The sequence below is a fragment of the Chiloscyllium plagiosum genome, unplaced genomic scaffold (assembly GCF_037043375.1).
Source record: "Chiloscyllium plagiosum isolate Xiang-an unplaced genomic scaffold, Cpla_swu_hap1 HiC_scaffold_35, whole genome shotgun sequence".
NCBI classification, from domain to species: domain Eukaryota; kingdom Metazoa; phylum Chordata; class Chondrichthyes; order Orectolobiformes; family Hemiscylliidae; genus Chiloscyllium; species Chiloscyllium plagiosum.
Window position 1 is genome coordinate 9,563,476 of NW_028270173.1, and position 70,850 is coordinate 9,634,325.

At 48.1% G+C, this 70,850-nt stretch overlaps 1 protein-coding gene across 1 annotated transcript; it reads left to right on the plus strand.

Moving 5' to 3' along the window:
• Positions 1-3,298: 3,298 nt before the first annotated feature.
• On the plus strand, positions 3,299-48,138 carry LOC122541576 (lymphotoxin-alpha-like). The gene is made up of 4 exons (XM_087978689.1): positions 3,299-3,421; positions 35,524-35,575; positions 35,697-35,759; positions 47,568-48,138. The coding sequence occupies exons 1-4, from the start codon at positions 3,299-3,301 to the stop codon at positions 48,008-48,010; spliced, it is 681 nt and encodes a 226-aa protein (XP_087834815.1). The 3' UTR covers positions 48,011-48,138.
• The last annotated feature ends 22,712 nt before the right edge of the window (positions 48,139-70,850 follow it).

Genomic DNA, 70,850 nt, shown 5'->3' on the forward strand with positions numbered 1-70,850 from the left:
CAGAAGCATATAGACAGTGGTTCAGAAACATAATTCTGACCTGGATCCTTCTTTATGTTGAGTTTGAAAGAATAAAACATAGTCACTTTGATAGGTGGGTGCGTGCTTTAAAAATAGATAGGACCTTTGAGGCGTGAAGCGAGTTTATTCTGCTGGAGGAGTTTAAAAATTCAGAGATGTTAAGAATTCACATGGGGGACAGAAAGTTCAGGAAGTGAGAAGGGCAGCAGAATTAGCAGGTGAGTGCATGTTGGTGCGTAAGACAAGCTTCTGGCCAGACTTTCGTCCTGTGAGGGATAAAAGTTGGGAGAAGGGGAGATCCTACACTATGAAACCAAGAGTCGAGTGCACAGCCAGGAGTTTACCACAAGTTAAAGAAGAAGCCCAAGAGGGTGGACAGGAGGTGAAAGGCCTCAGGTGTTTTCACTGTAATGGAGTGGGACACAGAAAATTACAGTGCTGGTAATTTCAGAAGGGCACTGGGAAAAGATGTTTCTACTGTGGTAAAGTGTGACATGTATAGACACAGTGCTGGTCGTTAAAGAAAGGCACTGTGGGAAAAGAAGATGTAAAAGAAGCTAAGCCAGTGGCATTAGTGAAGGTAGCAAAAGGAGGCACCAAGAGGAGCCGAGGAGCTGCAGGAGAGTGCACAGCCTCGGCCGGGGCTGGGTATGGAGTTCATACCTGATCTCTACAAAGAATTCGCCTCTATGGGTAAAGTTTACTCAGAAAGGACAGGGGGAGAAGGACACAAAGTTATAATTTTGAGAGGTACAGGATCTAACCAGTCGCTGATAGTAAGGGATGAGCGAATATGTACTCTTTCTGATCTGTTACCCGAGAGTGTGGTAATTTGTGGGATAGATGGACAGAAATCTCACATTCCCTTATGTAAGATCAGGTTGGAGTGCCAACTCAAGACTGGGGAAGTTTCAGTGGGAGTGATTGACAGGGTGTCAGTTCCAGGAATTCAGTTTGTTCTTGGGAATGACTTGGCAGGATCCAAGGTGGGAGTGACACCCCTTGTTGTGAAGAAGCCCAAGGAAGACCAAGAAACTGAGAAGTTAAAACAGAAGTATCCTGGTATTTTCCTAGACTGTGTGGTAACCAGATCCCACTATCATAAGTCACAGCACAAAGCAAAAACTAAAGAGGAAGATGAAGGAGTTGAGGTTCAGTTAGCGGAGACCCTGTTTGACGTAATGGTGCAGGAAGAACCTGAATAGGCAGAGGGTCAGACAGAAGAGTTTAGTCCTGAAAGGCTAAGAGACTTGCACAGAAAGACAAGATGATAAAAGATATATATGTGGATGCGTACTCTGAAAATGAGGCAGAGAATATTCCTGAGGGCTATGACCTGAAAGACGGAAATGGAGCCCATGGTGAGTTAGTGCAGAGGAGAAATGGGCCAAAGTGCACCAGATTGTGTTGTCGATAGCATACAGACAGCAAGTGTTACGGGTAGCACATGTACTACCTGTAGGAGGTCACCTCGAGGTACAAATGAATCAGTCGAGATTGTGGTGCTGGAAAAGCACAGCAGGTCAGGCAGCATTGAAGGAGCAGGAAAATCGACATTTCAGGCAAAAACCCTTCATCAGGAGCGTCGATTTTCCTGCTCCTCGGATGCTGCCTGACCTGCTGTGCTTTCCCAGCACCACACTCTCGACTCTTATCTCCAGCATCTGCAGTCCTCACTTTCGCCTACAAATGAATCAGGCTAAGGTACAAAAACATTTCTTTTGGCCTGGAATGCACAAGGATGTGGTTAGCTTTTGCTGTACGTGTCATACATGCCAAATGGTAGATAAGCCAGAGGCGGGAATAAAGCCAGCCCCTTTGTTGCCAATTCCCACACTTGAAGAATCTTTCACACGGGTTATAACTGATTGTGTAGACCCCCTCCCGAGAACTAAAAGTGGGAGTCAGGACTTGTTAACCATAATGGATGTGTCTACCAGATTTCCAGAGGCAATTCCATTACAGAGTATCAAGGGAAATAGAGGTTCGATTCCCTACAGTGTGGAAACAGACCCTTCGGCACAACAAGTCCACACCGACCCTCCGAAGAGCAACCCACCCAGACCCATTCCCCAACACCTAACACTACGGGCAATTTAGCATGGCCAATTCACCTAGCCTAAACATCTTTGGACTGTGGGAGGAAACTGGAGCACACCCACGCAGACACGGGGAGAATGTGAAAACTCCACACAGACAGTTGCCTGAGGTGGGAATTGAACCCAAGTTTCTGGCGCTGTGAGGCAGCAGCGCTAACCAATGTGCCGCCCACGAGGAGTTCATAGCTTTCTTCACATGGTATGGGTGACCCAGAGAGAGTCAGTCACACCAAAGGTCAACTCTTACTGCTTGGCTGTTTAAGGAGGTTATGGATAGCTTATGTATACAGCACTTTAAATCCAGTGTGTATCGTTCTGAATCCCAGGGAGCTTTAGTAAGGTGGTGTCAGACCTTGAAGACCATGTTGAGAGCGTACTGTCAGGATTACCCGAATGATTGGGATAAAGGAATTCCATTCATGTTGTTTGCCAATAGATGTGCCCCAAATGAAATACTCAGTTCACTCCCTTTGAGTTAGTATCCAGTCAGAAAGTGAGAAGCCTTTTGAAATTAATTAAGGAAAAATGGACAGGACCAAAGTCGGAGATCTCACAATTAGATTATGTATCGGTGGTGAGTGAGAAATTAAACTGAGTAGGTGGGTTTACTAAACAGCACCTAAAGATGGCACAGCATAGAATGAAGCAGGTGGCAGATAAAATCTCTGAGACTTTGACGTTTTCCCAAGGGGATGACGTGTTAGCACTGTGACCAGTGATACAAGATCTCTTCAAAGCCAGGTTTAGTGGTCCCTATCAAATTGAGAAAAAGTTGAGTCAGGTGAACTATCTAGTAAAGATGAGAGATAGGAAAGAACGGTATCAGGTATGTCATGTGAACATGCTGAAACCGTATGACACAAGAGAGAAAGAACTAGAGAAACAGGTGTTAGTTACTGACCCGCAGAGTGAGGAATCAAATCCAGATGATGCGGATTTTTGAGGTGTCTTAAAATAGATTAAGAAAATAAAGAAGTCCTTGAGGAGTGGGATGGTTTAGTAAACTACCTGTCTCAGGAGCATAAAATACAGTTGAAAGGTTTGTTGCTGCAGTATAAGGACATATGTAAGAATCAGCTGGGGAGGACTGATGCTGTGGTACAAGAAGTAGATGTAAGGAATACTGCTCCAATAAAACAACACCCCATGACTGAATCCTCAAAGTCAGACAGGTCCAGATGGAGGTGGAGGCCATGCTCGAGACGGACATCATTGAACCAAGCCAGAGTGAGTTGAGTTCGCTGATCGTCTTAGTTCCCAAACCGGACGGGACTCAGCGATTTTACATGGAATATCAGAAGGTCAACACCATTACAAATCGGATTTCTATCCAATTCCAAGATTGGAGGACTGTATTGAGAAAGTCAGACAAGCCAGTTACATCTCCAAGTTGAACTTACTGCGTGGTTACCGGCAGGTACCTTCATCAGAGATGGTGAAAGAAAGTTCAGCGTTTGTAACCCCAAATGGGCTGTATCAGTTCAAGGTGATGCCCTTAGGATTGAAGAACACACCCACCATATTCCAAAGACTCATGAACAGAGTGGTGGCTGGGTTAACAAACTTTGCAGTCTATTTGGACGAAGTAATGATCTTTAGTAAGCCCTGGAAAGATCACATGGTACAGTTGGCAGAGCTCTTTGAATGACTACGAAAGCATTACTGATGATAAACTTAATCAAAATTGAATTCCTGAAAGCAGAGGTGAGGTTCTTGGGACATAACATCGGTCATGGAAGGTTGACCCCACGAGACACAAAGACAAATGCCCATCGAGGAATTTCCACAACCAACCTCGAAGAAAGAGGTGCTTTGATTCTTGGGACTCAGCGGATTCTATCAGAAGTTTGTTACAAACATCAGCAGTGTAGTGGCACCGTTAGCTGATTTGCTGAAGAATGACACAAAGTTTCAGTGGACAGAACAACACCAGGAGGCATTCGACCATTGGAAAGCAATATTAACCACTGCACCAGTTTTAGCTACACCAAACTTTGCAAAACCTTTTAAAGTTTCCAACAATGCTAGTGACATAGGAGTTGGAGCTGTACTGCTGCAGGAAGGTGAGGATGGGATTAAACTGCCAGGTGGTCACTTTTCGAAGAAACTCAACATCCACCAGAGGAAATACTTTAGATTACATTACAGGAAACAGGCCCTTCGGCCCAACAAGTCCACACCGACCCACCGAAGCGCAACCCACCCAGACCCATTCCCCTACATTTATCCCTTCACCTAACACTGCGGGCAATTTAGCATGGCTAATTCACCTAACCTGCACATTTTTGGGAGGAAACCAGAGCACCCGGAGGAAACCCACGCAGTCACGGGGAGAATGTACAAACTCCACACAGACAGTCGCCTGAGGCAGGAATTGTACCTGGGTCTCCGGCGCTGTGAGGCAGCAGTGCTAACCACTGTGCCACCGTGCCACCCATGATTGATAAGAACTATCGAGTTTGGTACCGACCTTATAACATTTTAATGTGTATGTCATGAACAATGTGTTGAACACGGTTGTGTAGGCAGATCACAATCCGTTTACATTCTTAGAATGCTTTAAAGACAAGATTATGAGACTATTTCATTGGGGTCTTATGTTACAGACTTTTAACTTAAAAGTTGTACATGTTGTGGGTTGTAAGAATGTAATCACAGATGCATTATCGTGGATTTATATGATAGAGTTTAGATGAGATTTGTATTTAGAAAAATGTGTGTGGGAAGAAGTTAAAGTGAGTTTAGATTAAAGTTATTGATAAGGTAATGTGTTTAAAGAATAGGAAAAAAAAACCATCTTTTCATTATGATGGTTCTTTTTTTTCTGAAGGGAGGGAGGTGTTCGGAAGGTGTAAGGGGTACTGTACCTTTAAGAGAGTTGAGAGGCCAGCAAGAACTTAGAAGCACAGACAGTCCGGAGCAAGGTAACAATGTAACATTTGATCGAAACAGCTAAGAGATGTGTTACCAGGATACAAAAACAAATTTGAATTTGGCCAATCAGTTTAAATTATGCCCCAAGTTACTAAAATCCAATTAAACCTGAAAAAAGTAACGTTTTGATAACACTAAACCAATGAAATGGTCTGATATTTTGGGGTGTAAATATCAGACATTTTAAACAGTTACCCAAAGCAGCAAGGAGCACCTTGCACCAACAACTAGAGAGACTGCACTCAGAGAGATCTGCTCCCTTAAAGGTACCTGTATCTAGCAAAGACCTGGGAAGTAGGTATCTAGCAAAGTCCTGGGAAGCAGGTATCTAGCAAAGACCTGGGAAGTAGGTATCTAGCAACGACCTGGGAAGCAGGTATCTAGCAAAGACCTGGGAAGCAGGTATCTATCAAAGTCCTGGGAAGCAGGTATCTATCAAAGACCTGGGAAGCAGGTATCTATCAAAGTCCTGGGAAGCAGGTATCTATCAAAGACCTGGGAAGTAGGTATCTAGCAAAGACCTGGGAAGCAGGTATCTATCAAAGTCCTGGGAAGCAGGTATCTATCAACGACCTGGGAAGCAGGTAACTACCAAAGACCTGGGAAGCAGGTATCTATCAAAGACCTGGGAAGCAGGTATCTATCAAAGTCCTGGGAAGCAGGTATCTATCAACGACCTGGGAAGCAGGTAACTACCAAAGACCTGGGAAGCAGGTATCTATCAAAGACCTGGGAAGCAGGTAACTACCAAAGACCTGGGAAGCAGGTATCTATCAAAGACCTGGGAAGCAGGTAACTACCAAAGACCTGGGAAGCAGGTATCTATCAAAGATCTGGGAAGCAGGTATCTATCAAAGACCTGGGAAGCAGGTAACTACCAAAGTCCTGGGAAGCAGGTATCTATCAAAGATCTGGGAAGCAGGTATCTATCAAAGACCTGGGAAGCAGGTATCTATCAAAGTCCTGGGAAGCAGGTATCTATCAACGACCTGGGAAGCAGGTAACTACCAAAGACCTGGGAAGCAGGTATCTATCAAAGACCTGGGAAGCAGGTAACTACCAAAGACCTGGGAAGCAGGTATCTATCAAAGACCTGGGAAGCAGGTATCTATCAAAGTCCTGGGAAGCAGGTATCTATCAAAGACCTGGGAAGCAGGTATCTATCAAAGTCCTGGGAAGCAGGTATCTATCAAAGACCTGGGAAGCAGGTATCTATCAAAGTCCTGGGAAGCAGGTATCTATCAAAGACCTGGGAAGCAGGTATCTATCAAAGTCCTGGGAAGCAGGTATCTATCAAAGACCTGGGAAGCAGGTATCTATCAAAGTCCTGGGAAGCAGGTATCTATCAAAGACCTGGGAAGCAGGTATCTATCAAAGTCCTGGGAAGCAGGTATCTATCAAAGACCTGGGAAGCAGGTATCTATCAAAGTCCTGGGAAGCAGGTATCTATCAAAGACCTGGGAAGCAGGTATCTATCAAAGACCTGGGAAGCAGGTATCTATCAAAGTCCTGGGAAGCAGGTATCTATCAAAGACCTGGGAAGCAGGTATCTATCAAAGACCTGGGAAGCAGGTAACTACCAAAGTCCTGGGAAGCAGGTATCTATCAAAGACCTGGGAAGCAGGTATCTAGCAAAGACCTGGGAAGAGGTAACTACCAAAGTCCTGGGAAGCAGGTATCTATCAAAGACCTGGGAAGCAGGTATCTATCAAAGTCCTGGGAAGCAGGTATCTAGCAAAGACCTGGGAAGCAGGTATCTATCAAAGTCCTGGGAAGCAGGTATCTATCAAAGACCTGGGAAGCAGGTATCTATCAACGACCTGGGAAGCAGGTAACTACCAAAGACCTGGGAAGCAGGTATCTATCAAAGACCTGGGAAGCAGGTATCTATCAAAGACCTGGGAAGCAGGTATCAATCAAAGTCCTGGGAAGCAGGTATCTATCAACGACCTGGGAAGCAGGTAACTACCAAAGACCTGGGAAGCAGGTATCTATCAAAGACCTGGGAAGCAGGTATCTATCAAAGTCCTGGGAAGCAGGTATCTATCAACGACCTGGGAAGCAGGTAACTACCAAAGACCTGGGAAGCAGGTATCTATCAAAGACCTGGGAAGCAGGTAACTACCAAAGACCTGGGAAGCAGGTATCTATCAAAGACCTGGGAAGCAGGTATCTATCAAAGACCTGGGAAGCAGGTATCTATCAACGACCTGGGAAGCAGGTAACTACCAAAGACCTGGGAAGCAGGTATCTATCAAAGACCTGGGAAGCAGGTATCTACCAAAGACCTGGGAAGCAGGTAACTACCAAAGACCTGGGAAGCAGGTATCTATCAAAGACCTGGGAAGCAGGTAACTACCAAAGACCTGGGAAGCAGGTATCTATCAAAGACCTGGGAAGCAGGTATCTATCAAAGACCTGGGAAGCAGGTATCTATCAAAGACCTGGGAAGCAGGTAACTACCAAAGACCTGGGAAGCAGGTATCTATCAAAGACCTGGGAAGCAGGTAACTACCAAAGACCTGGGAAGCAGGTATCTATCAAAGACCTGGGAAGCAGGTATCTATCAAAGTCCTGGGAAGCAGGTATCTATCAAAGACCTGGGAAGCAGGTAACTACCAAAGACCTGGGAAGCAGGTATCTATCAAAGTCCTGTGAAGCAGGAATCTATCAAAGACCTAGGAAGCAGGTATCTACCAAAGACCTGGGAAGCAGGTATCTATCAAAGTCCTGGGAAGCAGGTATCTATCAAAGTCCTGGGAAGTAGGTATCTATCAAAGTCCTGGGAAGCAGGTATCTATCAAAGACCTGGGAAGCAGGTATCTATCAAAGTCCTGGGAAGCAGGTATCTATCAAAGACCTGGGGAGCAGGTATCTATCAAAGACCTGGGAAGCAGGTATCTATCAAAGACCTGGGAAGCAGGTATCTATCAAAGACCTGGGAAGCAGGTATCTATCAAAGACCTGGGAAGCAGGTATCTAGCAAAGTCCTGGGAAGCAGGTATCTATCAAAGTCCTGGGAAGCAGGTATCTATCAATGTCCTGGGAAGCAGGTATCTATCAAAGACCTGGGAAGCAGGTATCTATCAAAGACCTGGGAAGCAGGTATCTATCAAAGTCCTGGGAAGCAGGTATCTATCAAAGACCTGGGAAGCAGGTATCTATCAAAGTCCTGGGAAGCAGGTATCTATCAAAGACCTGGGAAGCAGGTATCTATCAAAGTCCTGGGAAGCAGGTATCTATCAAAGACCTGGGAAGCAGGTATCTATCAAAGACCTGGGAAGCAGGTATCTATCAAAGACCAGGGAAGCAGGTATCTATCAAAGACCTGGGAAGCAGGTATCTATCAAAGTCCTGGGAAGCAGGTATCTTTCAAAGACCTGGGAAGCAGGTATCTATCAAAGACCTGGGAAGCAGGTATCTATCAAAGACCTGGGAAGCAGGTATCTATCAAAGACCTGGGAAGCAGGTATCTATCAAAGTCCTGGGAAGCAGGTATCTTTCAAAGACCTGGGAAGCAGGTATCTATCAAAGACCTGGGAAGCAGGTATCTATCAAAGACCTGGGAAGCAGGTATCTATCAAAGTCTTGGGAAGAAGATATCTATCAAAGACCTGGGAAGCAGGTATCTATCAAAGACCTGGGAAGCAGGTATCTATCAAAGACCTGGGAAGCAGGTATCTATCAAAGTCCTGGGAAGCAGGTATCTATCAAAGTCCTGGGAAGCAGGTATCTATCAAAGACCTGGGAAGCAGGTATCTATCAACGACCTGGGAAGCAGGTATCTATCAAAGTCTTGGGAAGAAGATATCTATCAAAGACCTGGGAAGCAGGTATCTATCAAAGACCTGGGAAGCAGGTATCTATCAAAGACCTGGGAAGCAGGTATCTATCAAAGTCCTGGGAAGCAGGTATCTATCAAAGACCTGGGAAGCAGGTATCTATCAAAGACCTGGGAAGCAGGTATCTATCAACGACCTGGGAAGCAGGTATCTATCAAAGTCTTGGGAAAAAGATATCTATCAAAGACCTGGGAGGCAGGTATCTATCAAAGACCTGGGAAGCAGGTATCTATCAAAGACCTGGGAAGCAGGTATCTATCAAAGTCCTGGGAAGCAGGTATCTATCAAAGACCTGGGAAGCAGGTATCTATCAAAGTCCTGGGAAGCAGGTATCTATCAACGACCTGGGAAGCAGGTATCTATCAAAGACCTGGGAAGCAGGTATCTATCAAAGACCTGGGAGGCAGGTATCTATCAACGACCTGGGAAGCAGGTATCTATCAACGACCTGGGAAGCAGGTATCTATCAAAGACCTGGGAAGCAGGTATCTATCAACGACCTGGGAAGCAGGTATCTATCAAAGACCTGGGAAGCAGGTATCTATCAAAGTCCTGGGAAGCAGGTATCTATCAAAGTCCTGGGAAGCAGGTATCTATCAAAGACCTGGGAAGCAGGTATCTATCAAAGACCTGGGAAGCAGGTATCTATCAACGACCTGGGAAGCAGGTAACTACCAAAGACCTGGGAAGCAGGTATCTATCAACGACCTGGGAAGCAGGTATCTACCAAAGACCTGGGAAGCAGGTAACTACCAAAGACCTGGGAAGCAGGTATCTATCAAAGACCTGGGAAGCAGGTAACTACCAAAGACCTGGGAAGCAGGTATCTATCAAAGACCTGGGAAGCAGGTATCTATCAAAGACCTGGGAAGCAGGTATCTATCAAAGACCTGGGAAGCAGGTAACTACCAAAGACCTGGGAAGCAGGTATCTATCAAAGACCTGGGAAGCAGGTAACTACCAAAGACCTGGGAAGCAGGTATCTATCAAAGACCTGGGAAGCAGGTATCTATCAAAGTCCTGGGAAGCAGGTATCTATCAAAGACCTGGGAAGCAGGTATCTACCAAAGACCTGGGAAGCAGGTAACTACCAAAGACCTGGGAAGCAGGTATCTATCAAAGACCTGGGAAGCAGGTATCTATCAAAGTCCTGGGAAGCAGGTATCTATCAAAGACCTGGGAAGCAGGTATCTACCAAAGACCTGGGAAGCAGGTAACTACCAAAGACCTGGGAAGCGGGTATCTATCAAAGACCTGGGAAGCAGGTATCTATCAAAGACCTGGGAAGCAGGTATCTATCAAAGACCTGGGAAGCAGGTAACTACCAAAGACCTGGGAAGCAGGTATCTATCAAAGACCTGGGAAGCAGGTATCTATCAAAGTCCTGGGAAGCAGGTATCTATCAACGACCTGGGAAGCAGGTAACTACCAAAGACCTGGGAAGCAGGTATCTATCAAAGTCCTGGGAAGCAGGTATCTATCAAAGACCTGGGAAGCAGGTAACTACCAAAGACCTGGGAAGCAGGTATCTATCAAAGACCTGGGAAGCAGGTATCTATCAAAGTCCTGGGAAGCAGGTATCTATCAAAGACCTGGGAAGCAGGTATCTACCAAAGACCTGGGAAGCAGGTATCTATCAAAGACCTGGGGAGCAGGTATCTATCAAAGTCCTGGGAAGCAGGTATCTATCAAAGACCTGGGAAGCAGGTATCTATCAAAGACCTGGGAAGCAGGTATCTATCAAAGACCTGGGAAGCAGGTATCTATCAAAGTCCTGGGAAGCAGGTATCTATCAACGACCTGGGAAGCAGGTAACTACCAAAGACCTGGGAAGCAGGTATCTATCAAAGACCTGGGAAGCAGGTATCTATCAAAGACCTGGGAAGCAGGTAACTACCAAAGACCTGGGAAGCAGGTATCTATCAAAGACCTGGGAAGCAGGTATCTATCAAAGTCCTGGGAAGCAGGTATCTATCAAAGACCTGGGAAGCAGGTATCTATCAAAGTCCTGGGAAGCAGGTATCTATCAAAGTCCTGGGAAGCAGGTATCTATCAATGTCCTGGGATGCAGGTATCTATCAAAGACCTGGGAAGCAGGTATCTATCAAAGTCCTGGGAAGCAGGTATCTATCAAAGACCTGGGAAGCAGGTATCTATCAAAGTCCTGGGAAGCAGGTATCTATCAAAGACCTGGGAAGCAGGTATCTATCAAAGTCCTGGGAAGCAGGTATCTATCAAAGACCTGGGAAGCAGGTATCTATCAAAGACCTGGGAAGCAGGTATCTATCAAAGACCAGGGAAGCAGGTATCTTTCAAAGACCTGGGAAGCAGGTATCTATCAAAGACCTGGGAAGCAGGTATCTATCAAAGTCCTGGGAAGCAGGTATCTATCAAAGACCTGGGAAGCAGGTATCTATCAAAGACCTGGGAAGCAGGTATCTATCAAAGTCTTGGGAAGAAGATATCTATCAAAGACCTGGGAAGCAGGTATCTATCAAAGACCTGGGAAGCAGGTATCTATCAAAGACCTGGGAAGCAGGTATCTATCAAAGTCCTGGGAAGCAGGTATCTATCAAAGACCTGGGAAGCAGGTATCTATCAACGACCTGGGAAGCAGGTATCTATCAAAGTCTTGGGAAGAAGATATCTATCAAAGACCTGGGAAGCAGGTATCTATCAAAGACCTGGGAAGCAGGTATCTATCAAAGACCTGGGAAGCAGGTATCTATCAAAGTCCTGGGAAGCAGGTATCTATCAAAGTCCTGGGAAGCAGGTATCTATCAAAGACCTGGGAAGCAGGTATCTATCAACGACCTGGGAAGCAGGTATCTATCAAAGTCTTGGGAAGAAGATATCTATCAAAGACCTGGGAAGCAGGTATCTATCAAAGACCTGGGAAGCAGGTATCTATCAAAGACCTGGGAAGCAGGTATCTATCAAAGTCCTGGGAAGCAGGTATCTATCAAAGACCTGGGAAGCAGGTATCTATCAAAGTCCTGGGAAGCAGGTATCTATCAACGACCTGGGAAGCAGGTATCTATCAAAGACCTGGGAAGCAGGTATCTATCAAAGACCTGGGAAGCAGGTATCTATCAACGACCTGGGAAGCAGGTATCTATCAACGACCTGGGAAGCAGGTATCTATCAAAGACCTGGGAAGCAGGTATCTATCAACGACCTGGGAAGCAGGTATCTATCAAAGTCCTGGGAAGCAGGTATCTATCAAAGTCCTGGGAAGCAGGTATCTATCAAAGTCCTGGGAAGCAGGTATTTAGCAAAGTCCTGGGAAGCAGGTATCTATCAAAGACCTGGGAAGCAGGTATCTATCAAAGTCCTGGGAAGCAGGTATCTATCAAAGACCTGGGAAGCAGGTATCTATCAAAGTCCTGGGAAGCAGGTATTTAGCAAAGTCCTGGGAAGCAGGTATCTATCAAAGTCCTGGGAAGCAGGTATCTATCAAAGACCTGGGAAGCAGGTATCTATCAAAGTCCTGGGAAGCAGGTATCTATCAAAGACCTGGGAAGCAGGTATCTATCAAAGTCCTGGGAAGCAGGTATCTATCAAAGACCTGGGAAGCAGGTATCTATCAAAGTCCTGGGAAGCAGGTATTTAGCAAAGTCCTGGGAAGCAGGTATCTATCAAAGTCCTGGGAAGCAGGTATCTATCAAAGACCTGGGAAGCAGGTATCTATCAAAGTCCTGGGAAGCAGGTATCTATCAAAGTCCTGGGAAGCAGGTATCTATCAAAGACCTGGGAAGCAGGTATCTATCAAAGTCCTGGGAAGCAGGTATTTAGCAAAGTCCTGGGAAGCAGGTATCTATCAAAGACCTGGGAAGCAGGTATCTATCAAAGTCCTGGGAAGCAGGTATCTATCAAAGACCTGGGAAGCAGGTATCTATCAAAGTCCTGGGAAGCAGGTATCTATCAAAGTCCTGGGAAGCAGGTATCTATCAAAGACCTGGGAAGCAGGTATCTATCAAAGACCTGGGAAGCAGGTATCTATCAAAGTCCTGGGAAGCAGGTATCTAGCAAAGTCCTGGGAAGCAGGTATCTATCAAAGACCTGGGAAGCAGGTATCTATCAAAGACCTGGGAAGCAGGTATCTATCAAAGTCCTGGGAAGCAGGTATCTAGCAAAGTCCTGGGAAGCAGGTATCTATCAAAGACCTGGGAAGCAGGTAACTACCAAAGTCCTGGGAAGCAGGTATCTATCAAAGACCTGGGAAGCAGGTATCTATCAAAGTCCTGGGAAGCAGGTATCTAGCAAAGTCCTGGGAAGCAGGTATCTATCAAAGACCTGGGAAGCAGGTATCTATCAAAGTCCTGGGAAGCAGGTATCTATCAAAGACCTGGGAAGCAGGTATCTATCAAAGACCTGGGAAGCAGGTATCTATCAAAGACCCAGGAAGCAGGATCCCTTAGAAGAAGAAAAGAAGACAGAGAAAAATCTACAGAGGACACGGGGAATAGCTGACTAGTTTCAAAGCTTGATTATAATTTTTGTAAATAGTAATTGGGATGTTTTATCAGACCAGTATTGTAGAGGGGAAGGTAAAAGATAGATTTAGAGAAAGGAGTTGTGAATATTTGTCTCTGTCAGATTAAAACAATAAAGTTGTTAACTTTTACTTTAAATAGTGACTTTGCGGATAGTTCTTTGCCTCAGATTTTAACAGATCACTGCATGGGGTGTGAATCATTTCTGTGTTGCTGGTTTAAATTAGCAGGGGGGTGTTACCCTGTATCGAAACAGCTTGGGGGCTCGTCGCCAGGATTAGAACAGTTTGGGTCTCGGGTTCGTGATTTAAACAGGTTTAGACAGATCCACTCTGAGATTTGGACAGGTTTGAATAGATTTGGGGTAAAAGAAAAGCCCAATAGATTTAAAAACTTATAGATTGGTGTCCTAGATCTTTAAATAAAACTTAGGTGAGACAATTTGTTTAATTATTCTCCATTACACTTAAAAATAAAGTTGTTAATTTTTACTTTAATGACTTTTCGGATAGTCCTTTACTGCTTGAGTTTTAGTAGGTTACAGCACAGGGTGAATTTTTTCTGTGTTGCTGGTTTAAATTAGCAGAGGAATTTACCCCGTGTCGAAACAATTACTTGTCACCCACACAAACAGACTCCCAATCGCAGCGCTGCGCAGCCCTCAGTGTGGTGTGGCCATACTCCCTCACAGGATTGTCCTGGCTGAAGAGCTTTCATTCTTGTTGTCTGGTTAGAGTCAAGGGCTCAACTATTCACATTATAGACCATGAAATCATAAAGTTCAGGAGTAGGTTTGAATCCCACCATGGCAAATGATGGAATTTGTATTCGATAAAAATCTGGAATTAACGGTTCAATGACGGCCAGGAAACCATTGTCGATTGTCGGAAAAACCCATCTGGCTCACTAATGTCCTCAGTGATGCATTTCCACCATCCTTACCTGGTCTGGCCAACATGTAACTCCAGACCCACAGCAATGTGGTTGACTCTCAGTTGCCCTCTGAAATGGCCTCGCAAGCCATCCCGTTGTACCAATTGCTACAGCAGTCTCAAACAAATGAAACTGGATGGCCCAACCATCACGACTCATCAGATAGTGAAACAGTCCGTGTCCAAATGTACCAATGTCTGAGAAATACCCAGACCGATGCCACGAGTGAAAAGTAACAAGTAACATCTGTGCCACACAAATACCAGGCACTGACTATCTCCACCTAACCACCGCCCCTTGATGCTGAATAATGTTACTATCACTGAAACCCGCACTAGCAACATCCTGGGAGTTACCATTGACCAGAAGTTGAACAGGACTTGCCACATAACCACAGTGGTTACAAGAGCAGGTCAGAGGTTAGGAATACTGCAGCGAGTAACTCTCCACCTGACTCCCCAAAGCCTGTCCACCATCTACAAGACACAGGTCAGGCGTGTGAGGGAATACTCCTCACCTGCCTGGCTGGGAACACCGCCCCCTTCAAGCCCCTTCACCACCCTGACTTGGAAATATATCACTGTTCCTTTACTGGTCCAAATCCTGGAATTCCCTCCCTCAGGGCATTGTGGGTCGACCTACAAAATATGGACTGCAGTGATCAAGAAAACAGCTCACCCCCACCTTCTCAAGGGGCAACTGGGGACGGGCGATAAATCTTGGCCCAGCCAGCGACACCTACGTGCCACAAGTGAACATAAAAGCTCAGCTAGAAAGAGGGTCGCTGAGTGACAAAGCAGGCTCAGGTAGGTGAGAGGCTTTAACCTGTTCTGATATTCTGATATTCCTCAATTTCCAGACAGTTCTGGAGCCCTCCTTTGTTTTTCCCCAGTCCCACATCACATCACCATTCACTTCCTGAATGGGTTGGGAGTGGACCCCACCCAGAAAGCCATTGGAAGATTTCCTAGAGATGTCTGCGCTGGTCGATGACAGTACAGAGGTTGTCAACACCTCCCTCCCACTGGCTCCGCCACAACATGAAAGGATCTGTCTCTTCACTCACAAACACTTACAAAAGAAGAAGCCTTTTATTACGTTTTTTTTTTGACTCAATAAAAGAGAAGACGTGCAACAATGAAAAAAAAACCGAGGTCCTTTCACAACCTCAGGACATGTCGAGTGATTGGCACCAAATGAGGCCTCATTAACGCATAGTGTAAGAGGGGCTGTAACCAATTTGCATACAGGAAGTTCTGACAAACAGCATTAACTTGGTAACGTAACTCTTTCTCAGGCTAGAAGGTAATTAGAAGGTAATTATCAACCAAAACTTTCAGCAGAACTTCCCTGTTTTCCCTCAAATTAGTGATTGTGTCACCTTTTGCACCCAAACTGTACGCCCTAACAACAGACTGCATTTGAGTAGCACCTTCTACATAGCGACATGTCTCAAGGAGCTTGACGGGAGCAATTATCTGGTAAACATTTGATTTCCCCCCCCCCCCACCATAAGAGGAAGGTAACTTGAAGCCAGGTGAATTTTATGAGGGGAGAGGGTGGGGGGGGGCCTGATGAGGAACTTTGCGGATAATAGAAACATTGACCTTGTGGTTGGCAGGGAATTAAATAGCTGTTACTTGCAGGATAATGGCAAGTGGGCAGAAAAATGGCAAATGGCATTCAATGTGGAGAAGTCTGAGGTAATTCGTTTTTGGGGGGGGGGAAACAATGCAAGAGAATAAGTGAGCTGGGTTTGAGAGGGGCAGAGGGAGTGAGGAACCTGTGAGTGAGTGTCTGTCCACAATGTCCTGAAAGGGGCAGCGCTAGCGGATAAGGCAGTAACGAAAGTACATGGGTGCTGAGGGTAGATGTGAACATGACATTTGCTGAGTTAGCCAAAATGAAGTGAAATGAAATGAGGACATAACACGGGATGGGCAATTTTGAGACGAGGAGGCAGACTTTTCAAGGTGGGAGAAGGCAGATTTTAAAAAAAGACATCAGAGGCAAATGTTTCCACAGAGTGCGGTTCGCAGGCGGAATGAACTCCCTGTCAAAGTGGTCAATGCAGGTGCAATCACAACATTTAAAAGGCATTTGGATAGATACGTGAATGGGAAAGGTTTGGAGGAAGATAGGTCAGGAATGATCAGGTGGGACTAGTTTAGTTTGAGATCATGTTTGACATGGACTGGTTACCTCTTCCTCCGCTACACTGATGACTGCATTGGCGCCACCTCGTGCTCCCGCGAGGAGGTTGAGCAATTCATCAACAAACACTGAAACACTTACACTGAAAGACTGAAGCAACTGGGCTTGTATACCCTTGAGTTTCGAAGATTTAGAGGGGACCTGATTGAGACGTATAAGATTATGAAAGGATTGAACACTCTGGCAGTAGGAAACATATTTCCGCTGATGGGTGAGTGCCGAACCAGAGGACACAGCTTAAAAATACAGGGTAGACCATTTAGGACAGAGCTCAGGAGAAACTTCTTCACCCAGAGAGTGGTGGCTGTGTGGAATGCTCTGCCCCAGAGGGCAGTGGAGACCCAGTCTCTGGATTCATTTAAGAAAGAGTTGGATAGAGCTCTCAAAGATAGTGGAATCAAGGGTTATGGAGATAAGGCAGGAACAGGATACTGATTAGGAATGGTCAGCCATGATTATATTGAATGGCGGTGCAGGCTCGAAGGGCTGAATGGCCTCCTCCTGCACCTATTGTCTATTGTCTAAACCTCCCCCCCCCCACTGGTTACACTGAAGGGCCTGTCCCATGCTGTATGACTCTTTGGTACCCAATGGTAACCTAATGATTAGAACGTTCACTGGTATTAAAGTGCTTCTGTTTTTTAGCAAAGGGAATGTGTGTGTTTGTATTTCATGGTCATTCACCAGGAATAGACTGAACTGTGACAGTAACTCAGCAAAAAGCTGAAGTTATATCTAAAACAGACCCTGTGAATCAGAGTGCGTTCGCTGGAGCATCGGGGGAGGTGTGGCCTTGTAGAGCTTTATAAAATCAAGAGGGGTGCAAAAGTATTTTCTCCAGGGTAGGGGAGTTCAAAACTAGAGGGCATAGGTACAAGAGGGGAAAGATTTAAAAGGGACAACTTTTTCGCACAGAGGGTGGTGCATGTATGGAACGAGCTGCCAGAGGAAGTGGTGGAGTTGGGTCCACGTAGACCGTGTAAAATACATTTGAACGTGAGGGATGTGGGCCAAATGCTGGCATATGGGACGAGCTGAGTTTGAGAAATCAGGTCGGCAGTGAAGAGTTGAACCAAAGGGTCTGTTTCCGTGCTCTACGACTCTGTGAGGAAGACTCTAATGTGGTCAGCTGAATTTGTAATTGTTATAGAATTGCTCTGTGTGAACATTATGTGGTGGGTTGGCTGACATAAAAGTGGTGAACAGTAAACACAAGCTAAGTTGAGGTCAGAGTTCATTAAAAGCCAACGATAAGCTTCTGCCGAAGGAGACATAAGCAAGTCCTTAGATCAAACCAATGTGGAAAACAACAATGCGGTTTTGATGTATGCCAGTGGCCATAAGTGAGGATTTGTTGGAGTGTAGATCTACAGCTTCTCTGTACGGAAAGGGTATAGGACACAAAGAAACTTGCATCACAACAGAGTTTGTGAACTCGGGAAGGGCTGATCTGAGCAATGCTTGGGTTAGAGCAGGATCACCTGCTCTGTTCTGAGCTTCAGACAAGTCCACATGAACAGGTTCACTTGTAAATGTTGTATGGGTAGGACTTTTGCAGGTGTTTTTTTTTGCAATGTATTTTGCTTTAATGAAGAGCATTAGGCATATCCCTTTGTTAGAACTGCTATAGGTTATCAATATCCCAGGCAAATCTGACAGACCAGGGAAAGGGGGAATGGAAGCCTATGTTACCTTCATCAGGTGAGGTATTGAATACAAAAGCAGGGCTGTAATGTCGCAACTGGGCAAGACTGGTTAGATCACAAGTGGAAGTATTTTGTGCACAGTTCTGGTCACTGCACTGCGTAATTGTCCTGGGGAGAGGACAAGAGATGATTTACAAAAATGTTGCCAGGGTTTGAAAATTGCAACTAGGAGGAAGGATTGGCTAGGCGAAAGTGAGGACTGCAGATGCTGGAGATCAGAGTCGGGAGAGTGGTGCTGGAAAAGCATAGCAGGTCAGGCAGCATCCGAGGAACAGGAGAATCGACGTTTCGGGCAAAAGGAAAAGATTGGATAGGTAGGGTTCTTTTCTTTAGAATAGGTGGTGCTGAGGACTAACCGAATCGAATTAATGAGGGGTGTGGGGTGTGGGGGGGACTTAGATACAAGAGGTAGGAAGATCCACTTCTCCTGGTGCAGAGGTTAATTAGCAGCGGATGCAGATTGAAGGTGATGGGTAGATGAATCAGAGATGTCAGGAGAGCGGAAGCAGTCTGGAATTCATTGCCCACTTCATCACTGAGACCCTCCACTCATTGGAAAGGAAGCTGGGTCAGAATTTGGAGCTTTCTATCCTGCAAACCCCTGACCCAGTGCTGGGGTTGGAAAAAGTGGTTCTTGCACTTGGACACAATGGGCTTCTTTCTGTGTTGCAGTTTTTCCATTGATTTAAGAATTCTTTAAGGCACTTCTTAAATAAGGAGTGTAAGAAAGAGGGAGCAAGGGCAGATTGTTTTAAGGTGCCCCCCACCCCCACCCCCCCAGACCTGAGAGTTAACCATGCAGAGTAGTGCAATAGTCGTGTTATTTAAGGAGAGATGTTGTTGCAATGGACAGAGTTCAGAGGAGATTCACTAGATTGGTCCCAGAGACAAGAGATTGTCTTATGAAAAGAGATTGAGCAGTTTAAACCGATGTTTTCTGGAAGTTAGAATGTGAAAGGGGATTGACAAAGTCGACCTAGAGAGGATGTTTCCTCATCTGGGACAGTTTAGAACGAGGAGTCATCATTTCAGGGGAAAGGGGAGCAGTTTTAGAAACAAAATGTGGAAAAATTACTTCTCTCAAAGAGTCATGAATCTGTGGAATTCACCACTGTAGAGTGTAACTGGGCGCTGGGACATTGAGTAAACGTAAGGCGACAGACAGATTTTCAATGAGTAATGGGTTTGGAGAGCAGGCTGAGTGGAACTGAAGCTGAGATGAGATCAGCCATGATCGTATTGAGTAATGGACCATATTCAAATGATCTACTCTTGCTCCTAGTTCTGATGTCCTCATCACAGCAGCACAGCAATCCCGGGTGCCTTGCAACATTTTGATGCAAGGGTATTACTGGGAAGTGGCAGATACAGAATGTTTGTAGCTGCAATTCTAATGTTTCCGTCTGAAAGATGAATCAGTGGGTTTTCAACACAGTGGGCAAAGCAGCAATCTTGGACAAGATAATGACATAATGAGGGTGACTCAGCTCAGCGTGACTCAGACTGGCCTAGCGAAATCTAACATCGGGGAGTTGTTCCTTGTGTTAGCAAAGTCATTCCCGATGAAGGGCTTTTGCCCGAAACGTCGATTTTCCTGCTCCTCGGATGCTGCCTGACCTGCTGTGTTTTTCCAGCACCACTCTAATCTTGACTCTGATTTCCAGCATCTGCAGTACCCACTTTTGGCTTAATAAAGTCATGACTGGCCTAGCGAAATCTAACATCGGGAAGTTGTTCCTTGTGTTAATAAAGTCATGACTGTCTTCATTTCAACCTGTCTGTAGGGAGATCAGTGTCTGAACCGTGCAGATTGTAAGGTATTAGGGGGAGGTGTGAAGATGTTGATGGTGTAGCCAATTCCGCTGTGACCAATGCGCTGGAAACAAGCTCAGAGTTCGGAGAATTTGGCACAACTTAGCGGGAAGTACCTTTTCCTGCAGAGAGCTGAAGCTCAAATTCAAATTTCACATCCACTATCTTCCCACACGGAGTCTCCTGAACTTGGAATGGTCCTTGTGGAACAGGGTCATTCGAGGAACTCTTACATGTTAGCAGAACGTTAGGAGGACCAGTGGCTTCAGGTCAAAGGGTCAGACAGCATAGAAACAGGCCCTTCGGCCTACCACACCAATGCTGACCAACAAACCCCAAGTTACACTAGTTCCATTCACCTGCACTTGGCATTTTAAGCACCCATTCAGATACTGCTTCAATTTTGTGAGTGTATCTGCCTCCAACACCCTCTCAGAAAATATATTGTGTATTTCTACCACCCTCTGAGTGAAAAGCCCCTTTCTCAGCTTTGACTGGATTTGGTTTGGTGTTGTCACATGTATTGAGATACAGTGAAAAGTGTTGTTTGGCGAGCTGCACAGGCAGAGCGCACCATACCAAGTGCATCAGGGTAACAGAGCAGAGAGCAGTGTTACAGCCAGCTATAGAGAAGGTGCAGACAGAAAGATCAACATTAACATTAAAGCTTTCCATTCTGATAACAGCAGGGAAGAAGCTGTTCCTGAATCTGCTCGTACATGTCTTCAAACATCTCTGTCTTCTGCCTGACGAAAGAGGGTGGGAGGGAGTTTTACCGGGGTGAGAGGGGTCTCTGAACATACTGGTTTCTCTCCTGAGCCTGTGGGTCACATGCTCCTCACCATAACCTTAAACCCTCTGGTCTCAGCCACGTCTGTCATGAGGAAGAGATTTCCATGACCTATTTCTGTCCATGGCTCTTGTAATTTTGTAGACCTCAATCAGGATACCCCCCACCTCAGCCTCAGAACAAACCCAGCCTATCCTGTGTCTCCGGGTGACTGAGACCTCTCATCCAAGACAACATCCAGGAAGATTCCCCTCTGTGCTCTCTCCAATGTAATCACCTCCTTCCAATAGTGCGGTGACCTGACGTTGTGTTCTTAATGCTTGCCAAGTTGGACCAAAAGTTCAGGATTTGTTGGGCCACTGCCCCAAAACATGAGCTCATTCCAAAGCACTGCTTCCACGTGACCGAACTCACAGCAACTCCCAGTCTCTGCTCATACTAGCTCCTGGTTCAGCAAGGCCTCTGGTTGATAATTCACACCTCCTGCTCTCAAATCCCTCCACAAACCTTTCTCTCCCTTTCTACATGAGCTTGCAGCGTTATGATTTCGATTACTTACCGTGTGGAATCAGGCCCTTCGGCCCAACAAGTCCACACCGACCCTCTGAAGAGCAACCCACCCAGATCCATTCCTCTACATTTATCCCTTCACCTAACACTACGGGCAATTTAGCACGGCCAATTCACCTAACCTGCACATCTTTGGACTGTGGGGGGAAACCGGAGCACCCGGAGGAAACCCACACAGACATGGGGAGAATGTGCCCAAGGCAGGAATTGAACCCAGGTCTCTGGCACTGTGAGGCAGCAGTGCTAACCACTGAGCCACCGTTATAGCCCTCCAAGACTTCTGAGTTTATCACTCCTGTCTCTCGAGCTTCCAAGACTTTAATCATATAATCATAGAATCCCTACAGTGTGGAAACTGGCCGTTTGGCCCATCAGGTCCACACTGACCTTCCAAAGAGCCCTAAGATCCACCCACCCTACCCTAATCCTGTAACCCTGCATTTCCCATGGCCAATACACCTAGCCTGCACAAGCCTGGGCACTGTGGGAAATTTAGCATGGCCTATCCACCCTAACCTGCACATCCCTGGACACTGTGGGAAATTTAGCAGGGCCTATCCATCCTAACCTGCACATCCCTGAATACCATGGGTAATTTAGCATGGCAGATCCACTCTAACCTGCATAGCCTTGGACATTATGGGAAACTTAGCATAGCCTATCCACCCTAACCTGCATGTCCCTGGACAATATGGAAAATTTTGCATGGCCTATCCACTCTAACCTGCACATTCCTGGGCACTGTGTAAAATTTAGCGTGGCCAATCCACCCTAACCTGCACATCCCTGGATACCATGGGAAATTTAGCGTGGCCAATCCACCCTAACCTGCACATCCCTGGATATCATGGGAAATTCAGCGTGGCCTATCCACCCTAACCTGCACATCTCTGGATACCATGGGGAATTTAGCATGGCCTATCCACCCTAACCTGCACGTCCCTGGACAATATGGGAAATTTAGCGTGGCCTATCCACCCTAACCTGCACATCTCTGGATACCATGGGGAATTTAGCGTGGCCTATCCACCCTAACCTGCATGTCCCTGGATACCATGGGGAATTTAGCATGGCCTATCCACCCTAACCTGCATGTCCCTGGACAATATGGGGAATTTAGCGTGGCCTATCCACCCTAACCAGCATGTCCCTGGATACCATGGGGAATTTAGCGTGGCCTATCCACCCTAACCTGCACATCTCTGGATACCATGGGGAATTTAGCGTGGCCTATCCACCCTAACCTGCATGTCCCTGGATACCATGGGGAATTTAGCATGGCCTATCCACCCTAACCTGCATGTCCCTGGACAATATGGGGAATTTAGCGTGGCCTATCCACCCTAACCAGCATGTCCCTGGATACCATGGGGAATTTAGCGTGGCCTATCCACCCTAACCTGCACATCTCTGGATACCATGGGGAATTTAGCGTGGCCTATCCACCCTAACTTGCACATCTTTGGACTAAACAATCCATTATTGCCCCAATAGCTTTTGGAGTCCCAGTCTCTATAATTTCTTCCTCTTTACCTTTTAACAGTCTTGTGAAGTCTGGAGTCAACTGCTTTTAAAATCTCCTTATGCAGTTCAGTACTGCTGAAGTGTTTTCGAATGTTTCACTGTTTGAGTGGTGCTACATGTTTCCAAAGTTATTGTTGTTGTTGTAAAGGTTACTGGTGGGCTCCACAGTTCCATGTCACTGAGGGTTTGTTCATAATGCCCTCGGCCCCACGACCTTCAGCTGCTGTCCCCCCTTCATGAGGTCAGGAGGGCGGGGATATTTGCTGATGATTGCACAGTGTCCAGCGCCATACAAGCCTCCACAGACACTGAAGCAGTTCATATCCAAACGCAGCAAAAACCAGGTTTGAGCTGACAAGTGGAAGGTAACATTCACGCCAGACAAATTCCAGGTGATCGCCATCACGAGCAAGAGAGAGAATCCAATCATTGCCCCTTGGCAAAGTTCAACTGTCGGGAAAGCCCCTCCCCTCAAAAGTAGAACCCCCAACACGACGGATTTTAAAATGATCTGCAAATGAGGGACGGCTGGTGTGAGAGAAAGTCTTTCCACACAGAACAGGTTGTTAGGGGATGGAGATGTGGCAGGGGCAGCTACAGCTGAGGCCTTCAAGAAAGCATCAGATCAATGTTCGGAAAGAGATAGTGTTTAGGGAGAGAGAGGAAAAAAGGCAGGTGATTGGCACGAGGTGATAGAACGGTGCAGGCACACCAGGCTGAATGGCCTCATTTGCTGCTGTAATAATTGTGTGAACACCTGTGGGAGCCAGCAGTTTGGCGTCAAACCGGTCAAATAATCCTCAACTTACTTCAAAGTTCTCCACTGACCTTGGAGATGAACATTTCTCGGTGATTTAATAAGATGCATCGCTGTGAATCTTTTCCCAAATTCACCCACCAACCAACGTCGCTAAATTAAACGTCCGAGCCATTACCATGCTATTGTTTGCGGGAGATTGCACTCGGACAATTTCAAGTCATAGATCTGTACAGCGTGGAAACCGACCCTTCAGTCTAACTCGTCCACGCCGACCAGATATCCTAAATTAGCCTAGTTGCATTTGCCAGCACCCGGCCCATATCCCTCCAAGCCCTTCCTGTTCATATACTCTTCCAAGTGCCTAAATGTTGCAATTGTACCAGCCTCTATTACTTCCTCTGGTGTTGCTTTCTTTCCCAAGTTCAAGCAGCAGCTACACTTCTGACCAGCCCAGCGTTGATGGCAGGGATGGATCTATTGAGCAAGTTATACTGAGCATGCCTCTGCCCTTTCAATGCTCTCACAGTGAGGGGCTCGCACCTTCAGCAGATGTTAGGTGGAACAGAGGGTAAAGGGGCACGGTAGTCCTGGTGATGAAACAGAGGTCAGTAGTTTCAGTCAGTTTCCACTTCCTCCCGTTGTCATGACCACCTTCCAGGGGTTTTCCAATGCGTCGGCTTTAAATAGAGCTGGCCGTCCCGACTGTGATGAGAGGGAGTTGAAGAGCTGAAGCAGCCAGAGCAATCCCTCCACACCTGCGACGTACTGTCTGGACCGGTTTGGCAAGCAGCCAACAAGCATCACCTACCAGAGCAAGCCTGTCGCTGTCAGCAATGCTACCGGAAAGGCAGAGCTCTGGGAAAAGCAGCCTGATCTGTAAACTCCTCTCTGTAATCACCGTGCTGAGCTTGATAGCTTTCATTTCATACCTGCTCCTCTGTCGGCTGGGCGTTTTGCCATCAAAACAGGTGGGTCACTTTATCTTTAAAAAAGTAGACTGCTTCAGTCGTTGCCTGCTCCCCCTTTCTTCTCCCTCCCTGGATTTCATCTCTCTCTCTGTCTCTTTCTCTCTCTCTCTCTCTCTCTCTCTCTCTCTCTCCCTCTGTCTTTCATTCAGTCCCTCCTGCATTTTTTTGTGTTTCATGCTTGTTTGAAGTTTCAGGGGTGGGAACTGGCATCATTGAGTTGTGATCACTGGGTCAGTAATCTATTAGGCCAGGCTAACATTCTGGGGATACAGATTCAAGTGCCAACAGGGCAGTTAGTTTAAAGGGGATATGATGTGGAGGCGCCAGCATTGGACTGGGGTGGGCAAAGTTAAAAATGACATGACACCAGGTTATAGTCCAATAGGTGTAGTGTCATCTTCAACCTAACTTCTGTGCAGGGCACGATAGCTCAGTGGTTGGCAGTGCTGCCTCATAGTGCCAGGGACCCGGGTTCAATACAAGGCTCAAGCAACTGTCTGTGTGGAGTTCACACATTCTCCCCGTGTCTGCGTGGGATCCCTCTGGGTGCTCCAGTTTCCTCCCACAGTCCAACGATGTGAAGGTCAGGTGGATTGGCCAGGCTGAATTGCCCAGAGTATTCAGGGATGTGTAGGTTAGTTGGATTAGTCAGGGGCAATGCAGGGTTCCATGGATGGGTAGGGGATTGGGTCTGGTTGACATATTCTTCGGAGGAATTAGATGGACCAACTAGCCTACTTCCACACTGTCAGGATTCTCTGACTTATTGCACTGCGTTTTAACAGGGTGTAAATAACCCCAAAGTTCACTTCGGGAAGACACATCTTGCAGCTGAGTTTCTATTTCTTAACCACGTCTCCAGACTTGTGTCTGTGCAGGCTGTTGGATAACTGGGTGATGCATCACTGAATGTGAAAGAGAAACGTGTTCTTTCTGTGTTATTTCATGTGCTATAAAACCAGCCTGATCGATGTTGGGTTTCTTTGCCATTTTGGCACAGGTCCTGACTTTGCGAGACAGTCTGAAACCAGTGACAGTGAATCAGCTGCTGACTTTACGGTGAAAGCCGGCAATGTAAAAACAAACTCTAAGATAGGAGGCCACTCGGCCCTGTGGCAGCCAAACCCTGCAAGCTCTGGCCCATGGGATACAGCACGTTCAGGGCATGTCCGAATGCTTGCTTTGATGCAATGAGGATTTCTGTCTCTGCCACTCATTCAGACAGTGAGCTCCTTCTGACAATTACACAACGTAAAATCCGAAATGTAATCCTAGAGATGCAGGTAACAGATAGATGGACAGACAGACGGACAGACAGACAGTTCCTGACAAAGACAGACAGACAAATACGTTGATTGAAGGATGAACAGAAAGGCAAGAATTAGACTCTGGAATTATACTTGGAATCCATATTAGATTTTTATTCTCACATGTCCTCAAGTGCAGAGGTACATGAGCAGAGTGAGAAGTGTACACTGTCCCCTTTCTAGCTACAACTGTAACCCAGGTACAAAGTCTGAGGTACCAAGTAGAAACAGAAAGACATGAAGTAAGAAAATTAAACGTTACAGTCCCCCTTAGTATAAATTCGAAAAAAAAATTAAAAGTTCAACCGTTTTTTAAAATGCTTAGTCATGCTGAGCTTGTACTCCATACCAGGGTGAAGGCACCTTCCCGGAGAAACAGAGAGATAGGTAGGTAGATCAATCTGCGCGGGGACACACACACACACACAGACACACACAGACACAGACACACACACACACACAGACACACAGACACACACACACACACAGACACACACACACACACACAGACACACACACACACACAGACACACACACACACACACACAGACACAGACACACACACACAGACACACACACACACACACACAGACACACACACACACACACACACAGACACACACACACACAGACACAGACACACACACACACACACACAGACACACACACACACACACAGACACAGACACACACACACAGACACACACACACACACAGACACACACACACACACACACAGACACACACACACAGACACACACACACACACACACAGACACAGACACACACACACAGACACACACACACACACACACAGACACACACACACACACACACACAGACACACACACACACACAGACACAGACACACACACAGACACAGACACACACACACAGACACACACACACACAGACACACATCCACACCACACACGCACACACACAGACACACACACACAGACACACACTCACCACACATCACACACGCACACACATACACACACTCACACACACACTCACACACACACACTCACACACACATACACACACACATACACACACTCACACACACACCACACACACACATTCACACACACACACTCACACACACACACTCACACACCACACACACACACATACACACACACACACTCACACACACAGACACACACTCACACACAGACACACACCACACCCACACACACACACACACACACTCACACACACACACAGACACACACAGAGACACACAGACTCAGAGACACACACACAGACACACACAGAGACACGAGGTAAAAACAATGACTGCAGATGCTGGAAACCAGATTCTGGATCAGTGGTGCTGGAAGAGCACAGCAATTCAGGCAGCATCCGAGGACAGGCAAAATCGACGTTTCGGGCAAAAGCCCTTCATCAGGAATAAAGGCAGAGAGCCTGAAGCGTGGAGAGATAAGCTAGAGGAGGGTGGGGGTGGGGAGAGAGTGGCATAGAGTACAATAGGTCAGTGGGGAAGGAGATGAAGGTGATAGGTCAGGGAGGAGAGGGTGGAGTGGATAGGTGGAAAAGGAGCTGGGCAGGTCCGACAAGTCCGGACAGGTCAGGGGATCGAGTTTCTGGAGGTTAGAAGCTAGGATGAGGTGGGGGAAGGGGAAATGAGGAAACTGTTGAAATCCACATTGATGGGTTGAAGTGTTCCGAGGCGTTCTTCCTCCAGGCGTCTGGTGGTGAGGGAGCGGCAGTGAAGGAGGCCCAGGACCTCCATGTCCTCGGCAGAGTGGGAGAGGGAGTTGAAATGTTGGGCCACGGGGCGATGTGGTTGATTGGTGCGGGTGTCTCGGAGATGTTCCCTAAAGCGCTCTGCTAGGAGGCGCCCAGTCTCCCCAATGTAGAGGAGACCGCATCGGGAGCAACGGATACAATAAATGATATTGGTGGATCTGCAGGTAAAACTTTGATGGATGTGGAAAGCTCCTTTGGGGCCTTGGATAGAGGTGAGGGAGGAGGTGTGGGCGCAGGTTTTCCTGGCACTTTCCCCTGCCACCGCAGGAACTGTAAAACCTGCGCCCACACCTCCTCCCTCACCTCTATCCAAGGCCCCAAAGGAGCTTTCCACATCCATCAAAGTTTTACCTGCAGATCCACCAATATCATTTATTGTATCTGTTGCTCCCGATGCGGTCTCCTCTACATTGGGGAGACTGGGCGCCTCCTAGCAGAGCGCTTTAGGGAACATCTCCGAGACACCCGCACCAATCAACCACATCGCCCCGTGGCCCAACATTTCAACTCCCTCTCCCACTCTGCCGAGGACATGGAGGTCCTGGGCCTCCTTCACTGCCGCTCCCTCACCACCAGACGCCTGGAGGAAGAACGCCTCATCTTCCGCCTCGGAACACTTCAACCCATCAATGTGGATTTCAACAGTTTCCTCATTTCCCCTTCCCCCACCTCATCCTAGCTTCTAACCTCCAGAAACTCGATCCCCTGACCTGTCCGGACTTGTCCGACCTGCCCAGCTCCTTTTCCACCTATCCACTCCACCCTCTCCTCCCTGACCTATCACCTTCATCTCCTTCCCCACTGACCTATTGTACTCTATGCCACTCTCTCCCCACCCCCACCCTCCTCTAGCTTATCTCTCCACGCTTCAGGCTCTCTGCCTTTATTCCTGATGAAGGGCTTTTGCCCGAAACGTCGATTTTGCCTGTCCTCGGATGCTGCCTGAATTGCTGAGCTCTTCCAGCACCACTGATCCACACACAGAGACACACAGACTCACTCACACATACACACAGACACACACAGACACACACAGAGACACACACACACACACACACACACACACACACACACACACACACACACACACACACACACACACACACACACACACACACACACACACACACACACACACACACACACACACACACACACAATTCTGTAGCCATGGCTTACCCATATTTCTATACAGTTCTTCCCTCTCTGAAGGACTTTATAGTTGTTACCTGACCTGAACTGTTTAGAATTTTACTGAAGGGAAAAAGTATGAGGTGGAATCATCAGTAACATGGCCTCCTGACCAGTGGAAATCAGCAGGTCATCGATAGCTAGCAGCAAATGTGTCATTGAGACTCAACGTACATGTCCCTGCAATGTCTCTATGGTGCCTCAGTGAGCCAGTCAGAGCATCAAAGGATTGGTCTATGTTTTGCATGGAGGGAGTGGGGAGCCTAGGGGATTGGTTAGTTGAGTTGGTTAGCTGACCCGCTGTATTAGTTCACCGGGGCCATTCACTCCCACCTTGCCCCATCCTTACCCAGTCAGCACAGGGTAGAGGAGAGAGTGAGGACTGCAGATGCTGTAGATCAGAGTTGAGAGTGTGGTGCTGGAAAAGCACAGCAGGTCAAGCAGCATCCGAGGAGCAGCAGAATCGACGTTTCGGGCATAAGCTCTTCATCAGCAATGAAGGGCTTATGCCTGAAACATCAATTATTTCCAGCATCTGCAGTCCTCACTCTCTCATCATTTTCTTGTACAAGAAGTAGAGAAGTTCAACATTCAGACATGAGCAATTCGGTGAGCCCGCGAGCCTTCGGTTGTGGGGAAAGTGTTGGAAACGATTATAAGAGATAGGATTTATCATCATCTAGACAGGAATATGGTGATTTGGGATAGTCAACATGATTTTGTGAAGGGTAGATCATGCCTCACAAACATTATTGAGTTCTTTGAGAAGGTGACCAAATGTGGAGGAGGGTAAAGCAGTTAATTTGGTGTATGTGGATTTCAGTAAGGCGTTTGGTAAGGTTCGTCATGGTAAGCTATTGCACAAAATATGGAGGCATGGGATTGAGGGTGATTTAGCGGTTTGGATCAAAACTTGGCTAGCTGAAAGAAGACAGAGGGTGGTGGTTGATGGGAAATATTCATCCTGGAGTTCAGTTACTAGAGAGGTACCACAGAGGGCTGTTTTGGGTCAACTGCTGTTTGTCATTTTTATAAATGATCTCAATGAGTGCATAGAAGGATGGGTTAGTAAATGTGCCGGTGACACTAAGGTCGGTGGAGTTGTGGATAGTAGTGGAGGATGCAGTACATTACAGAGGGACATAGATAAGCTGCAGAGCTGGGCTGAGAGGTGGCAACTGGAGTTGAATGCAGAAAAGTGTGAGGTGATTCACTTTGGAAGGAGTAACGGGAATGCAGAGTACTGGGCTAATGGTAAGATGAACAGAGAGATCTCGGTGTCCATGTACATAGATTCTTGAATGTTGCCACCCAGGCTGATGGGGTTGTTAAGAAGGCATATGGTGTGTTAGCTTTTATTGGTTGAGGGATTGAGTTTTGGAGCCATGAGGTCATGCTGCAGCTGTACAAAACTCTGGTACGGCCGCACTTGGGAGTATTGCGTACATTTCTGGTCACCACATTATAGGAAAGATGTGGAAGCTTTGGAAAGGGTTCAGAGGAGATTTACTTGGATGTTGCCTGGTATGGAGGGAAGGTCTTACGAGGAAAGGCTGAGGGACAGAAGGAGGTTGAGAGGTAACTTAATTGAGATGTATTAGATAATCAGAGGGTTAGATAGGGTGGACAGGGAGAGCCTTTCCCCTCAGATGGTGGTGGCTAGCATGAGGGGACATAGCTTTAAGTTGGGTGATCGATATAGGACAAATGTCAGAAATAGTTTCTTTCCTCATAGAGGAGTAGGAGTGTGGAATGCACAGCCTGCAGTAGTAGTAGACTTGCCAACTTTAAAGGCATTTAAATGGTCATTGGATTGGCCTATGGATGAGAATTGAATAGTGTAGGTTAGAAGGGCTTCAGATTGATTTCAGGACCTGGACTGTGCTGTCATGTTCTATGTTCTATGGTCCTAGACTCTCCCACAAGAAGAATCAACCTGTCATTACCTATTCTGCCAAGCCTTGTACGTTTCGTTATGGTTATCTCTCATTCTTCTGAATTCCAATGTGTGCAAGCCCAATTTACTCAACCTGTCCTCATAAAACGGTCAAGACCTCTCGCAATGCTCCTCCAAGACCCAGGAACAACCTAATTCACCTTCCCTGGAGTGTTCCCAATGCCAGTACATCTGGTGGTGGTAGTTACTGGTCCAACAATACAGGCCCCCAGGTTAATGTTGTGGGCACCTGGGTTCGAACCTCACCGGGTCTGATGGTGAAGTTTGAAATCTGTCAGGGTATGGAATGCCCAATTGGAAATATGGTAGAGACAGGTTCATTCAAAGAATTCAAGAGGGTAGTGGATGGAAATGCTATTGAAGAGGAATAGAGAAAATGCACTGATTGTCACTCAGAAATAGAACTAGCACGAGCATGATGGGCAGACTGGCCTCGTCCTGTGCCACAATAATAAATGGACCAAAGCTGATCACTGTATTCTCGGTGGGGTCTGACTAGTGCCGTGTATGGATTTAGCAAGACTTCCCTGTTTTTATCCCATTGAAATAACGACCAAAGTTCCATTTCCTTTCCTTATTCCTCACTGAAAATAAAGCTAATTCAAATTCTAACTGGATGCTAGCGTATCCTCAAAGCTATATATAACTGAGAGTTTCTCTAACGGAAAGCCATGCCAATGTTTCTTTTTTGTGGATTCTGGTTTCATACATTGCAAAGCTGACTGAGTCTGTTTGGATTGTATTATCTTGGAGATTTCATGACGTCCCTTATCCAGTTGCTGTCTGATCTTTTAGACATTCGTCACTTGACGTGTGTAGTCAATGCTGTCCCAACATCCTGAGGTAACCAGAGAGCAAGCAGCCTCTTCATTAGCTGACAGTTTAGTGTTCAACTGTTAGATTTAGTGAGTCTCTGCACGATAGATACTCATGGTGCCTCATGAATTAACCCTGGGTGGTTATTAAGACCATAAGACCATCAGACGTAGGAGCCGAAATGAGGCCATGCATCGAGATTAAAGTGAACAAAGTTTCTTGCCAAGACAAGGATGCAAGCAGGCCAAGTTGAAACATCCCTGCAATGTAGATTGATTGGGTCAGCTTTGGCCTGGAGATGTAGTGGAAGAGTTAAATATCATCCTTAGTTATCCAACCCAGCAGGGAAATTCCGATTTGTCGGAGCATCAACACAGGGAAGGTAGCAAAGCTTGGCTGTCTCTATGGCCCCTTTTCCAATGAAAACGGTGCAGTGTATGGAAGAATTGTCTAGTTCTTACATTGTCCTGTGTGCAAATAGAGTCACGGAGTCATAGAGATGTACAGCACGGAAACAGACCCTTTGGTCCAACCTGTCCACGCCGACCAGATATCCCAACCCAATCTAGTCCCACCTGCCAGCACCCAGCCCATATCCCTCCAAACCCTTCCTATTCATATACCCATCCAAATGCCTCTTAAATGTTGCAATTGTACTAGCCTCCACCACATCCTCTGGCAGCTCATTCCATACACGTACCACCCAATGTATGAAGCTTCAAGCATATGCATCACACTTTGAGCTGGAGTAATTTAAGGGTAAACCGGTTTCTGGGGTCAATCTTAGCAGAGTCTGGATTACTCGTCAAATATTGCCCAGTGGCAGGATAACACCTATTATTGGATATGATGTCCTGACTGAGCCTGGTTGTCACACTGGTCACAGGGAATGGTCCACAGGACAGGGCTCTCCATGGTTGGCACATAGTTCCTCACTCCTAACAGCTTGTTGCTATCCGTTACAGCGGAAGCTGAAACTAAGGGTTTTGGAAAGACACTGGAAAGCATTGGTTTGTTAGTAAACTGCCGCACAGAGAGGAGGTGGTGTCCCATCTGACCAGAGGTCAGAGGCGTGTTTAATAAACAGCAGATTACAACAACATTGAGCCTTCCATGTAGCAGTCGCTCTATGTGCATCTCCCATGTTAGAGTCACACAGTAACGGTAATCTATAGCACAGACAATGGGCCTTTTTCCCATTGAGACTGCACTGGTCGAAACCAACCCCTAACCATTCCAATCCCATTTTCCAGCACTTGGTTCATACTCTTCATCCCTTGGCAACTAAAATGCACATCTGAGTACTTCTGTAATGTGCTGAGGGTTTCTGCCTCTCCCACCATTATGGGCAGTGCCTTCCAAATTCCCACCACCCACTGGGGGGAAATTATTCTTCTCACATCCCCTCTAAACCTCCCACCCCTGACCTTCGATCTCTGCCCCCCCATCCTGGTGATTGATCAAGGGGAAACGTTCCTACACTGTCTACGGGCCACGCCATTTTATTTACAACTCAGTTCACAACAATGAGCCTGCTGCCTCACAGCGCCAGAGACCCGGGTTCAATTCCCGCCTCAGGCAACTGTCTGGGCGGAGTTTGCACATTCTCCCCGTGTCTGCTTGGGTTTCCTCCCACAGTCCAAAGATGTGCAGGTTGGGGTGGATTGGCCATGCCAAATTGCCCATAGTGTTAGGTGAAGGGGTAAATGTAGGGGAATGGGTCTGGGTGGGTTGCTCTTCGGAGGGTCGGTGTGGACTTGTTGGGCCGAAGGGCCTGTTTCCACACTGTAAGTGATCTAATCAATGCGCAGAGTAAAGCACAGAGAGATGCTGAAAATGAATTTGATCCACTGCTCTGATGAAGAGTCATCCAGACTCGAAACGTTAACTTGCTCTGTCTCTCCACGGATCCTGCCTGACCCGCTGTGATTGCGTTCAGCTCTGATACACGTCCCATTGAATGTCACCGATGTTTCTCCTGGGTATTGTGTGGGGTGGTGCTTCTGTCTTTGAGCTTCTTGCACATTCGAGTGATATTGGAGGATTGACCACCGTGTGGGCTGGAATGGCAGCCCTCCTGATGATGGGTGCTGTGCCATACCCTCTGTAGCCCCTCACCAGGCCCAGAATGCCAGGAATGTAATGGTCATGAACATTCCCTGCAATGAATGCCCACTTCCTCTGCCCACCCCTCCCTCACTCACTATCTCCTTATTTCTGATGTGGAGGTGTCAGTGTTGGACTGGGGTGGACAAAGTTAAAAATCACACAGCACCAGGTTATAGTCCAACGGGTTTAATTGGAAGCACTAGCTTTCGGAGCACTGCACTGCACACATAATAATTTGCAGATTTATATTTGTAGATAATTTCCATTTTGTTCAAAAAGCTCACAGTCTGTAGGCAGTCAGTCAATATGACATTTTATAAATTCCTACTTTGGAAATAGAACCAGTCTGACTCAAGATTTGAATACATACAAATTGTAATTTCATGCCTTTAATGCACTGTCTGAGCTGAGATGTCAGCTTTTTTTATAAACTTTAAGTCATCTCGAGAATGTGACTTAAATGAAATTCCAGGATTTGCATATTAATGAACCGAAACTTGCAACCCATTCTGAAAGATGAAAAACTTAACAGCAATCTAGGTTTGTTCACTATCTTGCATCAGTTATATGACACTTTGATCTTTTACTATAAATTCTGTGTCCTATGTATCCTGCCCCACTAGCTACCTGATGAAGGAGCAGCGCTCCGAAAGCTAGTGCTTCCAAATAAGCCTGGTGTTGTGTGATTGTTAACTTTGTCCTTATTTCTACACAAGAGGCAAGACAGCGCATGTCATTGGAGGAGGTCACTTTGGGAAATCTGAGCTCCCCAAAATTCTGCTGCCCATATACCAACTCAGACCAGTCCCTTTCCCCCACCATCTGCTCTGTTTGCTTTCACCCCGTTAATGCCTTGATCACAGATTTGTCACGTTTGCTTTCATATTCCACTGTGGTGTCATTCCTTCCCAGCTCTCCAGACTCCTCCAACCCTCCAGGATATCTGCACTATTTCAAATTCTGGTCTGTTACATAGCCCCAGTTTAATTGTTTCACCGTTAACTGCTGTACTTCAATCGTCTGAGCCCCACCCTATGGAGGTCCCTCTCTGTAGCTCTCCATTTTCTCTCTCTCTCTCTCTGCCTTTAAGATGCTCCTTAAGTTGGCTCTCCCCGTATCTCCTCCTGTGACTCAATGCGTGATTATATAAGCACTGGGAGAGGGGGTGGGCCATTCAGCCAATCTGCCACTCCGTATGATCATGGCTGATGTCATCTCGGACCCGGCTCCACATCCACGCCCGTGCTCCATAACCCTTCACTCCATTGTGAATTAAAAATCTGCCCCTTCCTTCAATTTACTCAATGCCCCAACATCCGCTGCACTCTGAGGTAGTCAATTCCATTGACTGATGACCATTTGGGAGAATTAGTTGCTCTCCATCTCTTTAAACCTGCTACCCCCTTACCCTAAAACTGTGACCCCTTCTTCGAGATTCGCCTACACCAGGGAACATCCTCTCCCCATCTACTTGACAATCCCCCTTAGCATCTTGTATTCCTCAATTCAATCTCTTTGTCTTCTCATCCCTATAGGCATACAGGCCTATACTGCTCAGGTTCTTGTCAAATGCCTGGGGGGAGCGGTTTACAATGTTAAAGGCGCTAGATGAATGCAGATCGCTGGTGGTCATTAGGAATGGGGGACTGGGCTAGTCGAAGGGATTTGAACAGCCATCTCTGCTTGTTCCTCTAGAAGACGAGCCTGATGAAGACGGTTGAGGATTGCCAACCAGCTCTTCGTGATGGTGAGTGCGTTCCTGGCCCGACTTTGGTCACGTTCACACACACACTGTGGGCAGTTTTAGCATGGGGGTGTGGGAGGGCGAGAGGATGGTCACAGATGAAAGACTGACTTTTCTTTTCCAGAGCTCCCTCGCCTGATGAACCTGGTGGGGAAAGTTCCAGTGAAGGTCACAGTCCACCTCACAGGTAAGAGACGAGCTGCTGCCTGTGAGAGTTGTCGCATTGTCCCTTTCTTGCGGGGACTGTCCGAAGAGAGACCAACCTTCTGATGCACATCCCTCGTTAGCCTTGGTTTCAGTGGCTCACTTGGCTCTGTTAGATGGCAGTGAAGAGTCAACCACATTGCTGTGGGTCTGCAGTCTGGAGTAAGGCAGCAGATCTCCAGGAGTGAAGCTGATGTGGCTTTGTTTTTAATGTGACAAGCGATTTTGCAGTCACCCTTCCTGACAGTGGCAACAATTCTGCCTTCAGAGTCACAGAGTCATGGAGATGTACAGCACGGAAACAGACCCTTCGGTCCAACCCGTCCATGCCGACCAGATATCCCAACCCAATCTAGTCCCACCTGCCAGCACCCAGCCCATATCCCTCCAAACCCTTCCTATTCATATACCCATCCAAATGCCTTTTAAATGTTGCAACTGTACCAGCCTCCACCACATCCTCTGGCAGCTCATTCCATATACGTACCACCCTCTGCATGAAAAAGTTACCCCTCAGGTCCCTTTTATATCTTTCCCCTCTCACCCTAAACCTATGCTCTCTAGTTCTGGACTCCCCCACCCCAGGGAAAAGAATTTGCCTATTTATCCTATCCAAGCTCCTCATGATTTTGTAAACCTCTATTAGGTCACTCCTCAGCCTCCGACGCTCCAGGGAAAACAGCCACAGCCTATTCGGCTTCTCCCTGTAGCTCAAATATTCAAAACCTGGCAACATCCTTGCAAATCTTTTTTGAACTGTTTCAAGTTTTACAACATCCTTTCGCTAAGAGGGAGACCAGAGTTACCGATTTTGAAGTTCATGGTGGTGTTGGAAGCCACATCCACAGGAGACAAGCCTGGGTTACTGTCCCTGTAGGCCACCATCTTCATCTGCCTTGCATCTGGATTTGGTGTGTCATCACTACCTGACAGTAAAGGAACCTGGAAGGAGGCCATTCAGCCCTTTGAGCCTGTTCCACCATTCAATGAGATCACGGCTGATTTGTGGCCTAACTCCACATCCCTGCCTTTGCCTCATATCCCTTACTATCTTTGGAGTGCAGGCTCATAGCTCCTTGAAAGTGGAGTCGCAGGTAGATAGGATAGTGAAGAAGGCGTTTGGTATGCTTTCCTTTATCGGTCAGAGTATTGAGTACAGGAGTTGGGAGGTCATGTTACAGCTGTACAGGACATTGGTTAGGCCACTGTTGGAATATTGCGTGCAATTCTGGTCTCCTTCCTATTGGAAAGATATTGTGAAACTTGAAAGGGTTCAGAAAAGATTTACAAGGATGTTGCCAGGATTGGAGGATCTGAGCTACAGGGAGAGGCTGAACAGGCTGGGGCTGTTTTCCATGGAGCGTCGGAGGCTGAGGGGTGACCTTATAGAGGTTTACAAAATTATGAGGGGCATGGATAGGGTAAATAGACAAAGTCTTTTCCCTGGAGTCCAGAACTAGAGGGCATAGGTTTAGGGTGAGAGGGGAGAGATATAGAAGAGAGCTAAGGGGCAACCTTTTCATGCAGAGGGTGGTACGTGTATGGAATGAGCTGCCAGAGGATGTGGTGGAGGCTGGTACAATTACAACATTTAAAAGGCATTTGGATGGATATATGAATAGGAAGGGTTTGGAGGGATATGGGCCAGGTGCTAGCAGGTGGGACTAGATTGGGTTGGGATATCTGGTCGGCATGGACGGGTTGGACCGAAGGGTCTATGACTCTATGACTCTATGACTCTATGACTCTATGACTGTATGTTTGCACTTCAGATTTAAAATAGTTGTCTCCAATCCACTGCAATTTGTGGAAGACAATTTGAAATATCTACCACCCTTTGTGTGTGGAAATGCTTCCTCCCGTCCCTCCTGAAGACTCTCAGGCTGTGCCCACTGCGTCTGGGATCCCCGTACAGCAGAAATAGTTTCTCTTTATCTACCCTTTGTCTTTCCTTATCTTCAATCTGATCACCTTTTAACCTTATAAATTCAATAGTAAACAGGTCTAATTTGTGTAATCCTTCCTCAAATTTTAACCTCTGAAGTCCAAGGGTATGATGGAATGCTCCCCATTTGCCTGGATGAGTGCATCTCCAACTCAGGAAGCTTGACACCATCCAGGACATAGCAGCCCCTGATTGATTGGCACCACATCCACAAACATTCCCTCCCTCCCCCACAGACGCTTAGTAGCAGCAGTGCGTACCATCTACAAGATGCACTGCACAAATTCACCAAAGATCCTCAGGTAGCATCTTCCAAACCCAAGAATACCTCCATTTGGAAAGACAAGGGCAGCAGGTACACGCAGACACCACCATCCTGACTTGGAAACATATATCGTCATTCCTTCGCTGTCACTGGATCTAAATCCTAGAATTCCCTCCTTAAGGGAACTTACATCGGGTGGACTACAGCGGTTCAGGAAGGCAGCTCCCCCGCCCCCCCGCACCTTCTCAAGGGCAATTCAGGACAGGAGATAAGTGCTGGGCCCAGCCAACCACACCCATATCCCAGAAGTGAATAATTTAAAAAGAATAAGTAAAAGATATAATTCCTGCAAATCTACATTGTACTCCCTCCAGATCCAATCTATCCTCCCTATGGTGTGGTGCCCAAGTCTATCATTGCAACCCAAATGGCATCTAACCAGGGTTTAAGTCTAGCTGCATTCCAACCCCTCAGGATGCAGATATTAGACTTTAATCTGGGGGTAGAAGGAAGGAGGCCAGTTATTAACTCAGACCTGAAACTTTCCACTGCTCTGATTTACAACACAATGTGGCTGCTTGTGATTACCTGATTGGTCCATTGCCTGAAGGAAGTGCGTAAAAAAAAAAGAATTTTTTTTTTAAGATTCCCTACAGTATGGAACAGGCCCTTCGGCCCAACAAATCCACACTGACCCTCTGAAGAGTAATCCACCCCGAACCGTTCCCCAACCTTATATTTACCCCTGACTAACGCACCTAACGCTATGGGCAATTTCCCATGGCTAATCCACCTGACCTGCACATCTTTGGACTGTGGGAGGAAACCGGAGCACCCGGAGGAAACCCACGCAGACACGGGGAGAATGTGCAAACTCCACACAGACAGTCACCCGAGGTGGGACTCGCACCCCGGTCCCTGGCGCTGTGAGGTAGCAGTGCTAACCACTGAGCCACCATGCCACCCATCGGGAGTGATTTGTTTTACTCAGGTGGTGGTGGTGTTCCCATATATCTGCTATAATTATCCTTCTAGACTGTACAGGCCATAGCTTGGGAGAGTGGTGGGGAAGCAGCCTTGGCAAGTTTCTGCAGTGCCCCTTGTAGACGGTACACACTGCTGCTACTGAGCGTCAGTGATGGACCGAGTGAATGTTTGTGGATCTGGCACCGATTTGTCATCTGCTTTGCCCCTGGATGGTGTTGAGCTTCTTGAGTGTTGTTGGAGCTGCACCCATCCAGGGGCAAGTGGAGAGTACTCCTGACCTGTTTGCTGTTAAACACCACCAACACTGGAATGCTCCATCTGCTTTATCTGAACCATCTCCACTTGTACAGCTGACATTGTCTCACACTGGGGTCAGTGACAGTCTTTGTGCAGGTGTGATTGTTCCATACAGGCAATGCAGTCTCTGCCTGTACAAGTGAACAGTCCCAAACTGGACCTGTGAAAGTCTCAGTTTGTGCAGGGCAATGTTTTTCACTTGTATGTGGGAACATGTCTATACCTGTACAAGAGAAACACTTCCCACATCTACAGGTGAAATAGTCTCTCCATGCTCAGGTTAAACATGCCACAAGTGTATACATGAAACATTCCCTGCAGGTACAAATGAAAAATGTCCCAGTGATCCAGGAGAAACACTCACCAAGAGGAGAGCAGACTGAATCACTCTCTCCACAAGTGAATCTGTCTGTACCTGCGCACAGCTCTCTCTTCCTCATACTGGGGCACACTCTCACCGGCTCACTCATGCTCACTCACATTCTCTCTGAATTCGTGTGCCATGTTTATTCTCTGTCTCTCACTCATACTGTTCCATCTCACACCAGCACACCAGTGGGTGGCACGGTGGCACAGTGGTTAGCACTGCTGCCTCACAGCGCCAGAGACCCGGGTTCAATTCCAGCCTCAGGCGACTGACTGTGTGGAGTTTGCACATTCTCCCCGTGTCTGTGTGGGTTTCCTCCGGGTGCTCCGGTTTCCTCCCACACTCCAAAGATGTGCAGGTTAGGTGAATTGGCCATGTTAAATTGCCCGTAGTGTTAGGTAAAGGGTAAATGTAGGGGTAGGGGTCTGGGTGGGTTGTGCTTCAGTGGGGCGGTATGGACTTGTTGGTCCGAAGGGCCTGTTTCCACACTGTAAGTAATCTAATCTCTCTATCTCGTGCTATCATTCTCAGTGTCTCACTCTCTCTCCCTCTCACTTTCATTGTTGATGTCTCTTTCTCTTGCTCTGACCTCTCTGTGCCAGTAGAGGTGAACCTGTCCATGCCTGTAGTGGTGTATCCCTCTCTGTCCCTGTGCAGGTGTATCCCTCTCTGTACCTGTACAGGTTTGTCCCTCTCTGTGCGTGTAGTGGTGTATCCCTCTCTGTACCCATATGGTGTATTCCTCTCTGTACCTATAGTGCTGTATCCCTCTCTGTCCCTGTAGTGGTGTATCCCTCTCTGTATCTGTAGTGGTGTATCTCTCTCTGTACCTGTAGTGGTGTATCTCTCTCTGCATACCTGTAGTGGTGTATCCCTCTCTGTACCTGTAGTGGTGTATCCCTCTCTGTACCTGTAGTGGTGTATCTCTCTCTGCATACCTGTAGTGGTGTATCCCTCTCTGTACCTGTAGTGGTGTATCCCTCTCTGTCCCTGTAGTGGTGTATCCCTCTCTGTACCTGTAGTGGTGTATAACGCTCTGTACCTATAGTGATGTATCCCTCTCTGTACCTGTAGTGGTGTATAACGCTCTGTACCTGTAGTGGTGTATCCCTCTCTGTACCTGTAGTGGTGTATCTCTCTCTGTACCTGTAGTGGTGTATCTCTCTGCATACCTGTAGTGGTGTATTCCTCTCTGTACCTGTAGTGGTGTATCCCTCTCTGTACCTGTAGTGGTGTATCCCTCTCTGTACCTGTAGTGGTGTATCTCTCTCTGTACCAGTAGTGGTGTATCCCTCTCTGTACCTGTAGTGGTGTATCCCTCTCTGTACCTGTAGTGGTGTATCTCTCTCTGTACCTGTAGTGGTGTATCTCTCTGCATACCTGTAGTGGTGTATTCCGCTCTGTACCTGTAGTGGTGTATCTCTCTCTGTACCTGTAGTGGTGTATCCCGCTCTGTACCTGTAGTGGTGTATTCCGCTCTGTACCTATAGTGGTGTATCCCTCTCTGTACCTGTAGTGGTGTATCTCTCTCTGTACCTGTAGTGGTGTATCTCTCTCTGTACCTGTAGTGGTGTATCTCTCTGCATACCTGTAGTGGTGTATCCCTCTCTGTACCTGTAGTGGTGTATTCCGCTCTGTACCTATAGTGGTGTATCCCTCTCTGTACCTGTAGTGGTGTATCTCTCTCTGTACCTGTAGTGGTGTATCCAGCTCTGTACCTGTAGTGGTGTATTCCGCTCTGTACCTATAGTGGTGTATCCCTCTCTGTACCTGTAGTGGTGTATCTCTCTCTGTACCTGTAGTGGTGTATCCAGCTCTGTACCTGTAGTGGTGTATTCCGCTCTGTACCTATAGTGGTGTATCCCTCTCTGTACCTGTAGTGGTGTATCTCTCTCTGTACCTGTAGTGGTGTATTCCGCTCTGTACCTATAGTGGTGTATCCCTCTCTGTACCTGTAGTGGTGTATCTCTCTCTGTACCTGTAGTGGTGTATCTCTCTCTGTACCTGTAGTGGTGTATTCCGCTCTGTACCTATAGTGGTTTATCCCTCTCTGTACCTGTAGTGGTGTATTCCGCTCTGTACCTATAGTGGTGTATCTCTCTCTGTACCTGTAGTGGTGTATCTCTCTCTGTACCTGTAGTGGTGTATTCCGCTCTGTACCTATAGTGGTTTATCCCTCTCTGTACCTGTAGAGATGTATCCCTCTCTAAACCCATACAGGTGTGTCCCTCACTTAACCTATAATGGTGTATCCCTCTCTGTACCTGTACAGGTGTGTCCCTCTCTGTGCCTCTAGAGATGTATTCCTCTCTGAGCCTGTAGAAGTGTAACCCTCTGTGTACATGTACAGGTGTATCTCTCTCTGTGCCTGTAGTGATGTATCCCTCTCTGTGCCTGTACAGGTGTATCTCTCATGTGCCTGTAGTGGTGAATCCCTCTCTGAACATGTACAGATGCGATCCGTGTGCCTGTAATGGTGCATCCCTCTCTGTTCCTGCAGTGGTGTATCCCTCTCTGTACCTGTAGTGGTGTATCCCGCTCTGTACCTATAGTGGTGTATCCCTCTCTGTACCTGTAGTGGTGTATCCCTCTCTGTACCTGTAGTGGTGTATCTCTCTGCATACCTGTAGTGGTGTATTCCTCTCTGTACCTGTAGTGGTGTATCCCTCTCTGTACCTGTAGTGGTGTATCCCTCTCTGTACCTGTAGTGGCGTATCCCTCTCTGTACCTGTAGTGGTGTAGCCCTCTCTGTACCTGTAGTGGTGTATCCCTCTCTGTACCTGTAGTGGTGTATCTCTCTCTGTACCAGTAGTGGTGTATCCCTCTCTGTACCTGTAGTGGTGTATCCCTCTCTGTACCTGTAGTGGTGTATCTCTCTCTGTACCTGTAGTGGTGTATCCCTCTCTGCATACCTGTAGTGGTGTATCCCTCTCTGTACCTGTAGTGGTGTATCTCTCTCTGTACCTGTAGTGGTGTATCCCTCTCTGCATACCTGTAGTGGTGTATCCCTCTCTGTACCTGTAGTGGTGTATCTCTCTCTGTACCTGTAGTGGTGTATCCCGCTCTGTACCTGTAGTGGTGTATTCCGCTCTGTACCTATAGTGGTGTATCCCTCTCTGTACCTGTAGTGGTGTATCTCTCTCTGTACCTGTAGTGGTGTATCTCTCTCTGTACCTGTAGTGGTGTATCTCTCTGCATACCTGTAGTGGTGTATCCCTCTCTGTATCTGTAGTGGTGTATCCAGCTCTGTACCTGTAGTGGTGTATTCCGCTCTGTACCTATAGTGGTGTATCCCTCTCTGTACCTTTAGTGGTGTATCTCTCTCTGTACCTGTAGTGGTGTATCCAGCTCTGTACCTGTAGTGGTGTATTCCGCTCTGTACCTATAGTGGTGTATCCCTCTCTGTACCTGTAGTGGTGTATCTCTCTCTGTACCTGTAGTGGTGTATTCCGCTCTGTACCTATAGTGGTGTATCCCTCTCTGTACCTGTAGTGGTGTATCTCTCTCTGTACCTGTAGTGGTGTATCTCTCTCTGTACCTGTAGTGGTGTATTCCGCTCTGTACCTATAGTGGTTTATCCCTCTCTGTACCTGTAGTGGTGTATTCCGCTCTGTACCTATAGTGGTGTATCTCTCTCTGTACCTGTAGTGGTGTATCTCTCTCTGTACCTGTAGTGGTGTATTCCGCTCTGTACCTATAGTGGTTTATCCCTCTCTGTACCTGTAGAGATGTATCCCTCTCTAAACCCATACAGGTGTGTCCCTCACTTAACCTATAATGGTGTATCCCTCTCTGTACCTGTACAGGTGTGTCCCTCTCTGTGCCTCTAGAGATGTATTCCTCTCTGAGCCTGTAGAAGTGTAACCCTCTGTGTACATGTACAGGTGTATCTCTCTCTGTGCCTGTAGTGATGTATCCCTCTCTGTGCCTGTACAGGTGTATCTCTCATGTGCCTGTAGTGGTGAATCCCTCTCTGAACATGTACAGATGCGATCCGTGTGCCTGTAATGGTGCATCCCTCTCTGTTCCTGCAGTGGTGTATCCCTCTCTGTACCTGTAGTGGTGTATCCCTCTCTGTTCCTGCAATGGTGTATCCCTCTCTGTACCTGTAGTGGTGTATCCCGCTCTGTACCTGTAGTGGTGTATCCCTCTCTGTACCTGTAGTGGTGTATCCCTCTCTGTACCTGTAGTGGTGTATCTCTCTGCATACCTGTAGTGGTGTATTCCTCTCTGTACCTGTAGTGGTGTATCCCTCTCTGTACCTGTAGTGGTGTATCCCTTTCTGTACCTGTAGTGGCGTATCCCTCTCTGTACCTGTAGTGGTGTATCCCTCTCTGTACCTGTAGTGGTGTATCCCTCTCTGTACCTGTAGTGGTGTATCCCTCTCTGTACCTGTAGTGGTGTATCTCTCTCTGTACCAGTAGTGGTGTATCCCTCTCTGTACCTGTAGTGGTGTATCCCTCTCTGTACCTGTAGTGGTGTATCTCTCTCTGTACCTGTAGTGGTGTATCCCTCTCTGCATACCTGTAGTGGTGTATCCCTCTCTGTACCTGTAGTGGTGTATCTCTCTCTGTACCTGTAGTGGTGTATCCCTCTCTGCATACCTGTAGTGGTGTATCCCTCTCTGTACCTGTAGTGGTGTATCTCTCTCTGTACCTGTAGTGGTGTATCTCTCTCTGTACCTGTAGTGGTGTATCCCTCTCTGCATACCTGTAGTGGTGTATCCCTCTCTGTACCTGTAGTGGTGTATCTCTCTCTGTACCTGTAGTGGTGTATCTCTCTGCATACCTGTAGTGGTGTATTCCTCTCTGTATCTGTAGTGGTGTATCTCTCTCTGTACCTGTAGTGGTGTATCCCGCTCTGTACCTGTAGTGGTGTATTCCGCTCTGTACCTATAGTGGTTTATCCCTCTCTGTACCTATAGTGGTTTATCCCTCTCTGTACCTGTAGTGGTGTATTCCGCTCTGTACCTATAGTGGTGTATCCCTCTCTGTACCTGTAGTGGTGTATCTCTCTCTGTACCTGTAGTGGTGTATCCCTCTCTGTACCTGTAGTGGTGTATTCCGCTCTGTATCTATAGTGGTTTATCCCTCTCTGTACCTGTAGTGGTGTATTCCGCTCTGTACCTATAGTGGTGTATCTCTCTCTGTACCTGTAGTGGTGTATCTCTCTCTGTACCTGTAGTGGTGTATTCCGCTCTGTACCTATAGTGGTTTATCCCTCTCTGTACCTGTAGAGATGTATCCCTCTCTAAACCCATACAGGTGTGTCCCTCACTTAACCTATAATGGTGTATCCCTCTCTGTACCTGTACAGGTGTGTCCCTCTCTGTGCCTCTAGAGATGTATTCCTCTCTGAGCCTGTAGAAGTGTAACCCTCTGTGTACATGTACAGGTGTATCTCTCTCTGTGCCTGTCGTGATGTATCCCTCTCTGTGCCTGTACAGGTGTATCTCTCATGTGCCTGTAGTGGTGAATCCCTCTCTGAACATGTACAGATGCGATCCGTGTGCCTGTAATGGTGCATCCCTCTCTGTTCCTGCAGTGGTGTATCCCTCTCTGTACCTGTAGTGGTGTATCCCTCTCTGTTCCTGCAGTGGTGTATCCCTCTCTGTACCTGTAGTGGTGTATCCCGCTCTGTACCTATAGTGGTGTATCCCTCTCTGTACCTGTAGTGGTGTATTCCTCTCTGTACCTGTAGTGGTGTATCCCGCTCTGTACCTATAGTGGTGTATCCCTCTCTGTACCTGTAGTGGTGTATCTCTCTCTGTACCTGTAGTGGTGTATCCTTCTCTGTATCTGTCGTGGTGTATCTCTCTCTGCATACCTGTAGACGTGTGTCCCTCTCTGTACCTGTAGAGGTGTATCCCTCTCTGTACCTGTAGTGGTGTATCTCTCTGCATACCTGTAGTGGTGTATCCCTCTCTGTACCTGTAGTGGTGTATCCCTCTCTGTACCTGTAGTGGTGTATCCTTCTCTGTATCTGTAGTGGTGTATCTCTCTCTGCATACCTGTAGACGTGTGTCCCTCTCTGTACCTGTAGAGGTGTATCCCTCTCTGTACCTGTAGTGGTGTATCTCTCTGCATACCTGTAGTGGTGTATCCCTCTCTGTACCTGTAGTGGTGTATCTCTCTGCATACCTGTAGTGGTGTATCCCTCTCTGTACCTGTAGTGGTGTATCTCTCTGCATACCTGTAGTGGTGTATCCCTCTCTGTACCTGTAGTGGTGTATCCCTCTCTGTACCTGTAGTGGTGTATCTCTCTGCATACCTGTAGTGGTGTATCCCTCTCTGTATCTGTAGTAGTGTATCTCTCTGCATACCTGTAGTGGTGTATCCCTCTCTGAACATGTACAGATGCGATCCGTGTGCCTGTAATGGTGCATCCCTCTCTGTTCCTGCAGTGGTGTATCCCTCTCTGTACCTTTAGTGGTGTATCCCTCTCTGTATCTGTAGTAGTGTATCTCTCTGCATACCTGTAGTGGTGTATCCCTCTCTGAACATGTACAGATGCGATCCGTATGCCTGTAATGGTGCATCCCACTCTCTTCCTGCAGTGGTGTATACCACTCTGTGCCTGTAGATGTGTATCCCTCTCTGTACTTGTACAGGTGTATCCCTCTCTGCGTACCTGTAGAGATGTGTCCCTCTCTGTATCTGTAGAGGTGTATCTCTCTGAATACCTGTGGAGGTGTGTCCCTCTCTGTATTTGTAGGGGTGTATCCCTCTGCGTACCTGTAGAGATGTGTCCCTCTCTGTACCTGTAGAGGTGTATCCCTCTCTGTACCTGTAGTGGTGTATCCCTCTCTGTATCTGTAGAGGTGTGTCCCTCTCTGTACCTGTAGAGGTGTATCTCTCTGCGTACTTGTAGAGATGTGTCCCTCTCTGTATCTGTAGGGGTGTATCCCTCTGCGTACCTGTAGAGGTGTATCTCTCTGCGTACCTGTAGAGATGTGTCCCTCTCTGTACCTGTAGAGATGTGTCCCTCTCTGTATCTGTAGAGATGTATCTCTCTGAATACCTGTGGAGGTGTGTCCCTCTCTGTATCTGTAGGGGTGTAGCCCTCTGCGTATCTGTAGAGATGTGTCCCTCTCTGTATCTGTAGAGGTGTGTCCCTCTCTGTATCTGTAGAGAAGTATCTCTCTGCGTACCTGTAGAGGTGTGTCCCTCTCTGTACCTGTAGAGATGTGTCCCTCTCAGTATCTGTAGGGGTGTGTCCCTCTCTGTATCTGTAGAGGTGTATCTCTCTGCGTACCTGTGGAGGTGTGTCCCTCTCTGTACCTGTAGAGATGTGTCCCTTTCTGTACCTATAGAGGTGTATCCCTTTCTGTATCTGTAGAGATGTGTCCCTCTCTGTATCTGTAGAGGTGTATCTCTCTGCGTACCTGTGGAGGTGTGTCCCTCTCTGTACCTGTAGAGATGTGTCCCTTTCTGTACCTGTAGAGGTGTATCTCTCTGCGTACCTGTGGAGGTGTGTCCCTCTCTGTACCTGTAGAGGTGTGTCCCTCTCTGTATCTGTAGAGGTGTATCTCTCTACGTACCTGTGGAGGAGTGTCCCTCTCTGTACCTGTAGAGGTGTGTCCCTCTCTGTACCTGTAGAGGTGTATCTCTCTGCGTACCTGTGGAGGTGTGTCCCTCTCTGTACCTGTGGAGGTGTGTCCCTCTCTGTACCTGTAGAGGTGTGTCCCTCTCTGTACCTGTCAAGGTGGAGAATTATTTGTGCAGGTGAAGTCTCTGCCCAGGCCCAGTATTTTTATTTGATTGAAGCATGGAATGTACATCTTACTGAGGATCCTGACGTCTGGATCTGCCCGGTAATGGGGGCTGAGAAGGGACGGAGTCGGGAAATAAAATGGCATCAGTTTGCGCGTTGTTTCCCATTTGTCATTTCCTTTTATTTCATCCCAACGTTCTGCTCTTGCTCCCCTCAGCCTCTCAACGACAACGGAGGAAGAAAGAAGTGATCTGGAAAAATCTGGGCGTTCTTTCCAAAGGGATAGAGTTCAAGGGCAACAGCCTGGTCATCAAGAGCCCCGGGCAGTACTTTGTCTACAGTCAGGTGGTCTTCTACGGCAGTGAATGTCAGGGTCGGACGGTCTACCTGAGCCATGAGCTGGCCAGGCTATCAGCTTCCTACAGAACCAAGACCCCGCTGGTCAAAGCAATGAAGACCGTCTGCCACAATCTCACCCACGGGGTCCCAACAGCCCACGGCCCTACCACTGCAGGGGGTCCCTGGTACGAGACCATCTACCAGGGAGCCATCTTCGAGTTGGCGGAGGGAGATCAGATCTTCTCCAGAGTCAGCACCGACGCAGCACGTTACGTCAACACTGAGGGAGGAATGACCTACTTTGGGCTATTCGCTTTGTGAGGAGGAGAAAGGGGCTGTCTATCCCGAATTCTGCTGCCCCCTTCCCCCCGTCGATGGAGTTGACAATGATGGTGAACTGGGTCCACCTGAAAGGGGAGGGAGTCTGGACCAGCCAGGACTGGAGACCGCTGTGGCAGAGGGGGGCGGTGGGGGGTGGGGGGGGAGGTTATGGGCTGAGGGAGGGGATTAAGGGAGAGGAGGGGAAAGGGAAGGGGTTGGGGGGAGCTCCTGCAGTGGACAGCATGGTCTGATATAACTCCGTTTCTCTCGAATTTGAGACAGAAGTCAAAGTTGACACTCAAAGTGAGGTGAGGCGCCCGAGGTAGAGAAATCATTCAGATACCCTGTTCCTTGCCAATGATTCTTTCATCAAACGCTGCCTTTAGCCCAGGATCGACTGACAGATTCCTCAGCGACTGGTCTTGTTCAGCCAGTGGATTCCTGAAGGATCACTCAGCTGGAATGATTGGAGAGCAGGCAGGGCTCAGAGGAGATCTTGCTGGTGTTTAATATTACAAAGAGGATCGAGTCAATAAAGAGAAAGGCTGTTTGTGGCAGTTAAAGTGTTAAAAAGCAGCGTGGTGAGTGGTAAACAAACTGACTAGCTTCAGCTGCTTCATCAATGAGCTTCCCTCCATCACAAGGTCATACTGGCTCGAGATTGCACAGCGTTCAGCACCACTCACAACTCCTCAGATACTGAAGCAGTCCGAGCTAAAATGCACCAAGATCTGGACAATATCCAGGCTTGGGCTGGCAAGTGGCAAGTAACCTTTGTGCCACACAAATGCCAGTCTATGGCCAATAAGAGAAAATCTAACCACCGCACCTTAACATTCGATGGTGTTACCAGCACTGAATCCCCAAGTACCAATGTCCTGGGGGTTACCATTGACCAGAAACTGAACTGGACTCATTACGTAAGCACAATGGCTTCAAGAGCAGGTCAGAGGCTAGGTGGTGAGTAACTCACCTCCTGACTCCCCAAAGCCTGTCCGCCATCTACATGGCACAAGTCAGGAGTGTGATGGTGTGGGAATACTGTGGGAATACCTAAGAAGTGTATTTTGTCCTGTTGTTTATTAATGAGAAGTTTTAAGGCACAGGTACAGAGCTGTCTGTGGAAGGCCAATAAAGTCAACAGCCTATGAGACCTTCAGTGTTTTTTTTTTAAAGTTGGAACAATAGAAGCAGCCTGAATGGGTGGGGCCAAGCTCCCACAGAGCCAGGATGTTTAGTTTGAGATTGTCAGTAACAGTTGTTGGAATCTCAAAGCTAGCTTTGGAAGCTGCAGTGTATCTCTCCCAGCTGCTCCTTCTCTCAGAGTTTTCTCTTGATTTTTTTTTTCCTGCTGAACTATGTCTCACATGTGAGACAATCTGTTGTTTCTAAATTTGCCTTTGCCAAGGTTACGTTTACGGGATGTTACTATCTTGGAACAGTTACTGTCTAGCAGTTAAATAATCCATTATTCTGTTAAGTTTTCCAACAGAGTTAAGTTATTCCAGTTCCTTCTATTTTTGATGCATTTTAACTAAAGTTTATGAATAAAGTATGTTTTCCTTCAATCTGTTTGTTTGACCAATTCAATTGCATCTGGAATACAACATCTTACACTTAGCTTTGAAATAAGAAAACGTTAGGGTCTAGATTATCTTCTGAAAATATTTGGGGGGGGGGCGGGGTTTGCCCAAGTCCATAAAGATGGAGTACTCCCCACTTATCTGGAGTACTCCCCACTATCCCCGCCCCCTCACCCCGACCCCTGGGCAGGGACTTCCCATTCCAACACCCCTCACTATCCCCACCCCCTCACCCCGACCCCTGGGCAGGGACTTCCCATTCCAACACACTCCCCACTATCCCCACCCCCTCACCCCGACCCCTGGGCAGGGACTTCCCATTCCAACACCCCTCACTATCCCCACCCCCCCCTCACCACCCCGACCCCTGGGCAGGGACTTCCCATTCCAACACCCCTCACTATCCCCATCCCCTTACCGCCCTGACTCCTGGGCCAGGATTTCCCATTCCAACACCCCTCACTATCCCCACCCCCTTACCGCCCTGACCCCTGGGCCAGGATTTCCCATTGCAACACCCCCACTACCCCCAGTCCCTCTTCCTCTCCAATTCCCAGGTCATGCTTTCCCATTTATTACCTTAGGACATTGGAAATGGCGACTGTGAATTTCCAAACACACTCTAAGTGCTGAAGGGTGTGAAGGCCCCTTTGCAGAACTGTAAGACTGTGTCCTCGGAGTGTGGCTGTCTCTCCCACAGCCATATTACCATTCCCCTTTGATCAGGGATGGTGGTGGTGAGGCTCCTTATGTTGAATAGTTTAGCTCAAGTCAACTACACGTGGAGCTGGTAATAGCAGATTGGAACTTCCCTTCTTAAAGATATGTAGTTTAGGTGGGCTGGCCATGAAATATTGCCCGTTGTATCCAAAGATGTGCATGTTAGGGTGCATAGGCCATGCGAAATTGCTCAGAGTATTCAGGGACGTGCAGGTTAGGGTCGATTGGCCATGTTAAATTGCCTGTAGTGTCCAGCAATGTGTAGCTGAGTGTGGATTGGACATGTTAAATTGCCTGTAGTGTCTAGCAATGTGTAGCTGAGGGTGGGTTGGCCATGTTAAATTGCCTGTAGTGTCTAGCAATGTGTAGCTGAGGGTGGGTTGGCCATGTTAAATTGCCTGTAGTGTCCAGCAATGTGCAGCTGAGGGTAGGTTGGACATGTTAAATTGCCTGTAGTGTCCAGCAATGTGCAGCTGAGGGTGGGTTGGCTATATTAAATTGTTTGTAGTGTCCAGCAATGTGTAGCTGAGGGTGGGTTGGCCATGTTAAATTGCCTGTAGTGTCCAGCAATGTGCAGCTGAGGGTGGGTTGGACTTGTTAAATTGCTGTAGTGTCCAGCAATGTGTAGCTGAGGGTGGGTTGGCCATGTTAAATTGCCTGTAGTGTCCAGCAATGTGTAGCTGAGGGTGGGTTGGCCATGTTAAATTGCCTGTAGTGTCCAGCAATGTGTAGCTGAGGGTGGGTTGGCCATGTTAAATTGCCTGTAGTGTCCAGCAATGTGCAGCTGAGGGTGGGTTGACCATGTTAAATTGCCTGTAGTGTCCAGCAATGTGCAGGTTCGGTGGATTGGGTGTGGGAAATGCAGTCGAGAGTGTGGTGCTGGAAAAGCACAGCAGGTCAGGCAGCATCAGCAGCAAAAGCACAGCATCGGGCAGAGTCGATGTTTCGGGTATAAGCCCTTCATCAGGAATGTGGGCTGATGAAGAGCATTTGCCCGAAACATTGATTCTCCTGCTCCTCGGTTGCTGCCTGACCTGCTGTGCTTTTCCAGCACCACACTCTCGACTCTGATCTCCAGCATCTACAGTCCTCACTCTCTCCTGTGCGAAATGCAGAGTTACGGTGATAGGGTAAGATGGTCTTCGGAGGGTCGGTGTGCACTTGATGGGCCGAATGGCCTCTTTCTGCACTGCCGGGAGTCTATGATTCTGAAAGGGATGTTATTTCATCAGTGGGACCTTTTTTTTTATTTTCACAAAATACTGTCTGAAATGGTCACTTTTAGAGTGGACAGTATTTTTGCTTATTTTTACGTCTGGCTCCAGGAAACGGGCATTTTGTTAGTCCTCCGTCTGGTACACATCAGGACCCAACCACAAGAGTAAGGAACCTTAAAGGGAATCACAATTTACATGACCCAAGAGGGCAATTCTGATTGCCTGGCAGGTTGACTCTGATTGGTGGAGGTGTTGCCTTGGGAAACTCTTCTTTAAATTACATGTAATATTATCGAGCAACTTGTAAAAAGTACATTTCTAGCTTTCAATCGAATTGGACTCAAATCATCCCTCATGGGATTTGAACTCAAGGCTTTGTTGGATTGTTGGTCTCAGTTGGAAAACCATGAACTCACCAGTATTTGATAAACATGATTTGGAGATGCCGGTGTTGGACTGGGGTGGACAAAGTTAAAAATCACACAACGCCAGGTTATAGTCCAACGGGTTTAATTGGAAGCACTAGCTTTCGGAGCGCTGCTCCTTCATCAGGTAGTTGTGGAGTACACAATTGTAAGACTTTTGTGATAAATTCAGTGTTTTACAATTATGTATTCCACAATCACCTGATGAAGGAGCAGTGCTCTGAAAGCTAGTGCTTCCAATTAAACCCTGTTAGACTATAACCTGGTGTTGTGTGATTTTTTTTTTAACTTTGTATTTGATAAACTTCAACATAAGTGGCATGCTTTTTGAATTAGCTGACTGGTTACATTCCTGGGTAAAATGATGATGACTGCACTCATTAAGAAAGTCATTAGCCTTGCAGGTTAACCACCTTCTCAGAATAGCACGGAAAGAAATTGGGCATGGACTCTAAAAATATTGCACAGAGGAATTCACACCTCTCAAAGAGTGTTCCAACTCACTGTGACTCAACCATGCGTCATGTGAAAGTGACTTTTACCATTGTTCTGAACGTCCCCTGGCAGAATAGAAAGTTTATCATGCAACAACTGTTAATATTAGCACACAACTTGCAACACACTGCTCACCCATTAGGGGACGCATTGATATCGCTTTGAACTGCTGATACTGAAGCAGGATCAGATGTAACTGGAGAAACTCAGCAGGTCTGGCAGTATCTGTGTTGAAACTTTATTGCTGGAACAGCACAGCAGGTCAGGCAGCATCCAGGGAACAGGAGATTCGACGTTTCGGGCACAGGCCCTTCTTCAGGAATGAGCAGAGAGTGTTCAGCAGGAGAAGATAAAAGGTAGGGAGGAGGGACTTGGAGGAAGGGCTTTGGAAATGTGATAGGTGGAAAGAGGTCAAGGTGGGGGTGATAGGTCAGAGTAGGATGGAGGCGGAGAGGTCAAGAAGAAGACTGCAGGTCAGGAAGGCGGTGCCGGGCTGGAGGGATCCGGCTGAGACAAGGTGGGGGGAGGGGGGATGAAGAAACTGGTGAAGTCCAAGTTCATCCCCTGTGGTTGGAGGGTTCCCAGTCGGAAGATAAGACGCTCCTCCTCCGACCGTCGGGTTGTTGTGGTTTGGCGGTGGATGAGTCCAATGACCTGCATATCCTCGGTGGAGTGGGAGGGGGAGGTGAAATGCTGTGCTACAGGTTGGTTGGGTTGGTTCGTCCGGGTGGCCCAGAGGTGCTCTCTGAATCGCTCCGCAAGTAGGCGGCCTGTCTCCCCAATATAGAGGAGGCCACACCGGCTGCAGCCGGTGTGGCCTCCTCTATATTGGGGCAGCCGGTGTGGCCTCCTCTATATTGGGGCAGCCGGTGTGGCCTCCTCTATATTGGGGCAGCCGGTGTGGCCTCCTCTATATTGGGGCAGCCGGTGTGGCCTCCTCTATATTGGGGCAGCCGGTGTGGCCTCCTCTATACTGGGGCAGCCGGTGTGGCCTCCTCTATATTGGGGGAGCCGGTGTGGCCTCCTCTATATTGGGGCAGCCAGTGTGGCCTCCTCTATATTGGGGCAGCCGGTGTGGCCTCCTCTATACTGGGGCAGCCGGTGTGGCCTCCTCTATATTGGGGAGACAGGCCGCCTACTTGCGGAGCGATTCAGAGAGCACCTCTGGGCCACCCGGACGAACCAACCCAACCAACCTGTAGCACAGCATTTCAACTCCCCCTCCCACTCCACCGAGGATATGCAGGTCATTGGACTCATCCACCGCCAAACCACAACAACCCGACGGTCGGAGGAGGAGTGTCTTATCTTCCGACTGGGAACCCTCCAACCGCAGGGGATGAACTTGGACTTCGCCAGTTTCTTCATCCCCCCTCCCCCCACCTTGTCTCAGCCGGATCCCTCCAGCCCGGCACCGCCTTCCTGACCTGCAGTCTTCTTCTTGACCTCTCCGCCTCCATCCTACTCCGACCTATCACCCTCACCTTGACCTCTTTCCACGTATCACATTTCCAACGCCCCTCCTCCAAGTCCCTCCTCCCTACCTTTTATCTTCTCCTGCTGAACACTCTCTGCTCATTCCTGAAGAAGGGCCTGTGCCCGAAACGTCGAATCTCCTGTTCCCTGGATGCTGCCTGACCTGCTGTGCTGTTCCAGCAATAAAGTTTCAACTTTGATCTCCAGCATCTGCAGACCTCACTTTCTCCTGGCAGTATCTGTGCAGAGAAAGCAGAGGGGCATGGATAGGGTGAATAATCAAGGTCTTGTCCCTAGGGCAGGGGAGTCCAAAACTAGACGAGCATAGGTTTAGGGTGAGAGGGGAAAGATATAAAAGAGATCTAAGGGGTAACTTTTCCACGCAGAGGGTGGTCCGTATATGGAAGGAGCTGCCAGAGGAAGTGGTGGAGGCTGGTACAATTACAGCATTTAAAAGGCATCTGGATGGGTATATGAAGAGGAAGGATTTAGAGAGATATGGGCAAGAGCTGGGAAACGGGACGAGATTAATTCAGGATATATGTCCGGCATGGACGAGAGGGACTGAAGGGTCTGTTTCTGTGCTGTACACCTCTGTGAGTGTGTGTCCGGTGACCCTATATCAGAACCAAGTGTAGAGAGAGCAGAATGACACTGGGGCAGTGTGACTGCATGAACTTTCACGCTTCTGTCCTTTTGAATGGTCTCATCCCGAAGCTAATTCCCTCTGAAGACAATGACAAAGTCAGGTTTATCTCTGTTCACATTCGCAGCAGCTGGTATTTACCCAAACTCAGCAGAAAGAGAAAAAAAAGGCTGGAAGCAATTGACCAACTAGCTCTGTTCCCTCGAAAGGAGATGCAGCATTTGGGAGAGATGTCAATGTTTAACCGGTCTGTCCAATTTTACAGAGTTTTCTCCACTGAAGGCCTTGCGGCTGTCTGTCTGTCTGTCTGCGGTCCACACCATCATTCAGGAAGACAAGGTTTCCCCTAAGTGCAGCTGATTCAGCTGTAACCCATCCTCCTGGAGCTGCACAGCCAGCGGCCAGCCCCGCGTGGAGTTCCCTCCATGTTTTACTGAGCTGGAGTGGATAGGGTTGGAGAAACCTTCACGTGGTGTGAACACCGAGATGGACTTCCTGAGGGCACTTTGCCTGCTCACAGTCCAGCCAAGACCCTGAACGTGATGAAACTCTGCTGGTCTCTGCACATCTCCAGAGAGCAGGCAGCGAATGGTCCTCATACAAACAGGGGATAAGCAACCACCTCACATAGGATAATGTGGAGGATGTCAACTGCAATAGAGTGGGCAGTGGGTCTGCTCATTTATACAGGGTTACATTGGCACAGGGGGCTTTAACTGGAACTCTGTCACATCTCCTGAAACATCTCCTCAAACAGCTCCCTCAATCACCCTCTTGTGGTTCTGTTCGCCGAGCTGGGAATTTGTGTTGCAAACGTTTCGTCCCCTGTCTAGGTGAGATCCTCAGTGTTTGGGAGTTTCCTGTGAAGCGCTTCTGTGATGTTTCCTCCGCCATTTATAGTGAGTTGTATCTGCCGCTTCCGGTTGTCAGTTCCAGCTGTCCGCTGCAGTGGCCGATATATTGGGTCCAGGTCGATGTGCTTATTGATTGAATCTGTGGATGAGTGCCATGCCTCTAGGAATTCCCTGGCTGTTCTCTGTTTGGCTTGTCCTATAATAGTAGTGTTGTCCCAGTCGAACTCATGTTGCTTGTCATCTGCGTGTGTGGCTACTAAGGATAGCTGGTCATGTCATTTCGTGGCTAGTTGGTGTTCATGGATGCGGATCATTAGCTGTCTTCCTGTTTGTCCTATGTAGTGTTGTGTGCAGTCCTTGCATGGGATTTTGTGCACTACATTGGTTTTGCTCATGCTGGGTATCGGGTCCTTCGTCCTGGTGAGTTGTTGTCTGAGAGTGGCTGTTGGTTTGTGTGCTGTTATGAGTCCTAGTGGTCACAGTAGTCTGGCTGTCAGTTCAGCCAACACTACTATTATAGGACAAGCCAAACAGAGAACAGCCAGGGAATTCCTAGAGGCATGGCAGTCATCCACAGATTCAATCAATAAGCACATCGACCTGGACCAAATATACCGACCACTGCAACGGACAGCTGGAACTGACAACCGGAAGCGGCAGATACAAATCACTATAAATGCCGGAGGAAACATCACAGAAGCATTTCACAGGAAACTCCCCCACCCCCTCAGTCTACACACCCCCTAACACCCCCCACCCCCCTCAGTCGACACACCCCCTAACACCCCCCACACCCCTCAGTCTACACACCCCCTAACACGCCCCATCACCCTCAGTCTACACACCCCCTAACACCCCCATCCCCCTCAGTCTACACACCCCCTAACACCCCCTAACACCCCCCACCCCCCTCAGTCGACACACCCCCTAACACCCCCTAACACCCCCCACACCCCTCAGTCTACACACCCCCTAACACCCCCCACCCCCCTCAGTCTACACACCCCCAAACACGCCCCATCACCCTCAGTCTACACACCCCCTAACACCCATTCCCCTTCGAGAGGAATAGAGAGAAACTGGGATCTGGGGAACAGGAAGAAACTGGGATCCGGGAACAGGGAGAAACTGGGAGTTGGGAACAGGGAGAAACTGGGATCTGGGGAACAGGGTGAAACAGGGATCTGGGAACAGGGAGAAATTGAGATCTGGGAACAGGGAGAAACTGGGCTCTGGGAACAGAGGTAAACTGGGATCTGGGGAACAGGGAGAAACTAGGATCTGGGAACAGGGAGAAACTGGGATCTACGGAAGAGGGAGTAACTGAGATCTGGGAACAGGGAGAAACTGGGATCGGGGAACAGGGGGAAACTGGAATCTGGGAACAGGGAGAAACTGGGATCTAGGGATTAGGGAGAAACTGGGATCTGGGATCAGGAAGAAACTGGGATCTGGGAACAGGGAGAGACTGGGAGCTAGGGAACAGGGAGAAACTGGAATCTGGGAACAGGGAGAAACTGGGATCTAGGGATCAGGGAGAAATTGTGATCTCGGAACAGGGAGACACTGGGGTCTGTGGAACATGGAGAAACTGGGACCAAGGGAACAGGGAGAAACTGGGGTCTGGGAAAAGGGAGAAATTGGGATCTAGGGAACAGGGAGAAACTGGTATCTGGGGATGAGGGACAAACTGGGATCGGGGGAAAGGGAGAAACTGGGATCTGGGGATCAGGGAGAAACTGGGATCAGGGAACAGGGAGAAACAAGGATCTAGGGAACAGGGAGTAACTGGGATCTGGGAAACAGGGAGAAACTGGGATCTGGCAACAGGGAGAAACTGGGAGTTGGGGAACAGGGAAACACTGCGATCTGGGCAACTGGGTAAACTGTGATCTGGAGACAGGGAGAAACTGGGATCTTGGGATCAGGGAGAAACTAGGATCTGGGAACATGGAGAAACTGGGATATGGGGATCAGGGAGACACTGGGAGCTGGGGAACAGGGAGAAACTGGGATCTGGGGAACAGGGAGACACTGGGAGCTGGGGAACAGGGAGACACTAGGATCTGGGGAGCAGGGACATATGGGATCTGGGGAACAGGGAGAAACTGGGATCTGGGGACAGGGAAAAAACTGGGATCTTGGGAACAGGGAGAAACTGGGATCTGGGGACAGGGAGAAACTGGGATCGGGGGAACAGGGAGAAACTGGAATCTAGGGAGCAGGGAGAAACTGGTATTGAGGGAACGGGGAGAAACTGGGATCTGAGAACAGGGAGAAAGTGGGAGCCGGGAACAGGGAGAAACTGGGATCTGGGGAACATGGAGAAACTGGGATCTGGGGAACAGGGGGAAACTGGGATCTGGGGAACATGGAGAAACTGGAATCTAGGGAGCAGGGAGAAACTGGTATTGAGGGAACGGGGAGAAACTGGGATCTGAGAACAGGGAGAAAGTGGGAGCCGGGAACAGGGAGAAACTGGGATCTGGGGAACATGGAGAAACTGGGATCTGGGGAACAGGGGGAAACTGGGATCTGGGGAACATGGAGAAACTGGGATCCGGGGAACGGGGGAAACTGGGATCTGGGGACAGGGAAAAAACTGGGATCTTGGGAACAGGGAGAAACTGGGATCTGGGGAACAGGGAGAAACTGGGATCGGGGGAACAGGGAGAAACTGGAATCTAGGGAGCAGGGAGAAACTGGTATTGAGGGAACGGGGAGAAACTGGGATCTGAGAACAGGGAGAAAGTGGGAGCCGGGAACAGGGAGAAACTGGGATCTGGGGAACATGGAGAAACTGGGGTCTGGGGAACAGGGGGAAACTGGTATCTGGGGAACATGGAGAAACTGGGATCTGGGGAACGGGGGAAACTGGGATCTGGGAACAGGGAGAAATTGGGATGTGGGGAACAGGGAGAAACTGGGATCTGGGAACATGGAGAGACTGGGAGCTAGGGAACAGGGAGAAACTGGAATCTGGTAACATGTACAAACTGGATTCTAGGGATCAGGGAGAAACTAGGATCTGGGAACAGGGAAAAACTCGTATCTGGGGAACAGAGAGAAACTGGGATCTAGGGAATAGAGAGAAACTGGGATCTGGGGATCAGAAAGAAACTGGGATCTGGGAACAGGGAGAAACTGGCATCTGGAGAACAGGGAGAAACTGGGATCTGGCAACAGGGAGAAATGGGGATCTGGGAACAGGGAGAAACTGGGATCTGCGAACAGGGAGAAACTCAGATCTGGGGAACAGGGAGAAACTGGGATCTAGGGAATAGAGATAAACTGGGATCTGGGGATCTGGGAGAAACTGGGATCTGGGAACAGGGAGAAACTGGGATCTAGGGAACAGGGAGAAACTTGGATCTGGGAGCAGAGAGAAACTGGGATCTGGGATCTGGGGAACAGGCAGTAACTGAGATCTGGGAACCGGGAGAAACTGGGATCTGGGAAAACAGAGAAATTGGGATCTGGGAACAGGGAGAAACTGGGATCTGGGAACAGGGAGAAACTCGGATCTGGGGAAAAGGGAGAAAATGGGATCTAGGGAATAGGGAGAAACTGGGATCTGGGGATCAGGGAGAAACTGGGATCTGGGAATAAGGGAGAAACTGGGAGAGGAACATGTGTGTGTGCGTTTTTCTATGTAAGCATTTGTGTGTTTGTGAGTCTGTGTGTAATTCTGTGTGTGCGTTTTTCTGTGAGTCTGTGTGTGAGTGAGTCTGTGTGCGTGTGTGTTTCTGTGAGTGTGTGTGTGTGTGTGTGTGTGAGAGAGCCGTGTGTGTGTGTTTATGTCTGTGTGTGAATCTGTGTGTGAGAATGAGTCTGTGTGTTGAGTCTGCCTGTGTGTATGAGTCTGTGTCCGTGTGAGTGGGTCTGTGTGTGTATGTGTGAGTGAGTCTTTGACTCTGTGTGTGTGCAAGTGAGTCTGTGTGTATGTGTCTATGTATGTGTGTGAGTCTGTGTGTGTGAGTGAGTCTGTGTGTGTGAGAGTGTGTCTGTGTGTGTGAGTGAGTCTGTGTGTGTGTGTGTGAGTCTTTGTGTATGTGTTTGTGTGTGTGAGAGTGAGTCTGTGTGTGTGTGAGTCTGTGTGTATGTCTGTGTGTGTGAATCTGTGTGAGTGAGTCTGTGCGTGTTTGAGTGAGTCACTTTGTTTGTATGTGTGAGTGAGTCTGTGTTGTGAGAGAGTGTGTGGGGATGAATCTGTTTTTGTGTGTGAGAGTGAGTCTGTGTGTGTGTGAATCTGTGTGTGTGTGAGTGAGTCTGTCTGTCTGTGTGTGCAAGTGAGTCTGTGCGTGTGTGAGTGAGTCTGTGTGTGCGAGTGAGTCTGTGTGTGTGAGTGTGAATGAATCTGTGTGTGTGTGAGTGAGTCTGTGTGTGTGTGGGTGTGTGTGAGTGAGTCTGTGTGTGTCTGTGTGTGTGTGTGTGAGGGAGTCTGTGTGTGTGTGAGTCTGTGTGTGTGTCTGAGTCTGTGTGTGTGAGTGAGTGAGTCTGTGTGTGTGAGAGAGAGAGTGTGGGGATGAATCTGTTTTTGTGTGTGAGAGTGAGTCTGTGTGTGTGTGTGAGTCTGTGTGTGTGTGAGTGAGTCTGTCTGTCTGTGTGTGCAAGTGAGCCTGTGTGTGTGTGAGTGCGTCTGTGTGCGAGTGAGTCTGTGTGTGTGTGAGTGTGAATGAGTCTGTGTGTGTGTGAGTGTGTGTGTGTGGGTGTGTGTGAGTGAGTCTGTGGGTGTGTGAGTCTGTGTGTGTGTCTGAGTCTGTGTGTGTGAGTGAGTGAGTCTGTGTGTGTGAGAGACAGTGTGCGGGGATGAATCTGTTTTTGTGTGTGAGAGTGAGTCTGTGTGTGTGTGAATCTGTGTGTGGGTGAGTGAGTCTGTCTGTCTGTGTGTGCAAGTGAGTCTGTGTGTGTGTGAGTGAGTCTGTGTGAGTGTGTGAGTGAGTCTGTGTGTGTGTGAGTGAGTCTGTGTGCGCAAGTGAGTCTGTGTGTGTGTGAGTGTGAGTGAGTCTGTGTGTGTGTGAGTGAGTCTGTGTGTGAGTGAGTCTGTGTGTGTATGAGAGTTAGTGTGTGTGTGTGTGAGTGTGAGTGAGTCTGTGTGTGTGCGAGTGACTGTGTGTGTGTGAGAGTCTGTCTGTTTGTGTGAGTGAGTCTGTGTGCGTGTTTGAGTGAGTCTCTTTGAATGTATGTGTGTGAGTCTGTGAGTGTGTGAGTGAGTCTGTGCTTGTGTGTGTAAGAGCCTGTGTGTGTGTGATTGAGTCTATTCATGTGTGTGTGAGTCTGTGTGTGTGAGTGAGTCTGTGTGTGAGACTGAGTGAGTCTCTGTGTGTGTGCGAGTCCGTGTGTGTGAGTGAGTCTCTGTGAGTGAGTCTGTTTGTGTGTGTGTGAGTGAGTCTGTGTGTGGGAGTGTGTGTGTGTGTGAGAGTGTGTCTGTGTGTGTGAGTGAGTCTATGTGTGTATGAGAGTGTGTCTGTGTGTGAGAGTGAGTCTGTGTTTGTGTGAGTGAGTCTGTGTGTGTGAGTCCGTGTGTGTGAGTGGGTCTGTGTGTGTGTGATTCTGTGTTTGTGTGTGTGTGTGAGTGTGTGTGTGAGTCTGCATGTGTGTGTGAGTCTGCGTGTGTGTGTGTGTCTGTGTCTGTGAGTGAGTCTCTGTGTGTGTGAGAGTGAGTCTGTGTGTGAGAGTGAGTGAGTCTGTGTGTGTGAGTCTGCGTGTCTGTGTGTGTGAGTGAGGCTGTGTGTGTGATTGAATCTGTGTTTGTGAGAGTGTGTCTGTGTGTGTGTGATTCTGTGCATGTGTGAGTGAGTCTGCCTGTCTGTGTGCGCGAGTGAGTCTGTCTGTGTGAGTGAGTCTGTGTGTGAGACTGAGTGAGTCTCTGAGTTTGCGAGTCTGTGTGTGTGAGTGAGTCTGTGTGAGTGAGTCTGTTTTTGTGTGTGTGAGTGAGTCTGTTTGTCTGTGTGAGTGAGTCTGTGTGAGTGAGTCAGTCAGTCTGTGTGTGAGTGAGTCTGTGTATGTGTCTGTGTGTGTGTGAGTGAGTCTGTGTGTGTGAGTGAGTCTGTGTGTGTGTGAGAGTGTGTCTGTGTGTGAGTCTGTGTGTGTGTGAGTCTGTGTGTGTGTGAGCGAGTGAGTCTGTGTGTGGTGAGTCTGTTGGTGTGTGAGTGAGTGAGTCTGTGTGTGTGTGAGTGAGTCTGTCAGTCTGTGTGTGAGTGAGTCTTTGTGTATGTGTCTGTGTGTGTGAGTGAGTATGTGTGTGTGTCTGTGTGAGTCTGTGTGTGTGTGTCTGTGTGTGTGAGTCTGTGTGTGTGAGTGAGTCTGTGTGCGCAAGTGAGTCTGTGTGTGTATGAGAGTTAGTGTGTGTGTGTGTGTGTGAGTGAGTATGTGTGTGTATGAGAGTTAGTGTGTGTGTGTGAGTGTGAGTGAGTCTGTGTGTGTGCAATTGACTGTGTGTGTGTGAGAGTCTGTCTGTGTGTGTGAGTGATCTGTCTGTATGTGTGAGTGAGTCTGTGTGTGCGTGTGTGAGTCTGTGTGTGTATGTGTGAGTGAGTCTGTGTGCGTGTTTGAGTGAGTCTCTTTGAATGTATGTGTGTGAGTCTGTGTGTATGTGAGTGAGTCTGTCTGTCTGTGTGTGCAAGTGAGTCTATGTGTGTGTGAGTGAGTCTGTGTGCGCGAGTGTGTCTGTGTGTGTGTGAGTGTGAGTGAGTCTGTGTGTGTGAGTGTGTGTGTGTGTGAGTGAGTCTGTCTGTCTGTGTGTGAGTCAGTCTTTGTCTATGTGTCTGTGTGTGTGTAAAGGTGTCTGTGTGTGTGTGAGTCTGTGTGTGTGTGAGTGAGTGGGTCTGTGTGTGTGTGAGTGAGTCTGTGTGTGGTTGAGTCTGTGTGTGTGTGAGTGAGTCTGTGTGCGTGTCTGAGTCTGCATGTGTGTGAGTGAGTCTGTGTGTGTGTGAGTGAGTCTGTGTGTGGTTGAGTCTGTGTGTGTGTGAGTGAGTCTGTGTGCGTGTCTGAGTTTGAATGTGTGTGAGTGAGTCTGTGTGTGTGTGTGAGTGAGTGAGTGAGTCTGTGTGTGTGTGTGAGTCTGTGTATGTGAGTGGGAGTGAGTCTGTGTGTGTGAGTCTGTTTGTCTGTGTGTGAGTGAGTCTGTGTGTGAGAGTCTATGTGTTTGAGTGAGCCTGTGTGAGTGAGTCAGCGTGTGTGTGATTGAGTCTGTGTGTGTGAGTGAGTCTGTGTGAGTGAGTCTGATTGTGTGTGAGTCTGTCTGTCTGTGTGAGTCTGTGTGTGTGTGAGTGAGTCTGTGTGTGTCTGTGTGTGAGTGAGTCTTTGTGTGTGTGTCTGTGTGTGTGAGAGAGTCTGTGTGTGTGAGTGTGTCTATGTGTGTGAGAGTGAGTCTGTGTTTGTGTGAGTGAGTCTGTGTGTGTGAGAGTCCGTGTGTGTGTGTGAGTCTGTGTGTGTGAGAGTCTGCGTGCGTGTGTGAGTCTGTGTGTGTGAGTGAGTCTCTCTGTGTGTGAGTCTGTCAGTCTGTGTGTGAGAATGAGTGAGTCTGTGTGTGTGAGTGAGTCTGTGTATGTGAGTGGGAGTGAGTCTGTGTGTGTGAGTCTGTTTGTCTGTGTGTGAGTGAGTCTATGTGTGTGAGTGAGTGTGTGTTTGTGTGAGCGCGTCTGTGTGCGTGTGAGTCTGTGCATGTGTGAGTGAGTCTGTCTGTCTGTGTGCGCGAGTGAGTCTGTGTGTGTGAGTGAGTCTGTGTGTGAGACTGAGTGATTCTCTGTGTGTGTGCGAGTCCGTGTGTGTGAGTGAGTCTGTGAGTGAGTCTGTTTGTGTGTGTGTGAGTGAGTCTGTTTGTCGGTGTGAGTGAGTCTGTGTGTGTGTGTGAGTCTGTGTGTGAGTGTGTGTGTGTGAGTGAGTCTGTCAGTCTGTGTATGAGTGAGTCTGTGTATGTGTCTGTGTGTGTGAGTGAGTCTGTGTGTGTGAGTGTGTCTGTGTGTGTGAGAGTGTGTCTGTGTGTGTGAGTGAGTCTATGTGTGGATGAGAGTGTGTCTGTGAGTGAGTCTGTGTGTGTGAGTCTGTGTGTGTGAGCCTGTGTGTGTGTGAGTGAGTGAGTCTGTGTGTGTGTGAGTCTGTGTGTGTGTGTGCGTGAGTGAGTCTGTCAGTCTGTGTGTGAGTGAGTCTTTGTGTATGTGTCTGTGTGTGTGTGAGTGAGTCTATGTGTGTGTGAGTCTGGGTGTGTGTGTGTCTGTGTGTGTGTGAGTCTATGTGTGTGTGTGAGTGAGTCTGTGTGAGTGACTCTGTGTGTGTGTGAGTCTGTGTGTGTGAGTGAGTCTCTGCGTGTGTGAGAGTGAATCTGTGTGTGAGAGTGAGTGAGTGTGTGTGTGTGAGTGAGTGAGTCTGTGTGAGTGAGTCAGCGTGTGTGTGAGTGAGTCTGTGTGTGTGTGAGTGTGTGTGTGTGAGTCTGTCTGTGTGTGTGAGTCTGTCTGTGTGTGTGTGTGAGTCTGTCTGTGTGTGAGTGTCTTTGTGTGTGTGTCTGTGTGTGTGTGCGTGAGTCTGTGTGTGTGAGTGAGTCTGTGTGTGTGTGAGAGTCCGTGTGTGTGAGTGGGTCTGTGTGTGTGTGAGTCTGTGTGTCTTCGTGTGTGTGTGAGTCTGAGTGTGTGTGTGTCTGTGTGTGTGAATGAGTCTCTGTGTGTGTGAGAGTGAGTCTGTGTGTGAGAGTGAGTGAGTCTGTGTGTGTGAGTCTGCGTGTCTGTGTTTGTGAGTGAGGCTGTGTGTGTGATTGAATCTGTGTTTGTGAGAGTGCATCTGTGTGTGTGTGATTCTGTGCATGTGTGAGTGAGTCTGCCTGTCTGTGTGTGCGAGTGAGTCTGTGTGAGTGAGTGAGTCTGTGTGTGAGACTGAGTGAGTCTCTGTGTTTGCGAGTCTGTGTGTGTGAGTGAGTCTGTGTGAGTGAGTCTGTTTTTGTGAGAGTGAGTGAGTCTGTTTGTGTGTGTGAGTGAGTCTGTGTGTGTGTGAGTCTGTGTGTGTGAGTCTGTGTGTGTTTGCGTGAGTGAGTCTGTCAGTCTGTGTGTGAGTGAGTCTTTGTGTATGTGTCTTTGTGTGTGAGTGATTATGTGTGTGTGAGTCTGTGTGAGTCTGTGTGTGTGTGTCTGTGTGTGTGAGTCTGTGTGTGTGAGTGAGTCTGTGTGTGAGTGAGTCTGTGTGTGTATGAGAGTTAGTGTGTGTGTGTGTGTGAGTGAGTCTGTGTGTGTGAGTGAGTCTGTGTGTGAGTCTGTGTGTGTGCGAGTGACTGTGTGTGTGTGAGAGTCTGTCTGTGTGTGTGAGTGATCTGTCTGTATGTGTGAATGAGTCTGTGTGTGCGTGTGTGAGTGATCTGTCTGTATGTGTGAGTGAGTCTGTGTGTGTGTGAATGAGTCTGTGCGTGTGTGTGTGAGAGCCTGTGTGTGTGTGATTGAGTCTGTTCGTGTTTGTGTGTGTGTGAGTCTGTGTGTGTGTGTGTGTGAGTCTCTGTCTGTGTGTGCCAGTGAGACTGTGTGTGTGAGTGAGTCTGTGTGTGTGAGTGAGACTGTGTGTGTGTGTGTCTGTGTGTAAGTGAGGTTCTCAGTCTATGTGTGAGTGAGTTTGTTTATGTGTCTGTGTGTATGAGGGAGTCTGTGTGTGTGTGAGTCAGTGTGTGTGAGTCTGTGTGTGTGTCTGAGTCTGTGTGTGTGTGTGTGTGAGTGAGTCTGTGTGTGCGTGAGTGAGTCTGTGTGTGGTTGAGACTGTGTGTGTGAGTGAGTCTGTGTGTGTGTGTGAGTGAGTGAGTGAGTCTGTGTGTGTGTGTGAGTCTGTGTATGTGAGTGGGAGTGAGTCTGTGTGTGTGAGTCTGTTTGTCTGTGTGTGAGTGAGTCTGTGTGTGAGAGTCTATGTGTTTGAGTGAGCCTGTGTGAGTGAGTCAGCATGTGTGTGAGTCTGTCTGTCTGTGTGAGTCTGTGTGTGTGTGAGTGAGTCTGTGTGTGTCTGTGTGTGAGTGAGTCTTTGTGTGTGTGTCTGTGTGTGTGAGAGAGTCTGTGTGTGTGAGTGTGTCTATGTGTGTGAGAGTGAGTCTGTGTTTGTGTGAGTGAGTCTGTGTGTGTGAGAGTCCGTGTGTGTGTGTGAGTCTGTGTGTGTGAGAGTCTGCGTGCGTGTGTGAGTCTGTGTGTGTGAGTGAGTCTCTCTGTGTGTGAGTCTGTCAGTCTGTGTGTGAGAATGAGTGAGTCTGTGTGTGTGAGTGAGTCTGTCTGTGTGTGTGTGAGTAAGTCTATGTGTGTGAGTGAGTGTGTGTTTGTGTGAGCGCGTCTGTGTGCGTGTGAGTCTGTGCATGTGTGAGTGAGTCTGTCTGTCTGTGTGCGCGAGTGAGTCTGTGTGTGTGAGTGAGTCTGTGTGTGAGACTGAGTGATTCTCTGTGTGTGTGCGAGTCCGTGTGTGTGAGTGAGTCTGTGAGTGAGTCTGTTTGTGTGTGTGTGAGTGAGTCTGTTTGTCGGTGTGAGTGAGTCTGTGTGTGTGTGTGAGTCTGTGTGTGAGTGTGTGTGTGTGAGTGAGTCTGTCAGTCTGTGTATGAGTGAGTCTGTGTATGTGTCTGTGTGTGTGAGTGAGTCTGTGTGTGTGAGTGTGTCTGTGTGTGTGAGAGTGTGTCTGTGTGTGTGAGTGAGTCTATGTGTGTATGAGAGTGTGTCTGTGAGTGAGTCTGTGTGTGTGAGTCTGTGTGTGTGAGCCTGTGTGTGTGTGAGTGAGTGAGTCTGTGTGTGTGTGAGTCTGTGTGTGTGTGTGCGTGAGTGAGTCTGTCAGTCTGTGTGTGAGTGAGTCTTTGTGTATGTGTCTGTGTGTGTGTGAGTGAGTCTATGTGTGTGTGAGTCTGTGTGTGTGTGTGTCTGTGTGTGTGTGAGTCTATGTGTGTGTGTGAGTGAGTCTGTGTGAGTGACTCTGTGTGTGTGTGAGTCTGTGTGTGTGAGTGAGTCTCTGCGTGTGTGAGAGTGAATCTGTGTGTGAGAGTGAGTGAGTGTGTGTGTGTGAGTGAGTGAGTCTGTGTGAGTGAGTCAGCGTGTGTGTGAGTGAGTCTGTGTGTGTGTGAGTGTGTGTGTGTGAGTCTGTCTGTGTGTGTGAGTCTGTCTGTGTGTGTGTGTGTGTGAGTCTGTCTGTGTGTGAGTGTCTTTGTGTGTGTGTCTGTGTGTGTGTGCGTGAGTCTGTGTGTGTGAGTGAGTCTGTGTGTGTGTGAGAGTCCGTGTGTGTGAGTGGGTCTGTGTGTGTGTGAGTCTGTGTGTCTTCGTGTGTGTGTGAGTCTGAGTGTGTGTGTGTCTGTGTGTGTGAATGAGTCTCTGTGTGTGTGAGAGTGAGTCTGTGTGTGAGAGTGAGTGAGTCTGTGTGTGTGAGTCTGCGTGTCTGTGTTTGTGAGTGAGGCTGTGTGTGTGATTGAATCTGTGTTTGTGAGAGTGCATCTGTGTGTGTGTGATTCTGTGCATGTGTGAGTGAGTCTGCCTGTCTGTGTGTGCGAGTGAGTCTGTGTGAGTGAGTGAGTCTGTGTGTGAGACTGAGTGAGTCTCTGTGTTTGCGAGTCTGTGTGTGTGAGTGAGTCTGTGTGAGTGAGTCTGTTTTTGTGAGAGTGAGTGAGTCTGTTTGTGTGTGTGAGTGAGTCTGTGTGTGTGTGAGTCTGTGTGTGTGAGTCTGTGTGTGTTTGCGTGAGTGAGTCTGTCAGTCTGTGTGTGAGTGAGTCTTTGTGTATGTGTCTTTGTGTGTGAGTGATTATGTGTGTGTGAGTCTGTGTGAGTCTGTGTGTGTGTGTCTGTGTGTGTGAGTCTGTGTGTGTGAGTGAGTCTGTGTGTGAGTGAGTCTGTGTGTGTATGAGAGTTAGTGTGTGTGTGTGTGTGAGTGAGTCTGTGTGTGTGAGTGAGTCTGTGTGTGTGAGTGAGTCTGTGTGAGTGAGTCTGATTGTGTGTGAGTCTGTCTGTCTGTGTGAGTCTGTGTGTGTGTGAGTGAGTCTGTGTGTGTCTGTGTGTGAGTGAGTCTTTGTGTGTGTGTCTGTGTGTGTGAGAGAGTCTGTGTGTGTGAGTGTGTCTATGTGTGTGAGAGTGAGTCTGTGTTTGTGTGAGTGAGTCTGTGTGTGTGAGAGTCCGTGTGTGTGTGTGAGTCTGTGTGTGTGAGAGTCTGCGTGCGTGTGTGAGTCTGTGTGTGTGAGTGAGTCTCTCTGTGTGTGAGTCTGTCAGTCTGTGTGTGAGAATGAGTGAGTCTGTGTGTGTGAGTGAGTCTGTCTGTGTGTGTGTGAGTAAGTCTATGTGTGTGAGTGAGTGTGTGTTTGTGTGAGCGCGTCTGTGTGCGTGTGAGTCTGTGCATGTGTGAGTGAGTCTGTCTGTCTGTGTGCGCGAGTGAGTCTGTGTGTGTGAGTGAGTCTGTGTGTGAGACTGAGTGATTCTCTGTGTGTGTGCGAGTCCGTGTGTGTGAGTGAGTCTGTGAGTGAGTCTGTTTGTGTGTGTGTGAGTGAGTCTGTTTGTCGGTGTGAGTGAGTCTGTGTGTGTGTGTGAGTCTGTGTGTGAGTGTGTGTGTGTGAGTGAGTCTGTCAGTCTGTGTATGAGTGAGTCTGTGTATGTGTCTGTGTGTGTGAGTGAGTCTGTGTGTGTGAGTGTGTCTGTGTGTGTGAGAGTGTGTCTGTGTGTGTGAGTGAGTCTATGTGTGTATGAGAGTGTGTCTGTGAGTGAGTCTGTGTGTGTGAGTCTGTGTGTGTGAGCCTGTGTGTGTGTGAGTGAGTGAGTCTGTGTGTGTGTGAGTCTGTGTGTGTGTGTGCGTGAGTGAGTCTGTCAGTCTGTGTGTGAGTGAGTCTTTGTGTATGTGTCTGTGTGTGTGTGAGTGAGTCTATGTGTGTGTGAGTCTGTGTGTGTGTGTGTCTGTGTGTGTGTGAGTCTATGTGTGTGTGTGAGTGAGTCTGTGTGAGTGACTCTGTGTGTGTGTGAGTCTGTGTGTGTGAGTGAGTCTCTGCGTGTGTGAGAGTGAATCTGTGTGTGAGAGTGAGTGAGTGTGTGTGTGTGAGTGAGTGAGTCTGTGTGAGTGAGTCAGCGTGTGTGTGAGTGAGTCTGTGTGTGTGTGAGTGTGTGTGTGTGAGTCTGTCTGTGTGTGTGAGTCTGTCTGTGTGTGTGTGTGTGTGAGTCTGTCTGTGTGTGAGTGTCTTTGTGTGTGTGTCTGTGTGTGTGTGCGTGAGTCTGTGTGTGTGAGTGAGTCTGTGTGTGTGTGAGAGTCCGTGTGTGTGAGTGGGTCTGTGTGTGTGTGAGTCTGTGTGTCTTCGTGTGTGTGTGAGTCTGAGTGTGTGTGTGTCTGTGTGTGTGAATGAGTCTCTGTGTGTGTGAGAGTGAGTCTGTGTGTGAGAGTGAGTGAGTCTGTGTGTGTGAGTCTGCGTGTCTGTGTTTGTGAGTGAGGCTGTGTGTGTGATTGAATCTGTGTTTGTGAGAGTGCATCTGTGTGTGTGTGATTCTGTGCATGTGTGAGTGAGTCTGCCTGTCTGTGTGTGCGAGTGAGTCTGTGTGAGTGAGTGAGTCTGTGTGTGAGACTGAGTGAGTCTCTGTGTTTGCGAGTCTGTGTGTGTGAGTGAGTCTGTGTGAGTGAGTCTGTTTTTGTGAGAGTGAGTGAGTCTGTTTGTGTGTGTGAGTGAGTCTGTGTGTGTGTGAGTCTGTGTGTGTGAGTCTGTGTGTGTTTGCGTGAGTGAGTCTGTCAGTCTGTGTGTGAGTGAGTCTTTGTGTATGTGTCTTTGTGTGTGAGTGATTATGTGTGTGTGAGTCTGTGTGAGTCTGTGTGTGTGTGTCTGTGTGTGTGAGTCTGTGTGTGTGAGTGAGTCTGTGTGTGAGTGAGTCTGTGTGTGTATGAGAGTTAGTGTGTGTGTGTGTGTGAGTGAGTCTGTGTGTGTGAGTGAGTCTGTGTGTGAGTCTGTGTGTGTGCGAGTGACTGTGTGTGTGTGAGAGTCTGTCTGTGTGTGTGAGTGATCTGTCTGTATGTGTGAATGAGTCTGTGTGTGCGTGTGTGAGTGATCTGTCTGTATGTGTGAGTGAGTCTGTGTGTGTGTGAATGAGTCTGTGCGTGTGTGTGTGAGAGCCTGTGTGTGTGTGATTGAGTCTGTTCGTGTTTGTGTGTGTGTGAGTCTGTGTGTGTGTGTGTGTGAGTCTCTGTCTGTGTGTGCCAGTGAGACTGTGTGTGTGAGTGAGTCTGTGTGTGTGAGTGAGACTGTGTGTGTGTGTGTCTGTGTGTAAGTGAGGTTCTCAGTCTATGTGTGAGTGAGTTTGTTTATGTGTCTGTGTGTATGAGGGAGTCTGTGTGTGTGTGAGTCAGTGTGTGTGAGTCTGTGTGTGTGTCTGAGTCTGTGTGTGTGTGTGTGTGAGTGAGTCTGTGTGTGCGTGAGTGAGTCTGTGTGTGGTTGAGACTGTGTGTGTGAGTGAGTCTGTGTGTGTGTGTGAGTGAGTGAGTGAGTCTGTGTGTGTGTGTGAGTCTGTGTATGTGAGTGGGAGTGAGTCTGTGTGTGTGAGTCTGTTTGTCTGTGTGTGAGTGAGTCTGTGTGTGAGAGTCTATGTGTTTGAGTGAGCCTGTGTGAGTGAGTCAGCGTGTGTGTGATTGAGTCTGTGTGTGTGAGTGAGTCTGTGTGAGTGAGTCTGATTGTGTGTGAGTCTGTCTGTCTGTGTGAGTCTGTGTGTGTGTGAGTGAGTCTGTGTGTGTCTGTGTGTGAGTGAGTCTTTGTGTGTGTGTCTGTGTGTGTGAGAGAGTCTGTGTGTGTGAGTGTGTCTGTGTGTGAGTGTCTTTGTGTGTGTGTCTGTGTGTGTGTGCGTGAGTCTGTGTGTGTGAGTGAGTCTGTGTGTGTGTGAGAGTCCGTGTGTGTGAGTGGGTCTGTGTGTGTGTGAGTCTGTGAGTCTTCGTGTGTGTGTGAGTCTGAGTGTGTGTGTGTCTGTGTGTGTGAATGAGTCTCTGTGTGTGTGAGAGTGAGTCTGTGTGTGAGAGTGAGTGAGTCTGTGTGTGTGAGTCTGCGTGTCTGTGTTTGTGAGTGAGGCTGTGTGTGTGATTGAATCTGTGTTTGTGAGAGTGCATCTGTGTGTGTGTGATTCTGTGCATGTGTGAGTGAGTCTGCCTGTCTGTGTGTGCGAGTGAGTCTGTGTGAGTGAGTGAGTCTGTGTGTGAGACTGAGTGAGTCTCTGTGTTTGCGAGTCTGTGTGTGTGAGTGAGTCTGTGTGAGTGAGTCTGTTTTTGTGAGAGTGAGTGAGTCTGTTTGTGTGTGTGAGTGAGTCTGTGTGTGTGTGAGTCTGTGTGTGTGAGTCTGTGTGTGTTTGCGTGAGTGAGTCTGTCAGTCTGTGTGTGAGTGAGTCTTTGTGTATGTGTCTTTGTGTGTGAGTGATTATGTGTGTGTGAGTCTGTGTGAGTCTGTGTGTGTGTGTCTGTGTGTGTGAGTCTGTGTGTGTGAGTGAGTCTGTGTGTG

What these genes read in the sequence shown, in the direction of transcription:
- LOC122541576 (XM_087978689.1), top strand. Translation starts at nt 3,299, where the DNA reads ATGGAGGTGGAGGCCATGCTCGAGACGGACATCATTGAACCAAGCCAG. An exon ending in TTTACATGGAATATCAGAAG is followed by an intron (nt 3,422 to 35,523) that starts GTCAACACCATT and finishes TTGTTCCTCTAG; the next exon opens with AAGACGAGCCTGATGAAGAC. An exon ending in GGTCACAGTCCACCTCACAG is followed by an intron (nt 35,760 to 47,567) that starts GTAAGAGACGAG and finishes TGCTCCCCTCAG; the next exon opens with CCTCTCAACGACAACGGAGG.